This window comes from Cucurbita pepo, chromosome LG04 (assembly GCF_002806865.2).
Source record: "Cucurbita pepo subsp. pepo cultivar mu-cu-16 chromosome LG04, ASM280686v2, whole genome shotgun sequence".
NCBI classification, from domain to species: domain Eukaryota; kingdom Viridiplantae; phylum Streptophyta; class Magnoliopsida; order Cucurbitales; family Cucurbitaceae; genus Cucurbita; species Cucurbita pepo.
Genome location: NC_036641.1, coordinates 1,553,427 through 1,624,613, shown reverse-complemented (window position 1 = coordinate 1,624,613; position 71,187 = coordinate 1,553,427). Strand labels below are relative to the sequence as shown.

Below are 71,187 nucleotides of genomic sequence, written 5' to 3'. Positions count from 1 at the left end.
TTTGTATTAAGTATAAGTTATAAGTATGGATAAGTGAGGCTATTTTACACGTTTAGCGAGAACATGAAGATGGCGATTGAATAGAGTTTTGTTTAGGGTCGTAAGCACTCGTTCTTCATATATTATCATTATTTGATTACGTTTTGCCAACTTGATTCGAAAATGAATGATGAATTTGCTATCGTGCAAGTTTGTAATAGCGAGTATGGAAAGTTATTAAAAAGAAACTCAAAATCAAGTAAAAATGAATGAAAAATTGTGGTTAAAAATGAAAAAGTAATAATGATAAGTGATGTAATAGAGGGAGAGAGAGGATAAGGCAGAGACATAAATAGAAGATTATGTCAGAGAGAAAGATGGCGTAAACAAATGAAATGGTTGATATGGTTTCTGATCCAGGTGAATTTTTTTGACAGTCTAAAATATTACCTCTCTCTCACACACATTTACCTTGCTTAAACCCCAAGTCATCCTTTTACTTTGCCTTAAAATGTGGGGGATTCTTCTCTCTCTCTCTCTCTCTCTATATATATATATATATATTTTTTTTTAATTTATTATCCCCAAAACTATCATAAAGTATTACCCACATCTTCTATTCCTATGTAATTGTTTGATTTTTAGTTTTTTTTTTTATATTTAAAAAAATAAATTTTAATAATTTGATAAAGAATTTAAATATTTTTTTTTAAATGAAAACTAAGAAAGACGTTAAACAAATTTAAATTTCAAAAATAGAAAACTAAAAGATGAAATTACCTCTTAAGGTGAGTAGGGTGAGTGATAAGGAATCGTTCGTCATGCAACTTAAACTAGGTTGAGTTACAGAGAAACTTAGTCATTGGCTAGAAGAAAACTCATTTTATTCCATTTTTCAAGTTTATTTTACAAATATAGCATACGTGATTTTATATAGTCTCAAAATGAAAACCCATAACTTTTACCTAGTTATTATAAATCTACCGATTTCTACTGGATGTCAGGGTTGTTTTTGTTGGAACTAGGATTGGTCAAGGTACTGCTGCGGACCAAGTTGTAGAAGGGATGACGAGACAACCCGAGACGAAGGGACAAGTTCGTAACTTTCATATTTTATGACTATGATTATCCACTATGTAAATAAATCTCGAAATATATTAAAGAAACACCATAAATCTAAATTAACCTCTATTGTAAATTTATAATAATAAATTAAGTTTCACTTGAAGCATTTGATCTTCAAGCCTTTGTTCCATCAATCAAATTTGACTAATACTAATATTAGTGATTTGGGTATCACTATGCCTTAAAATGTGGGGGATTTCACTATTCTCAGCCTACCCTTGAGTTGTAGGAGATTTTTAAAGGGCTAAAAGGAAGGGTTAAGGGTAGGTTGATAAAGGGAATTAGGGCATTGGAAATTGAAGTGAGAGAAAGGGAGAATTGATGAATGGTTTGGCTTATATTGCAAGTAAAACACAAGTGATATATGGATGGTGTCTGAGATAGAATAAAAAAAGGAGGGTTTTCCACACGCAATGCACGAATATTGAGGCTTTTCTCCTTACATTATTTATTTTTGCTGTGTGTTGTTCCTTTTCTTTCAACAATCATTATTATTACAAAAGACAATGACCCATCTCTCTACCCTATTTGGCTACACGTGGGGTTATTAAATCTCCTACTTATCTCTTGGACTTACCAACAATTCAAATGCATCACGACTTTATTACCACTCCCAATAATCCAATATTTATGTCCTTTCATGGCTTGCTCTCACATTTGAATGGTCAACCCTAGAGATTCAAAATTAAAAAGATGCAAATTCTTCTTTTAAGAAAATCGATGAAACCCTTTGCTTATAAAGTTATGCAAAAGTTATGTCGGAGAAATGATGTTGTTATGTTATGTTATGTTTTACTATGCATGTATCGTGATTGTTATGTATGATTGAATCCTATGCGAAGGATCATAGACTTAGTTTCTTGTGTACGGATAATATATCATGTTGTCTCATAAACATATAAGAGGATGACCACTTTCCAAGGACGAAATAGAGGTAGAAGAAGTTTGGCTCGCGAAGCATCGGTGAGTCACGGGTTGAGGAACCACTAATGGCACTCATAATGCCCCTGGTAGGTTCTAATCCTGTCCAAAGTTGCCATGATGTAGGATACTTTTCATGCAATGATGCAGACTATGACAGTGAACCTGTAACGGCCTAGATCCACCACTAGCATATATTATCATTTTTGGGCTTTTCCCTTTTGGGCTTCCCCTCAAGGCTTTATAACGCGTTTGCTAGGGGAAAATCTCCACATCCTTATAAATGGTGGTTTGTTCTCCTCCCCAACCAATATGGGACATCACAATTCACCCCCCTTCGGGGCCCAGCATCCTCGCTGGCACTCTTTCCTTCCTCCAATCGATGTGGGACCGCCCCCAAATCCACCCTCCTTTGGGGCCCCGTGTCCTTACTGGCACACCGCCTCGTGTCTACCCCCTTTCAGGGAACAGCGAGAAGGCTGGCACATCGTCCGGTGTCTAGCTCTGATACCATTTGTAACGGCTCAGATCTACCGTTAGCAGATATTGTTCTCTTTGGGCTTTACCCTTTCGGGCTTCCCCTCAAGGCTTTAAAATGCGTCTACTAGGGAAGGTCTCCACACCCTTATTATAGTGGTTCTAATATGAGACATCACAGAACCACATGTTTTATTTTTCTTCAGTTTTATTGTTTAAATAACAAATCTAATTACAAAAATAGAAAACCGGGCGAACAAATTTCTTCAGTTTTATTGTTTAAATAACAAATCTAATTACAAAAATAGAAAAACGGGCGAACAAATCTAAAATAGAAAAACGGGCGATGCCATCGTCCGGTGTCTAGCTCTGATACCATTTGTAACGGCTCAGATCTACCGTTAGCAGATATTGTTCTCTTTGGGCTTTACCCTTTCGGGCTTCCCTCAAGTCTTTAAAATGCGTCTACTAGGGAAGGTTTCCACACCCTTGTAAATAGTGGTTCTAATATGAGACATCACAGAACCACATGTTTTATTTTTCTTCAGTTTTATTGTTTAAATAAAAAATCTAATTACAAAAATAGAAAAAGCGAACAAATCTAATTAGAAAAAATAGAAAAACTAATTACACAAAAATAGAAAAGTGGGCGAACAAATTTTTTTTATTTTTTTTATTGTTTAAATAACAAATCTAATTACAAAAATAGAAAAACGGTTTGTTTAAATAACAAATCTAATTACAAAAATAGAAAAACGGCGAACAAATCTAATTAGAAAAAATAGTAGAAAAAATAGAAATTACAAAAATAGAAAAACGAAAAAACGAACAAATCTAATTAGAAAAAATAGAAATTACAAAAATAGCCGACGAGGCACCCCGTCGCACAGCTTTTNACCCTTTCGGGCTTCCCCTCAAGGCTTTAAAATGCGTCTACTAGGGAAGGTCTCCACACCCTTATTATAGTGGTTCTAATATGAGACATCACAGAACCACATGTTTTATTTTTCTTCAGTTTTATTGTTTAAATAACAAATCTAATTACAAAAATAGAAAACTGGGCGAACAAATTTCTTCAGTTTTATTGTTTAAATAACAAATCTAATTACAAAAATAGAAAAACGGGCGAACAAATCTAAAATAGAAAAACGGGCGATGCCATCGTCCGGTGTCTAGCTCTGATACCATTTGTAACGGCTCAGATCTACCGTTAGCAGATATTGTTCTCTTTGGGCTTTACCCTTTCGGGCTTCCCTCAAGTCTTTAAAATGCGTCTACTAGGGAAGGTTTCCACACCCTTGTAAATAGTGGTTCTAATATGAGACATCACAGAACCACATGTTTTATTTTTCTTCAGTTTTATTGTTTAAATAAAAAATCTAATTACAAAAATAGAAAAAGCGAACAAATCTAATTAGAAAAAATAGAAAAACTAATTACACAAAAATAGAAAAGTGGGCGAACAAATTTTTTTTATTTTTTTTATTGTTTAAATAACAAATCTAATTACAAAAATAGAAAAACGGTTTGTTTAAATAACAAATCTAATTACAAAAATAGAAAAACGGCGAACAAATCTAATTAGAAAAAATAGTAGAAAAAATAGAAATTACAAAAATAGAAAAACGAAAAAACGAACAAATCTAATTAGAAAAAATAGAAATTACAAAAATAGCCGACGAGGCACCCCGTCGCACAGCTTTTTCACGCCTTTGATTGCTGACAAACCGTGCACCAACTCCTCCTTCTGTAGCTTTTCTAGAGCAAGAAAGTTTAAGTGCCCGTACCTTGCTGACGAACAGGATGGTGCCGAAGCAAATCTAATTAGAAAAAATAGAAATAACAAATCTAATTACAAAAATAGAAAAACGGTTTGTTTAAATAACAAATCTAATTACAAAAATAGAAAAACGAACAAATCTAATTAGAAAAAATAGAAGGGCACCCCGTCAATAGAAAAACGGCAAAAATAGCCGACGAGGCACCCCGTCGCACAGCTTGTTCACGCCTTTGATTGCTGACAAACCGTGCACCAACTCCTCCTTCTGTAGCTTTTCTAGAGCAAGAAAGTTTAAGTGCCCGTACCTTGCTGACGAACAGGATGGTGCCGAAGCAAATCTAATTAGAAAAAATAGAAATAACAAATCTAATTACAAAAATAGAAAAACGGTTTGTTTAAATAACAAATCTAATTACAAAAATAGAAAAACGAACAAATCTAATTAGAAAAAATAGAATGGCACCCCGTCAATAGAAAAACGGCAAAAATAGCCGACGAGGCACCCCGTCGCACAGCTTGTTCACGCCTTTGATTGCTGACAAACCGTGCACCAACTCCTCCTTCCGTCGCACAGCTTGTTCACGCCTTTGATTGCTGACAAACCGTGCACCAACTCCTCCTTTTGTAGCTTTTCTAGAGCAAGAAAGTTTAAGTGCCCGTACCTTGCTGACGAACAGGATGGTGCCGAAGATGGACCCCACGATGTGTGTGTGCTTTCACGCTTTGCATTTTCTTCAACTTGAACCNATGGATCCGATTTCAGTTTCTGGAAAATGCAGATTGAAGATTGTCTGTACCAGAAAGGTCTTCACGAACCCCTGTTGGGGGTGAAGTCGGATACTATGGCTGCAGAGTAGTGGAAGCTCTAGGATCGTCAGGCCTTAGGGTTGATCCGGTTGACCAGAAACGTAACGTTCAATATCATCAAGGAGAAGACAACATCAGATCTGTTGAAAGCGCTATCGAATATGTACGAGAAACTGTCGGCTATGAAGAAGATGTATTTGATGCAGGAAGAGAAGAATCACAAATATGAAGATACTAAGGATGCTCTAATTCTTAGCGTGGACCATCCGCTTGAATCCTGGATTTTGGATTGAGGTGCATCGTTTCATTTATCTCCAAATCAGGAATTGTTTCAAGAATACCCATCGTTTCATTTAGTGGACATCAAAGGATGTCAGATATATTCCTGATTTCTATTTGNAAATAGCGGAAGTAAAAGGAGAGAGGGAGAGAGATTCGCTGAATTCGCTGAAATCTAATTACAAAAATAGAAAAACTAATTACACAAAAATAGAAAAGTGGGCGAAAACTTCTCCCAAGTTGGCCAAAAAATGGCAGCTAGAATTACGCTCTTCCATTGGCGTGAATTCAGAAGTTTTAAGAGTTAAAACAACCTAACTAAATAAGAAACATGGATTTTATTTAACAACCACTAGGTGCATGCGGCTTTTAATCTGAGTGTGATAAGGGGCGAGATACCTATGAAATTTCAGGATATACTATCCTCTTGTCTTTAATAGGACCTTCGAAGATCGGACAGTTGCAGTATTGTGGCTATTATTGATGTAGACGATATTTCAATTAATGGATTGAGGACGAAAAAGTATCATGTGCTTCATTCAAGTTGTAGGTTCACAAGGTTGATGAGATTTGCTCAAGAATCGGTTGATATTGTTGGGATATGAAGTCTGATGCTTAGATCTAGTAGAGATATATATGGAAGATATTTCGTAAAGATCTGATAGAGATATATATGGTAGATATTTGGTAAAGATTTGATAGAGATATATATGGTAGATTATATCTCCTAGGTTTAAATCTTTCAAAGCTATTTAGTAAATTGAAACCATATATATACCCCATTAGGCAGTGCTCACAAAATGAACTTTTCTTCATTCTCTGTATTCTCTCTTGTTGTACATACCTGAAGTCATCAATAAAACCTTTAGCCAATATTCCTCCTTGAATTTTATCTCTCATGTTCTTTGTGTTCATCTTGATCGAGTGTGTGCGTTGTTGAGCGATTCTAACAATTGGTATCAGAGCACGACGAAATTCACCACGATCTGTGAAGATGAAAATTTCCAATATTGGAATTAAAAAGTTTGATGGATCCGATTTCAGTTTCTGGAAAATGCAGATTGAAGATTGTCTGTACCAGAAAGGTCTTCACGAACCCCTGTTGGGGGTGAAGTCGGATACTATGGCTGCAGAGTAGTGGAAGCTCTAGGATCGTCAGGCCTTAGGGTTGATCCGGTTGACCAGAAACGTAACGTTCAATATCATCAAGGAGAAGACAACATCAGATCTGTTGAAAGCGCTATCGAATATGTACGAGAAACTGTCGGCTATGAAGAAGATGTATTTGATGCAGGAAGAGAAGAATCACAAATATGAAGATACTAAGGATGCTCTAATTCTTAGCGTGGACCATCCGCTTGAATCCTGGATTTTGGATTGAGGTGCATCGTTTCATTTATCTCCAAATCAGGAATTGTTTCAAGAATACCCATCGTTTCATTTAGTGGACATCAAAGGATGTCAGATATATTCCTGATTTCTATTTGTCAATTGGATAGCACAGGTTATGCAGCCAAGTTTGGAAAGAGTTCGTGGAAGATTGTGAAGGGTGCTATGGTGGTAGCACATGGTACAAAATCTGAAACCCTATACACCACTGTAGGGCATATAAACATGATTGCTGTTGCTGAGAGTGCTTCCAATTCAAGCCTGACATAATAGGCTTGGACATATGAGCGTCAAAGGAATGAAGATGTTGGCTGCGAGAGGAGTTTTAGAAGACCTAAAATCTGTTGATATGGGTCTTTGTGAGAGCTGCGTTATGGGCAAACAGAAACGAGTTAGCTTCACAAAGGTTGCCAGAGATTCAAAGAAAGTACGACTGGAAATGGTCCATACAGACGTTTAGGGACCATCTCCAGTTTCATCACTTGGCAGATCAAAGTTCTACGTCATGTTCATTGATGATTTCAGCAGGAAGGTAGGGGTTTATTTCCTGAAACACAAGTTAGACGTGTTTGCTACCTTCAAGAAGTGGAAAGCTGAAGTTGAAAATCAGATCTGCTTGGAGATTAAATGCCTGAGGTCTGACAATGGAGGAGAGTACGACAAGTCAGATTTTAAAACATTTTGTGCAGCTGAGAAAATTAGATTAATGAGGACAGTTCCTAATAAGGCAAGACAAGATGGCGTTGCAGAAAGGATGAACAGAACATTAAATGAGTTGTCAAGAAGCATGAGGATTTATTTTGGACTGCCAAAGACATTCTGGGTTGATGCTATGAGCATAGCAGCTTATTTGATCAATAGAGGGCCGTCAGTAGCCTTGGAGTTCAAAGTGCCAGAAGAAGTATGGGCAGGAAAAGAATTCAAGTACTCTCACTTGAACTTTTGGCTGTACTGCGTAGGNTATATATGGTAGATATTTGGTAAAGATTTGATAGAGATATATATGGTAGATTATATCTCCTAGGTTTAAATCTTTCAAAGCTATTTAGTAAATTGAAACCATATATATACCCCATTAGGCAGTGCTCACAAAATGAACTTTTCTTCATTCTCTGTATTCTCTCTTGTTGTACATACCTGAAGTCATCAATAAAACCTTTAGCCAATATTCCTCCTTGAATTTTATCTCTCATGTTCTTTGTGTTCATCTTGATCGAGTGTGTGCGTTGTTGAGCGATTCTAACAATTGGTATCAGAGCACGACGAAATTCACCACGATCTGTGAAGATGAAAATTTCCAATATTGGAATTAAAAAGTTTGNCTCACTTGAACTTTTGGCTGTACTGCGTAGGTTCACGTCAATCCAGAGAAAAGAGACAAGCTTGATGCTAAGGATATGAAGTGCTACTTCATAGGCTATGACTCAAACTTCGGGTATATGTTTTAGAATGACAAGAATAGAAAAATCCTAAGACATTGTGAAGTAACCTTTGATGAAAAAGTCCTGTACAAGGACAAAGAGAAGATAAACTCTGAGACTACGAAGTAAGTGGGAGTTGAACTTGAGTTGCAGGCAAACTCACTCAGTGATGTTACAACAGAAGCTCAAGAAACTCCTGAGACCGTTGCTAAAGAACTAGACGTGGAACAAGTGACACCTGAGCAAGTGTTGAGGAGATCATCCAAAACTATCAGAGAACCAGATAGATATTCACCTTCATTGCATTATCTGTTGCTGACTGACGAAGAAGAACTAGAGTTCTTTGGTGAGGCCCTACAATTGAAAGATTCAACCAAGTGGGAGCAAGCCATGGATGATGAGATGAGCTCACTTGAAAAGAATAATACGTGGGTGCTGACTGAGTTACCTACAAGAAAGAGAGCTCTGTTGAACAAATGGGTGTTCAGAATCAAGGCTAAACCAGATGACAAAAGGAGGTACAAGACTCGATTAGTAGTTAAAGGATATTCACAAAGGAAAGACATTGATTATGCTGAGATCTTTTCTCCTATTGTGAAATTAACTACTATCCGAATTCTGCTGAGTATTGTTGCAGCAGAGAATTTGCACCTTAAGCAAATAGATGTAAAAATAACATTTTTATATGGAGATCTTATGCAACAACCAGAAGGGTTTGCAGCTCCAGGCAAGGAGCACATGGTGTGTAAGCTCAACAAGAGCTTGTATGGACTAAAACAAGCACCGAGACAGTGGTACAAGAAGTTTGGCTCTTTTATGTACAAGAATGATTTCCATAGGAATGAAAAGGATCTGTGTTGTTACCTTAAGAAATATACTGATTCTTATGTGTTTCTACTCCTGTACGTGGATGATATACTGACTGTTGGATCCAGTATGAGAGAGATAAACCACCTGAAGGCAAGCATGGCTTCAGTATTTGAGATGAAAGATTTAGATGCAGTGAAACAGATTCTTGGGATGAGGATTTCTCGAGATAGATCTGTTGGCACATTAAATCTATCTCAAGAGTAGTACATTGAGAAGGTGTTGTCCAATTTAGGATGAATGATACTAAACCCAAGAGTACCTTTTGACCAATCATATTAAATTGTCAAAGGGACAATCTCCCAAGACAGTTGAGGAACGTGAGCACATGGCACCAGTTCCGTAAGCTTCTGCAGTTTGGAGCTTGATGTATGTTATGACATGCACTAGACTTGATATAACACATATCGTGGGAGTTGTTAGCAAGTACATGGCAAACCCAGGGAAAGAACATTGGGAAGCTGTGAAATGGCTTCTGAGATATTCAGGTTAGTGGAAGAAGGTGATATGTGTTTGAAGAAGATAGATGGTGCAAATAATCCAACAGACATGTTGACAAAATGTGTTGATGTTGAAAAGTTGAAGTTGTGCAAAGCCTCAATTGGTATGATGTAGATTGAGAATGAAATTCTTGGTTGATTGGATCAATCTCCAAGTGGAAGATTGTTGGGATATGGAGCGTAATGCCTAGATCTGGTACATATATATTTGGAAGATATTTTGTAAAGATCTAATAGAGATATATATGGTAGATATTTGGTAAAGATTTGATAGAGATATATTTGGTAGGTTTAAATCTTTGAAAGCTATTTAGAAAATTGAAACCATATATATACCCCATTAGGCAGCGTTTACAAAATGAACTTTTCTTCCTCAGAATCAATTGGCAAGAGGTCAACGATTACGTGAGTTGCTCAAACAATCCCAATCAGCCCCTCTCACGGTAGACGAACAGATAATGACTATTTATACCGGAACGAATGGTTATCTTGATTCATTAGAAATTGAACAAGTAAGAAAATTTCTCGTTGAGTTACGTACTTACGTAAAAACGAATAAACCTCAGTTTCAAGAAATAATATCTTCCACCAAGACATTCACCCCTGAAGCGGAAGCCCTTTTGAAAGAAGCTATTCAGGAACAGATGGAACGTTTTCTACTTCAAGACCAAGTATAAAAGAAAACAAGTAAAGTATAAATAAATTTTATAACTTGAAAATGTTATAATTTCAACATGAAATAATTTCATTCTTTTCATTTATTAGGTAGAATATATAATTTTTAGAAAATACTAAATATAAATATATATAAATATATTAAAGAAAGTAAATAATATTTCTAGAAATATATATCAATATTAAAATGAAATGTAAATACAATTAAGAAATTCCATGTATTCTCTCTTGTTGTACATACTTGAAGTCATTAATAAAACCTTTAGCAAATATTTTTCCTTGAATTTTATCTCTCCTATTCTTTGAGTTCATCTTGATCGAGTGTGTGTTGTTGAGCGATCCTAACAGATACATAAGCCAAGAAGGCAAAGAGATTTATTATGAGCCTCAATGAAGGGGTCCGAGGTGTTGTTGTAGTCCTAACACCTAGTAAATATGTTACTACCTTGAGAGTAGCTACTGTGATGGGAGATGTCACAACCTAATTTTTTAATTGTTTGAAAGACGGATCGTGATGTGGGTTAACTCAAAGGTGTAAAAATATGGTAAATTTTTTATTTTTAAGATAAAAGTATAAAAAAATTTAAGAACGGTAAGTACATACATATATATTTCTAATATCCAAAATAGTGTTTAAGTTTAAATGCACAAAAAAGGAATGGAGTATATAATACAATTGAGACTAAGCAGATACAAAACCAGTGGAGGCTCTCGCCCTAGGTTTTTCTCTATGACACATGTTCTAGATCTTCCCCTCTTCGAACAACATCTAGTCATTACCTAAACAACATGTAAAAACTAGAAACTCAGTAAGTAGTTTACTTGTAGACTATTGATCGTGTCCATGATTGATGTTAGGGTATTATACTTTTAACCTATCAAAGATATAACATTTTTTATGTTCTAAAGACCCTGATCCTAGATCATGAGTTTTGAGTTGGTAAGGTTTGGTCAGTCTAGTGCCTAGCTCTAGCTTATGCACTTGTACAATCCCTTATCCTTGGACGAGTTTAAGGCGAGTAGATCTCATTGGGTTGTCCACTTCCACTCCATACATAATAAATAATAAATAACACTAGTCCTATTCCTAAAACACTCCCCTAAAAAACCTACTAGGTCACATGGTCGGTAAACAATATGAACCTAAGCATATACCTATGTCTTAGATTTGAAATCTAGATTTGGTCCATGGTTGCTTCTTGATTCCTCTACGTCCCCTGACATATTTTGGGTTATGACATCCTGAAAGGTATCTAGAAAAGGCATCTAAACATATGATCATGATGTACCATGTATTGGGAGGTCTAGAAGGTCTAGAGTGATTTAGGGCATTAAGCAATATGGGTGTCCTAATTGGCGTAGCCCTTGAGTGGTGCATTTTTTTTGAAACCAACCTATTTGGCTTGACTCTTTTAACTCTAAAGGAATATCATAGGTTCATTAGTTCATAGTTTTGACTCTAAGGGACCGTCATAAAAGCTTAAGGCATAATAAAAAACATGTCATACTATAAAGTTCATAAGCTCTAATCCGAGCATACACGTCCTCATAATCATGTCAACACTTCACAAATTCATACATAAGTCGCACATAATATCATAAATAAGTGTCATGCAAATTCTCATGCCATGTAGAGTTCATCAGAACCATAAGTTCTCATAAAATATTCATTAGGACGTTTTCATCATTTTCCACCATAATCTTGGTTCATGCCCTTAACATGCTACAATAAATTTGAAACCATGTCTAGTTATATATATATATAGGTCTTATAGAAACCATGTCTAGTTATATATGTCTAGTTATATATATATATATATAGGTCTTATAGAAACCATGTCTAGTTATATATATATAGGCCTTATAGAAAATTTTAAGTTATTTGGGTTGGGTTTTATGTGCTAAAACTAATAGTTTGTAAACAAAAACATATTCTATTTGCAATAAAGTTATTATTGATGTTTATTCAGTAAAGATTGTTATTGAATAAAGTGAATTTTACGATCATTAATCTAAATCCAATAAGCTAAGAACACTCTAGCTATAGTATGATTACTTGAACTATACATGGAGACATAAGAGTGAATCAAGTTCAAATATATAGTCAAAATGATATATAGTACAGGGATAATACTGAGTATCTTATCTTGGGGACACTATGGATGTGACCCACTTTTGTATATGATATAAATAATGTGATCACTAAAATGTACATGTGGAGACATGTGAGCGGGGGCGTCCTATGCAATGAGTATTGCATTAGATCGAACCATGAAGAAAGTCATTCTCACTTTATATTGTCGTTTACTGTTGAGACTGATTTTTTTTCATTCGATGACATAGGTAACTCGATCTTAATCCTGAGCTAACTATGAATTCCTATTTATTCAGAATTATCCTTAGATGCATGGGTAAGAGTGGCCCGAGTTCACCGACTCAATAAGCCTCTCAATTCATGGGTAAGACTAGGTGAATAGTTGGGAACATAGGGTGTAAGATGGAGTTCGCTCCTATTCGCTATTAGAGATAGTAGAGAGGTTGTTCCCTTAAGTACTGACTTCAGGTCTTGAACAAGGGGCCCCACCCTCTCATTGGCCCGAGAGGGATTTGGTGTAGTGGTTGAACCACAAATCAATTGTTCATTAGAGGATCAATGGGACTTAAGGAACAAGAAGTAACTTCAGGGGGTAAAACGGTAAATTGACCCAACTCTAGTTACGAATGTGTGAAGGATCGACTTACTAATCATGGTTATATCAAATGAACAGAAATATATCCTTAGTGAGAGGAGTACAACTACTAGGCTATAGTGGAGTGTCCTGGTAGTTAACGAATGTTGGTTAACAAGGTTAATCTCGGATCGTTGAAGCCAATGATTTGTAGGTCCATTAGATCCCCCTGCTAGCTCATATCGGACTAAACCCTAAAATAGTGTGACGAGTGAGTTCAAAGTATTCGAATTCAAATTAGGGAATTTGAGCTAAATATATAACGAAATACTTAGCCGGAGTAGGAGATATTTAAATAAAATTTAAATATTATAATTATGGATAGGAAATCATAATGAACGAGTCTCACAGTTGATTGGAATGGACATTAAATTATTTAATTAATCATTTAATATTATTTTAATTTAAAATTAATTATTTAAATTAATGATTGAATTAAAATAGAAAAAGTCAAAAGATTGACTCAGGGGATTGAAAAATCCATTTTTGAGTTAGTAGAATATTGAGTGTCAATACATGTTTTAACCAAACTTGCATGTTTGCCAAATAACCCCATAAATTTGAGTGTCAAAATTTGGTTAACTCAAACGTGCATGCTTGCCACATAATACCTAAAATTTTAATAGAATTTTGAGTGTCAAAATTTGGTAATCTCAAATTTGCATTATGCAATATGACTCTATAAATAGAGTAATCAAGGTATATGGAAAGCTCTGGCACGAACGTTGAGAAAATCCCTCAACAACTCTCTCTCCAGATATATTAAATTCCTTCCCAGTTTAGTCACTCGTCCCATTTCACAGTCCCCTTTTGAGGCTAGAGAATAGTAGAAAAGACACTAGTGGTGGTTCGAAACCGGTTCGTGAGAAAAACGAAAGAAGAACAAGAAAGGAATTTGAACTAAAGGTTAGTACTCAAATCACTTCAGTTTTAATGCTTTTGAACATGGTAGGTAATTTAATAAAATTGATGTACTTATAATGTCTAAGATTCAAATTGCTTCCATAGGTGTGAAATTAAAACCTACAATTTGGAGTCTATTTAGATCATGCATCATAACGATATAGTAGAGACATTTTGGTCATTTTAACCTTATCATTTGTTTATATCTTAAAAATGCTCCTATCTCGATCCAACTTTACATAAATCCTTATTATATAGTATTAGGGCATCCATTAAAATATCGTGCACAATGGATGTGATTTAGTGGGTTAGTTTTATAACTTACGATTCTTTAGTAAAACGTTCAATTTAAGTCATTAACTTATGGTTCTTGGCCTAATCTTTTCATATTTGCTTATTTCTGAGTTAACTTAATTTTCTAAAGTAATACCATGTGATTCTTATAAGTATTTCTTGAGAAAAGTTCAAAGTGGCTACTTGCTCTGTCGTGTTTGGCGGCGTGGTTCAAGTTCTTTCGAAGGTTAATTTTCCTTCAAATTCTTGGGTAGGTTCCTTAGTGAATCACCTTTCTAGAATCAATTTGGAATTCTACCGAAACCGATCATTTAGAAGGTTAATTTTATTAAAAATTGAGATTGGTTTAAAAAAGCTAATGTCGAACCGACCATATCGTCATCATCTTCCTTAGAGAGAGCTATCTATCTTAATTCATTTTCCATAAAACATTTTTCTTACCCTTCTCCATTCAAGAGGTTAGAGGGCTCTTGTTCTCTCGATGTCTTTCAACAAAATTCCTCCACTTCTCTTAAATCGAGTGGAATATTTTTTGTACCGCCACTAATTGTGGTCTCACCCATGGCAGCCACCCTCCTTTCTCTAGCAACCAGCGAGGTCGTTCTTATTTCTACAAAAACAACTATTCCAATCGAGGACGAACCCACTCAGGTCAGGGTCGTCGACCACCTCACTGCCAAATATGCCACAAAGAGGGCCATTATGTTGACCGCTGCAACCAACAGTATGTTCGACCTGATTCTACTCATGCTCACCTTGCTGAAGCCTTCAATACGTCCTGTTCTATTGTTGGACCCGATGCTACTGATTGGTTTCTAGATACTGGGGCTTCGGCCCATATGACCGCCGACCCATCTATTTTGGATCACTCTAAAAATTACACGGGTAAGGACTCTATGATCGTAGAAAACGGTGCATCCCTACCCATTACCTATATCGGTACTCTTTCTCCTGTTCCAAATATTCACTTGTTAGATGTCTTGGTTGTCCCTCATCTCACTAAAAATCTTCTTTCAATCACTAAATTAATATATGACTTTTATCTCTCCGTTACATTTACTAATAATCTTCTTACTATCCAGAATCGTCAAACAGGAAGGGTGGTGGCAACTGGTAAAAGAGATGGAGGGCTATATGTGCTGGAGCGCGGCAACCCTGCTTTTATTTCAATACTTAGAAACAAATCTTTACGTGCTTCATATGATTTATGGTATGCTCGCTTGGGTCATGTGAATCATTCTGTTATTTCTTTTTTAAATAGAAAATGTCATCTTTCTCTTACGTCTTTATTACCTTCTCCATCACTATGTAGTACTTGTCAGCTTGCGAAAAGTCATCAATTGCCTTTATTCCCGCAATGAACGTAGGTCGTCTCATCTATTAGATCTTATTCATTGTGATCGTTGGGGTCCTTCCCCTGTCAAATCAAATTTAGGTTTTCCTTACTATGTTATTTTTATGGNGGCTTCGGCCCATATGACCGCCGACCCATCTATTTTGGATCACTCTAAAAATTACACGGGTAAGGACTCTATGATCGTAGAAAACGGTGCATCCCTACCCATTACCTATATCGGTACTCTTTCTCCTGTTCCAAATATTCACTTGTTAGATGTCTTGGTTGTCCCTCATCTCACTAAAAATCTTCTTTCAATCACTAAATTAATATATGACTTTTATCTCTCCGTTACATTTACTAATAATCTTCTTACTATCCAGAATCGTCAAACAGGAAGGGTGGTGGCAACTGGTAAAAGAGATGGAGGGCTATATGTGCTGGAGCGCGGCAACCCTGCTTTTATTTCAATACTTAGAAACAAATCTTTACGTGCTTCATATGATTTATGGTATGCTCGCTTGGGTCATGTGAATCATTCTGTTATTTCTTTTTTAAATAGAAAATGTCATCTTTCTCTTACGTCTTTATTACCTTCTCCATCACTATGTAGTACTTGTCAGCTTGCGAAAAGTCATCAATTGCCTTTATTCCCGCAATGAACGTAGGTCGTCTCATCTATTAGATCTTATTCATTGTGATCGTTGGGGTCCTTCCCCTGTCAAATCAAATTTAGGTTTTCCTTACTATGTTATTTTTATGGATGATTATTCTCGATTCACTTAGTTTTACCCTTTAAAATTAAAATTTGATTTCTTTGATATNTCTTGGTTGTCCCTCATCTCACTAAAAATCTTCTTTCAATCACTAAATTAATATATGACTTTTATCTCTCCGTTACATTTACTAATAATCTTCTTACTATCCAGAATCGTCAAACAGGAAGGGTGGTGGCAACTGGTAAAAGAGATGGAGGGCTATATGTGCTGGAGCGCGGCAACCCTGCTTTTATTTCAATACTTAGAAACAAATCTTTACGTGCTTCATATGATTTATGGTATGCTCGCTTGGGTCATGTGAATCATTCTGTTATTTCTTTTTTAAATAGAAAATGTCATCTTTCTCTTACGTCTTTATTACCTTCTCCATCACTATGTAGTACTTGTCAGCTTGCGAAAAGTCATCAATTGCCTTTATTCCCGCAATGAACGTAGGTCGTCTCATCTATTAGATCTTATTCATTGTGATCGTTGGGGTCCTTCCCCTGTCAAATCAAATTTAGGTTTTCCTTACTATGTTATTTTTATGGATGATTATTCTCGATTCACTTAGTTTTACCCTTTAAAATTAAAATTTGATTTCTTTGATATTCTTCAATTTCAAAAATTGGTGGAAAATCAATATTCTTCTCGTATCAAGGTATTTCAAAGCAATGGAGGTACCGAATTTACTAGCACTTGTTTCAAAACTCATTTACGTACTTCTAGCATCCACCATCAACTCTCTTGTCCATATACACCTGCTTAAAATGGTCGTGCTGAGAGAAAACACCGTCATGTGACTGAGACTGGCTTGGCCCTTCTCTTTCACTCCCATCTTTCTCCTCGTTTTTGGGTTGATGTCTTCAGCATTGCAGCTAAGCTATATATTACTCGTCATGCTCAATTTGATGAAACTCACTTGCCTACTATTTCTAGCTCCCAGGTCCAACCTCTTCCCTCTCTTCATATTTCAAATTTCTTGGAACCACATCCTTATCATATTGATTCATCCCCCCCTACCACTTCATCATCGTACATTCCTCGATCCAGTTCATCCCCGTGTGATATTTGTTCTGACTTTGTGGATGAGTCTATGCAGGTTGACACTTCTCGTGCAGGTTCTGCTTTGCCACCCTCGACTTCTGATCCAATCTCTATTAAACCTACTGTTGATTCCTCTTCTTTGGGCTCTCATCCTATGATCACAGAGTCAAAGTTGGTATATTTAAGACTCGTCATCCAATTAATATTGGTATTTTGGGGCTCATCTGGACTTCTTTATGCTCTTCTTGCATCCACTGAGCCAAAAGGATTCAAATCTGCGGCTAAGAATCCTGCTTGGGTTGCTGTCATGGATGAAGAAATTCGAGCTTTACAACAAAATGATACTTGGACTTTGGTTCTGTTGGGTTTTATGTCCTAAAACTCATAGTTTGTAAACAAAGATATATTCTATTTTCAATAAAGTTATTATTGATGTTTATTCAGTAAAAAATTGTTATTGAATAAAGTGAACTTTACGATCGTTAATCTAAATCCAATAAACTAAGAACACTCTGGCTATAGTATGATTACTTGAACTATATGTAGAGACATAAGAGTGGATCAAGTTCAAGTATATAGTCAAAATGATCTATAGTATAAGGATAAGGCTGAGTACCTTATTCTGGGGACACTATGGATGCGGCCCACTTTTGTATATGATATAAACAATGCGATCACTAAATTGTGCATGTGGAGACATGTGAGTGGGGGCGTCCTATGCAATGAGTATTGCATAAGATCGGACCATGAAGAAAACCACTCTCACTTTATAAAGTCGTTTACTGTTGAGACTGATTTTCTTTTCATTCGATAACCTAGGTAACTCGGTTTTAATCCTGAGCTAACCATGAACTCCTGTTTATTCGGAATTATCCTTAGATTTGCATGGGTGAGAGTGGCTCTAGTTCGCCGACTCAACAGGCCTCCCATTTCAGGGGTAAGACTGGGTGAATGGCTGGGGACGTGGGGTGCAAGACGGAATTCACTCCTACCCACTTTTAGGGATAGAAGAAAGGTAGTTCCCTTAAGCACTGACTCCAGGTCTTGAACAAGGGGCCCCACCCTCTCATTGGCCTGAGAGGGATTCGGTTTACTGGTTGGACCACAAACCAATTGTTTATTAGAGGATCAGTGAGACATAAGGAACAAGAAGTAACTTCAGGGGTAAAACGGTAAATTGACCCAGCTCTAGTTACGAACAACCTGTGAAGGATCGACTTACTAATCATGGTTATATCAGATGGACAGAAATATATCTATAGTGAGGGGAGTGCAACTACTAGGCTATAGTGGAGTGTCCTAGTAGTTAACGAATGTTGGTTAACCAGGTTAATGAGTTTAATCGGTTAATCTTGAATCGTTGGAGCCCATGATCTATAGGTCCATTAGGTCCCTCTGCTAGCTCATATCGGACTAAACCATAGAACAGTGTGACGAGTGAGTTCGAAGTGTTCGAATTCAAATTAGGGAATATGCGTTACATATATACGATATATTTAACCGCAATTTTATTTTATTTACGAAATAAACGAAAAGAGAGAATCTGAGATATTTAAATAAGATTTAAATATCTTAATCAATTATGTGTCGGAATTGACTGGGATTGGCATTTGAATTAATATTAAATATTAATTAAATAGTTTAATTAATTATTTAATGTTACTTTAATTTGAAATTCATTATTCAAATTAATTGTTGAATTAAAATGAAGAAAGTCAAAATGTTGACTTTCATCTAATTAAAATGAAGAAAGTCAAAATGTTGACTTTCATCTAATGGAAAAATCATGTTAGTGGAATTTTGAGGTGTCAAAATTTGGTTTAACCAAACTTGCATGTTTGCCAAATAAACCCCACAAGTTTGAGTGGAATTTTGAGTGTCAAAATTTGGTTAACTCAAACATGCATGCTTGCCACATAATCCCAAACATTTGAGTGGAATTTTAAGTGTCAAGATTTGGTGATCTCAAGTTTGCATGAACATGCAAACTTGACTCTTTAAATAGAGTGATCATGATACTTGGAAGGGATTCTTCATCTTGATGAAAAACCTCTCACAAGCACTCTCTTTCACGTATACAAAATCCCTCCCAAGTTTAGTCACTCACCGGATTCCACAATCCCGTTCTAAGGCCGGAGAATAGTGGAGAAGACACTAGTGGTGGTTCGAAACCGGTTCGTGAGGCAAAAGGAGTTTGAACTACAAAAGGTTAGTATTTAAACTTATTAAGTTTTAATACTTATGAACATGCTAGTCATTTACAATAATTGATGTTCTAAAAGTGCCTAAGATCCAAATTGCTTCCGCATGTGTTATAGTAACACTATCAGGTTCCTCACCCTGCCAACACCAACATCGTGGGCTCTACATGGATGTTTCGTATTAAATATTTGCCTGATGGATCCGTCAAGCGTTTCAAGGCTCGTCTTGTTGCCAAAGTTTATACTCAGGTTCCTAGTCTTGATTACACTGACACTTTCAGTCCGGTTGTCAAAACTACCACTGTCTGTATTGTGCTTTCTATTGCAGTCACAAATAAATGGCCTCTTTGACAACTTGATGTCAAGAATGCTTTTCTCAATAGAACACTTATTGAACGTGTTCATTGGAACAACCTCCTGGGTATATTGATCCTCGATTTCTCACTCATGTTTGTCTATTAAAGAAAGCCCTCTATGGCTTAAAGCAAGCTCCTCACGCCTGGTTTCAGCGTTTTAGCTCATTTCTTCTCACACTTGGTTTTTCTTGCAATCGCGCTGACACGTCCTTTTTTGTCTTTCATCAACAGTCTAAACTTATCTATTTGCTTCTTTATGTTGATGCATTATTGTTACCGACAACAACTCATCTCTTATTGACAGCTTTACTCGCAAGCTTCATTCTGAGTTTGCTACCAAAGATTTGGGTTCTCTCAGTTACTTTCTTGGTCTTGAAGCTTCACCCACTCCTGATGGTCTCTTTATTAGTCAGTTAAAATATGCTCGAGATATTCTTACTCATGCTCAGTTGCTCGATAGCAAACCAGTCCACACTCCCATGGTTGTTTCTCAACACCTGACTGCTGATGGTTCTCCTTTCTCTGATCCTACTCTCTATAGATCTCTTGTTGGCGCCCTTCAATACTTGACTATTACGCGTCCAGATATTGCCTATGCTGTCAATTCTGTCAGTCAATTCTTGCATGCCCCTACTGCAGATCACTTTCTTGTTGTCAAACGTATTCTTCGCTATGTCAAAGGAACACTCCACTTTGGTCTTACCTTTCGTCCATCCACTGTTCCTAGACGCTAGTCGCTTATTCAGATGTTGACTAGGCTGGTTGTCCTGATACTTGTCGTTCTACATCCGGTTATTCTATTTATGTTGGTAACAATCTTGTTTCTTAAAGTGTAAAAAAGCAACCTACTGTCTCACGCTCCAGCTGTGAATCTGAGTATCGTGCTCTTGCCACGACTACGGCTGAACTTCTTTGGGTTACGCATCTTTCGCATGACCTCAAGATCCCTATTTCACAGCAGCCCTTACTCTTATGTGACAACAAAAGTGCTATTTTTTTGAGCTTTAATCCCGTTTCTCACAAGTGGGCCAAACATGTTGAACTAGATTATCATTTCCTTCGAGAACTTGTTATCGCTAGCAAACTTTGCACACAATATGTACCTTCCCATCTCCAAGTTGCTGACATCTTCATGAAAAGTATTTCTCGATCTCTATTCGAATTTTTCAGATCCAAGATTCACATTCGTTCAAATCCGACGCTCAGCTTTCGGAGAGGGGGGGTGTTAAGGACAGTTAACCGTTTATTATAAGGCAAACATTTACAGGCAAATATATTACAACTTACCATATTTGCCTTTTTATTAAAGGCAAATATATCCTATTCATTTATTGTTTTTTCTTTTTACTGTTTTCTCATATTATTTGGAATTTACCATAATTTTCTATACCGTTAATGATTATAAACAAAGAACTTTCACCATTATTTAAGTGCGGTGGTTTCAGCAAATGTTTACAGGGATAATTTTAAAACGAGTCACAAAAACATTAAAACATCAAAAAAGTTTCGGAGACAACGGTGCAACTCTCTATAGCATCTGCTCCAAATCTGCACTCATCTCTAATTAATTCTTAGTTACCTGAAAAACATGGAATAAGTATAAGGCTTCCTATAAGTACATATATGCCATTTATACCATATTTACTTTCATTGTTAATCTTTTCTTTTATATTATTTTTAGTTTTTTTATACTATTTTAAAATATATTATATTATATTATTTTTAGTTTCTAATTGTGTTTAGTTTCTTCCTCCCTGAATAAATTAATATATAACTATTAGCTCATCTTATACTATTTTTAAATTTATTGTTTATGATAGATTTAATTTAAAAATCATATGTATGATAGATTTATTAATTATGATTATACATATATTTAGTTTATTTGGAAACAAAGGCCTATTAGATTATATATATATTTGAATAATTTTTATTTTTCATCCGGTGGAAAGTAAATAAATTTAAATATCGAGTTTTATTAAAAGTTATCGAAAATATTTTGACTGTTCTAGTGTTTACTATAACTTCTAGATCAACATGTAGTTTGAGTGAGAGAATTCTTGATTATTTTATGAATTGTTTAATACTAACCGATACAAAATTGAGTAGATGGAACAAAATTAGTTTTAATAGATTTAAAGATTTTGTTATAAAAATGAGATAAGTAATTATAAATTGCAATATAATTATATCACAATTTCTATATTTTTCTTTTATTTTTTCTAATAATTTACTGTCCGCTAATTTCATCTGAGTAAGTCTATTTCAATTAAAATATTTTTATTGCATTTTTTTTATTTTTGTTATATATAGTATTTTTAAACTAATCATTTTTATAATTTTTTTTTAATGGCACGATCTATCCTTTTATTTAGTTGTCTATAGTTTTATGATAATGTTGAACTATGTTAATATGTTACTATTTTCGCTTGTTCTTCCTAATTGAATTTGTTTTTTTTTTTAATAATTATAAATGGATTTGTATTCGTTAGAATTTTTAATATGCTTTATCTAAATTGTATCCAAATAATTATAAATTGTGGATAAAAAAACAAATTAACAATCGGATAATCCAACCGAAAATGGAGGGTTGGATTGGGTTGTGAAAATTTTCGGGTTGGGTTAGGTTACCAATCCAACCAACCCAAACTTCAGGGTTGGATCAAATAAATCCTCAACTCAACCCAACTCAGACTATCTACACAATATTGTTGCCATTTACAATAGCCTATTTGAAGATTATCTATTAATCTTTAAAAAATAAGTCTATAAATACAATTTCATACCTTTATTATGTTATTAATATATCTTTAATCAAATTTCAAAAGTTTTATTCAACGCATTCTTAGTAGTTACATTTTCAATATCATATTTAGTTTAATGAATTTTTTAATTTTAGAAAATATTAAATAAATCATTTTTTATATCATTATTTTAATTTTTTTTTTTTTTTTTAATGTTTAGTAACGTGTTTAATAAATTTTTAATAATAATAATTATTATTGTTGTTGAAAACCTACCAAAAACAATATTTGATAATGGTAGTACCCTTCCCCTTCATTGCTGCCGCAGCCGCTTGCCGGAACGCTCCACCGCCGATCTTCTTTCGTCTCTGCTGCAACCTCACGCCAACACCAACCCCGTCTTTCGTCGAGGTCTTCCCGGATCTAAACTCTTCTTTTTCCTTTCATCTTTTTTGTTTCGTCCATTCAACCAAACTCAACACCGGGTAAATTTGGAATTAGGTTCGTGAAATGATTTCGAATCCGTTCTAGTTTGAAATCCTTTCGAACTGTGGGTTAGAATACTGTTAGTTTTAAGATGCATTTAACCTAATCTTAGTTTTTACTTATGGAATTCGTTGAAATCTGTTTTTCTTTTTTGGAGGAGATTCGACAAAGTGGCTAGCCATTCAATATTGTTGAATGTATTAGACAAAATTCGAATATGCTATATTGAACTTGGATTCATGTTTGTAAGGGTAGTGGCGAACAGATTTCGAACCTGTAGACAACCACTTTGCAGTGGCCCTATTCAGTAATTTTTCCCCAATTTTAGGTTTTAGTGGGACGACTCATATCCATGATATCTTTGTGCTTTTCCTCTTGAACCTTTTCCTCAAGGCTTTAAAACTAGTCTCCTATGGGAAGGTTTCCACACCGGTGTTTTATTCTCCTCCCCAATCAAGGTGGAACATCATAATTCATCCCCTTCGGGTCAGCGTCCTCATTGGTACTCTTTCCTTCTTCCAATTGATATGGAACCGTCCCAAATTCACCCCCTTCGGGGTCTAGCGTCCTTACTGGCATATCGCCTAATGTCTACCCCATTTCGGGGAACAGCGAGAAAGCTGGCACATCGTCGAGTGTCTGCTCTGATACCATTTGTAACGACTCAGATCTACCACTAGCAGATATTGTCCTCTTTGGGCTTTCCTTTTCGGGCTTCCCCTCAAGGCTTTAAAACGCGTTTGTTAGGAGAAGGTTTCCACACCTTCATAAATAGTGTTTTATTCTCCTCTCCAACGAACGTGGAACATCAGATTCACCCTTTGCAAATTGAAAATCAGAAGATTAGGATTTGAGCACAGAAAGCCCAGATTTCTTGAAACTGAACCAATAGATCCAATCCAACCAGTGTAGTTGAAATCTGGATTTGCCCAATCAAGTTCCTTGGTTTGGTAATGGTTCTCCATTTTCACTAACCAATGATATGGTTTCGTTATTGGTTTAGCGTTATGAATGGGTGCCATTTTAATTTTTGTAAAGAACAGATATCATTTATCTCTGCTAATTAGATAGTATATCAAAACCATTGCCCATTGCCATTATTATGAAAGCTATGTAAGGGATTTTAAACTTTAAAGCATGATATAAATGGTGGTTAACCATATTTATTATTGAACTCACTAATTGGTAGCTTAGCTTAAGCTTGAGAAGATTGAAGATCCTAAGATTCATCTTTGTTTATGTTATTTAGAGTAAGGGAGATGGTGATTCCTCCTCCAGTTAGGCCACCAAGATTAACGCAGTATCTAAAGCCATATGTCTTGAAGATGCACTTCACAAACAAGTATGTGAGCGCGCAGGTGATCCACTCCGAAACGGCCACCGTTGCTTCGGCTGCAAGCTCACAGGAGAAGGCGCTGAAGCCGAGCATGGATTCAACAAGGGATGTGGCTGCTGCTGTAAAGATCGGGAAATTGTTGGGAGAGAGGCTTTTGCTTAAGGGAATCCCAGCTGTTTGTGTGCACTTGAAAAGAGAACAGAAGTATCATGGTAAGATCGAAGCTGTTGTTGACTCTGTGAGGGAAGCAGGTATTAAGCTGCTTTGAATTCACTGCTCCATATTATCTGAGTTTGATGATTAGTGAGAGTAGTGTTGTTAGGTGAAGGCGTCATAGGAGCATTTTTGGGAAATAAACAGTAACTAAGAGTCAAAACACATGTTTTAGTCTCTAATTTCTCTTTAAATTTTGCTAGTTACAAATACTTAGTGAATTAGTAGAAATTGAGAGAAGACACCTAAACATTAGGGACTTCAACATATATTTAGCCTGCTTCATTAAGAAGATGTGAGATACACATCGGTTGGGGAGAAGAACGAAACATTCTATAAAGGTGTAGAAATCTCTCCCTAGCAGTTGAGGGAAAGCGGTTAAGGAGAAGAACGAAGTATTCTTTATAAGGGTGTGGAAACCTCTCCCTAGCATATGCGTTTTAAAACTTTGAGGGGAAGCGGTTAGGGAGGATAATGAAGCATTTTTTATAAGGACGTGGAAACCTCTCTGGAGCATACTTATTTTAAAACCTTAAAGGGAAGGGGTTAGGGAGGAGAAAGAAGCATTTTTTATAAGCATGTGGAAATTTCTCCCTAGCAGGTGCGTTTTAAAACTTTGAGGTGAAGCCCAGAAGGGAAAGCTCTAGCAGACACGTTATAAAACTTTGAGGTGAAGCCCAGGAGGGAAAGCTCTAGTAAACGCATTTTAAAACTTTGAGGTAAAGCCTAGAAGGGAAAGCTCTAGCAGATGCGTTTTAAAACTTTGAGGTGAAGCCCGGAAGGGAAAGCTCTAACAAACGCATTTTAAAACTTTGAGGTGAAGCCCAGAAGGGAAAGCTCTAGCAAACGCGTTTAAAACTTTGAGGTGAAGCCTAGAAGTGAAGCCCCGAAGAGAAAGCTCTAGCAAACGCGTTTAAAACTTTGAGGTGAAGCCTAGAAGTGAAGCCCTGAAGAGAAAGCTCTAGCAAACGCGTTTAAAACTTTGAGGTGAAGCCTAGAAGGAAAAGCTCTAGCGCGTTTTAAAACTTTGAGGTGAAGTCCAGAAGGGAAAGCTCTAACAAATGTGTTTAAAACTTTAAGGTGAAACCTAGAAGGGAAAGCTCTAACGGGCGTGTTTAAAACTTTAAGGTGAAACCTAGAAGGGAAAGCTCTAACGGGCGTTTTAAAACTTTGAGGTGAAGCTCGAAAAGGAAAGGTCAAAGAGGATAATATCTGTTAGCTCGGGGGTACAAATGAAGTCATATTTTTGTTTGCTTTGCCTTGGTCAAATACAATAATTAATTAGAGATAATTAATAGTTATTTGTTAGTTTATTGGTATTAAAGTGAAATTATTAAATAATTTTAATTAACTAAATTTTAATTTAATTTTCATTCCTTAATTAATAATATTAAGAATAATATTCGGGTTTTTGAATTTATTTAGCAATATATTTTTTATAATATTGAAATTATAAGGGTAAAGAAGTAAAATCAGTACTTGAAATGTCATGTCAATTTTAAAGTCTAAGATTTATTTAGATATGAAAGCGAAGTAGAGACAAAATGGATATTGCTAATCCTAAAGTTCTTATAAATTTTTTAATTTTAAAATATCGAAATATTTAATATGGATAAATGTCAGAAAATCAAATTAAATTCTAATTTTCAAAAATTCAATTTAACTAAAATAAAGAATAATAAAAAATAAAAAAAAAAGTTTAATATAATAGAAGACCGAGACGGAAAGTGAAAGGAGAAAAAGAGTTGTTATCGCGATAAATTGAGTGATAATGGCGGCTTTCAATTATTGAAGCTGTCCCAATGGCACTACATGTAATTTCTTCAAACTAGCTGCCTTTTTACTGTTGTTTTATGCCACCTCGGAAAACCAAAAAAGATGCATCACGTGAGCGGCCACTGGTGGCCCCACTCTTTTAAACGCCACCTGTACCCTTTCTGTATCTTTCTCTCTCCTCAGTGCCCATACCTGACCCATTTGCTCCCCTTTATTATTATTATTATTTATTATTTATTTTCTCTTAATTTTTTAAGTTTTAAATAAATTCTTAAATTTTAAAATTTTTAAAAATACAAAATTGGATACTTAATTATCTTTTCGAATAATTTCAAAATTTTATTAAATAATTTTAAAAGTTTAATTCATATTTACACTTGATATTAAATAAATGTTAGATAATTTTAAATTACTTAAAACATTATATACATCTATTCTAAAATTAAATATAATTAATAAGTTAATTAATTAATGCTACCAACTAATATATTACATTATATAACATAACAATTATTACTTCATTGATCAAAATAATACAAATTTTTGTTATAAATGACTATGTACAATCTAATAAAAAAAATCATTGCATAAAATAAATTAATTAAAATAAATATAAATATTTAATTCTCCTTAGATCAATTTAATGACAAATGTTTTGAATCAATAATTATTTATTAAAATGAACTTTCTGAATTATGTGAGCAAAATAAAAAAAAAAAAAAAAAATAAATATCATTTTCTTTACATGACTTTCATGTCACATCTTATCCTCATCAATCTTGAAACCAATGTAGTGTGAAGTTAAATAAATTATAATATTAATTTTGGGGTCTCATTAAAATATTAATCCTTTACTACTCGTAAACTATTTATGTAAAACGAACGAACAAAAAAAAAAACGTTAGTAAAAAATTACTTATGAAGCTCTGCCGAGAGGCATCCAATAGTGAAAATTTTAATTTGAGAATTCAACTCCAGATTAGATTCAAGGTGATTCTAGAGCTCTCAAAGTCGGTGGAGACTTGGGTTATAAATGAAGGGGAGCTCAGACGAAGAGGCTAATTTTTAGGGGTTGTTCTAAGCCCGTAACTTCTTCCATGATGAATCAAAAACCCTATGGCTAGCTTCTAACTCTTTCTTGACACTCCCTCTATAATTGTGAAGAAGAAAGCAGAGGGAGATAACCATTGTGCAAGGCAGGGAAAGTAACGTTGAGTTATTGCACCTAGTCTATACAAGTCTTTCCTCTGTTTTGAGGTTGTAGACAATGATGTGGCCGATTCACTTGAACTAGCCAGGTCACCCACACTGACCCAAATAATTTTTTTATTATTTAACCTACTTTCAATCAATTCTCACTTAATTCTCTTTGGTTCCTTAATGTCCACGCCCTATAGGTTCTATACAAGGAAATTTGGTCCCAAACGGAATGAGTATGTAACTAATTTTGTATTTCCTTTAGAAATACTTGTAGGAGCCTCTTGTTATTACATATGTCGATACATTATGTATTGTTACCCTCGTGGATATGCACAGATGCAAAGATAAGCAGACAAAGATTACCCAAGCTCCCTCGGGACATAGGAGGAGGTCAGATAGGAACCTCTCTAGGATTAAGAAACATTTTTGTGGATGCTTAGATAACCATGGATAGACTCACAGTTCGGGAACAACAGCATGCCCTTAGTGACATTAATTGTCTTTAGTATGCAATACTACAATATCATCTTAGGGATAAACTAGCTAGAAAAGAATCACATATTGATAGATGGTAACGGCGGTGTAGTGACCTTTAGACCCATGGCATGGGCGAGTTTCATGTACAAAGACATTCAGCGATGTAGAGCGAATAGTGTCATAATAAGTTCAAGTGATTAGGAAATTTAAGGATGTGATACCGGAGGAATTGTCAAGGATGTCTCTAGTTAGAGAAGTTAACTTTGGAATCGAGCTGGAACAAGGAACTGCGTTAATCTCTAACCCACTCTATAAAATGGCACCAAAACTCAAGGAGCTGAAGGAACAATTCAAGGGCGGCTAGATAAAGACTTCATGTGGCCCAATGTATTGCCTTAGGACGCTCATGTTTTGTTCGTAAAGAGGAAAATGGATCTATGCATCAATTCATAGATTATAGAGAGTTAAACAAAATCACCATTAAGAACATGTACCCACTACCTAAGATAGACGATTTGTTTGATTAGTTATAGGGTGCAATAGTATTCTCCAAGATTAACTTGAAGTTAAGATACCGTCAAATGAGGATCAAAGAGGACATTTGACTTCAAGAGTCGTTATGAACATCATGATTTTATAGTTATGTCTTTCAACTCAGCCTAATGCCCCTACAGTATATTTCATAGTTATGTCTTTCAACTCACCTACAGTATTTATGTTCATTTTAGTGCGAGAGGGTGAAGTCTATATAATTACATCTTAGAGCTTAAGTATTATTGATCATCTGATAAACAATTTGTTTATAATTCAACCACAAATTAAGTCTCCCTCTAGCTAGCGTGAGGGTCGAGCTCCATAATTTAAATTTTGAAATCAACACTTAAGAAAACTACTCATCTATCTAATGACCGAAGAAGTAAATTTCATCTCGTAAGATGTTCCAAGTTCCTATTTAGTCAAGTCTGTAAAATGATAGACACATATAATTGACTTCAAAGTCATTCCCGCCCATGCAAATCAAAGAGCAAGCCTTCACAAACAAGAGTTCATAACTCACTTAGGATTAAGATCAAGTCGCATATGACTATGATGTGAAAAATTAATTCTCAATTAATTAATTTATAAAAGGAGATTAAATATTTCTTAGTCCAGATTTATTCAAATTTATTGGATAAATAATTTGATTCAAATTATTCACGTGGAGACATATGAGTGGGGTTATCTTATACAATGAATTTATATAAGAGTCGATCACCTCTCCTTATAAAATTTTTAATTCAAAAGATTAATATTAAAATAATAATTAAATTGAGAGATTTAATATAATATTTAATATGATTTATGAGCAGCCACAATTATCCTTAAAAAAAAAAATAATAATAATAAATAAAGTAATAAGCAGCCACACTGAATTTTCGAGTCACGTGAGATGACGTCACAGGGGCCCATCTCCCTGACTTTTGGCATCACCTTCTCTCCTCGTCGATCTTATCCACAATACGTGCCGATTCAATGGACTTGCCACGTCACCATTTCCCTCCTGGATCGAATCCAACGGTTTAGATCTTTCAACAAACATGTTCGACATTTAACGCCCTCCTCCTCCTTTTAACTCACTCCACCGCTCCCCTATCGCCTCACTCTCTCTCTGACCCTTTTCTGATCGGAACTCTCTCTCTCTCTCTCTCTCTCTCTCTCCGCCATGGGGCTACTGGACCAGCTGTGGGACGACACGCTTGCCGGACCGATGCCGGACTCCGGTCTGGGAAAGCTCCGCAAGCACCCATCCTTCACTTCCCGGTCCACCGCCGTCAAGGGTACGCCGCCACGGACCATAATTTAAAACCACAAATTTCATTACAAATTTCGCTTTATAAAAATTTGAACTTTAATTTAATTAACTTCAAAAGAATTTAATTAACTCAAATTTGGCTTTAATGGTGTTGGGCAGAATCCAATGGGAAGAGTTACGGGGAAGGAACGCCGCCGTCCTCGTCGGAGGAGCCACTTAAAGTTTCCAGACGAATTATGATCGTAAAGCCGCCGGGTTATCAGTACGGTTCGCCGCCGGTTTCGCCGGCCGGCTCCTCCACGCCGCCACTTTCTCCTTTTTCCGGTAATTTCTAGAGCCTTCTTTCTGTTAAAGCTGAAAACTATAATTACATTATCGGCGGAGGGAGGCGGAGTTATCCACAAAGTGAGGAGATCTGGACCGGTTTTTTGTCGTTTTGTGGAGTTGTCACTTTATCCGTGGACAATACATTCCGAGTAGTAATAATTAAGTGTGGGATGTGAAATGACTATAATACCCTCCATGCATGACTTAGTCTTCCTATGCCTATTCTATTACTTATCCAATAAGTTCATAATTTTTGTTTTACGTTTAATATCATTTGTTTAGAGTTTTTTTTTTTTTTTTTTTTTTTTTAATTTTTGTTGACAAATTTTATCAATATTATGGAGGTAGAGAATCATTCCGATTTCGAAGAAGATCGACGTCAGATGCTTACGAGAAGACGACAAGCGAAGTCGGACCTCGGACTCCTACTTCTCCTTATGACATGCGAGATATGATATGATATGATATGATATGAACTCGTGATCTTCTTCAGCTTGATGGGTCGATGATGGATGATGACTATGATGTAATATGAGTCTTTAAATAGTGTTAGCTTTTTGTTGAGAAATGTCGAAAACGGAGTCGTGAGCTTATGTGTGTAATAGTTCTAATTACGTGTTTGGGTTTGTTATGAAGTGTGTGTGTGGGCATGTTGTTGTGTATATGAATGAGTGATGGGAAGACAATATCTTTTTAAGAATAATTTTAATTTGATGTGATTTATTTTAATTCTAGAATTAAATGAAGCATTATTTTAGGGTTTTAATTTTAATTTAAGAGAGTGTATAGAGATAGGATAATTTTAAATTTAAATCTCGTATATAAATTATTTTTCAAGTATTTTCTTAAAATACAATATAAGTATTTTCTTAAAATACAATATATTGGAGTTTTCTTCCGACAATAGTTACAGTTATGTTATATAAAATATAAATGCTTTGAAAGATGCAGTTTTTTTTTGTACGACCTCAAATAGGATAGAAAGTTTGTTAGGTGCCACAGCATTGCTAAGGTGTTTATATGAACGGATAATTTGACCCATTTGGATTGAGATTACTCAATCCAAAGTGTTTATATCACCTCATAATTTGACCTACTCAATCCAAATTACAAAGGTCGGGTTAACTAGACTTAAGTTTTGAGAAATTAAAAATTTTTGGGTCTGTTTCTCGAGTTTACTTTTGACTTAATTCTACGGTACTTCTTTAATATGTATTATATTATACTTGTTAAAAGACCATTCACTTGACTCATTCTACTAACATGTGTGTCATATCAATTTTGTGTTTAATTGGTCATTAACCGACAAAATCGAATGCTTAAAGTCTTAGTAGACATAAAATTGAATTTTATATCAAATAAACCAATCAATTTCTTAATACATTAAAAGAACCTATTATACACAACTTAAAAGTGAGGAATCTATTATAACAAATGCACTCGCACTTCTTTTTATGGGAAAAAATATCATAACCATTTTAGGGAAAAAATTCTAGTGCTACTGTAGTATAGAAAAACTTTCATGCTACCTTCATTGTTTGAACTAGTAACAGCATTTTAGAATAGCAACTTCTCACTAAAATTAGGTAGCTACTAGAGAACAAAAGTTGATGGCAATAATTTATACCTTTACAAGCAGTCTCTAATGTAAACCATCTAACTTATAGAAAGGCTAATTAATATCAATATTTATATCGTATTGTAAAATATATATATATATATATATATATATATATATGTGCCTTAGTCCCATCTCATGCATGAAGAGATTGGAACACAAAAATCAGAAGCATATAAACACTATTGGGCTCATCATAACTTTACCAGACAGAAGACTTCGGAAATACTTGCATCAAATCTTCAGTCTAAAAGATTGGGCCTCAAATAAGAAAGAAAATCTCAATGCAAACACAGCATGGCAGGGGGAATAATCAAATCTACTACTATTCTTATTATCATTATGGATAGAGCCTATAAAGCAGAGAAGAACATGGAAAGCTTGATCATACCTTGATGTACAAGTGGCTTAATGTCTCTACCTTTTTCATTCAGATTGAGTAGACATAGAAACCATTCTTTTTCTTTACTTTTCGGCCTCCAGCTACATTAGTTCTGAATGCCAACTTGATGCAAAACTAGAAAACCAGAAACCAAAATAACATGACCAAATCTTACGACTTAAGATCTGCTGCTGATTGCATTTTGTCCTGGGTACAAGTAGTTACTCAGAAGAACTTGGAAGCAACACGTCATAGTTTGAGAAACTTTATGATCTTGATGCCAAATTTTCATCATTTTTTTTACAGGAGGGACCAGCTGAATGGTCGATCATTAGAGGTCATCTCATTAAAACAGCCAGATTGTTGTAACTTGTGATGTTAACGAGAGTACCACTGCCACGTTGCAAATTGGCTTCTACAAATCGTTTCCATGCCTTTAATGGCCTAATTGTCTCGCCAAATTCAGAGTTGCCTTCTGTTCTACAATTCTTAAACAAGCCTCTTGCTGCAAAACTCATGAACTCGGTAGGATCGATATAACCACGCATTCTTGATATAAGTCCACCTTCTCGAGATAGACGCATTCTGAAATACCAATCAGAAACAGGTCGTTCTGCTGAGGAAACATCCAAATCAGGCTGGGTTTGAGTTTCGTGCTTTGTGTGAGAACTGTAGTCAATAGAAGTTGAGCTACCAATGCCAAATGACTCCCAATCAATTTGCTGCAACATCATGGCTGCTCGTTCTGTGCTACTCATTGAATTATTTTTCATATCTAATGCACGATCGTAAGCTAGTTTTTCTACTTGAATTTTCATTTCGTGCAACCGATTTCCAACTCTCAAAGCAACTGCATCATATAACTTTCCCCTAGAGACCTTTTGCGCACTTTCAGAGTTAAGTAGATCCTCAAATTCAATGGGGTCCCCAATAATAATTGTCACCTGAAGTTTCCATGTAACAACCACAAGGATATTTAAGAAAGGTAAAACAAATCATTCGAAAAACGTAAGTACGCGTGTGTGCGTGAAAGAGAGCGAGACTTATTAATAGAAAAAATTTGACAAGCACCCTACTATTAGGAAGACCTACCGTCTTTCCAATCTTTGGAATTTTAGCTCCAATAGGCATGATTTCTTGCATACCCGTGTGAACAAATGGAATAACCGTAGGAATAGTATCTGCATCTAAAATCAGCCTGCCATGATATTGATATAGAATGATAAACAGGCTGAGCTTAAACTTCAAAATTAGAGTCAATAACACTTTGCAGAAGTTCCCAAAAATCTGGATCTTCAAAAATACTTCAAACCCCATAATTATAAACCAGAAAACAGTTCCTCAGATCTCACCTTCCAATGCCTCTTTTTGAAGAACCCATTGTTTTTCCACCATCTCGAGAACGACTCCCCTCTGGAAATATGTGAACCCACCCTCCAAGATTTAATTTTGAAATAGCCAAGTCCATACCCTGAGCCATCAAGACAAAGATAAGGCGAGAAAACTAACAAGCAGATGAAAACTACAATCCAAATTAAATTATGCCAAAACTTCAACATGAACTCAATCCATGCACATACCAATTAGACCATATGACTTTTTTCCCTACATTTTACTTTAAGAAACGTGGAGTTCTATCCCTCCAAACAACTTTATCTAACAGTAAAAGAAAACCGACAGATGGAGGAAAAAAAGGATCTGAACATTTTGATAACTAAATTCTTTATTCACATCCCACGATTATGCGCCCTAGGTAATGAGATAGGTATTCAAGAAGGAACAACAGGAAAAAGAAAGAATAAGTCATTTACACTTTCCATAATCCTTCTTTTAGAGAAGACTACTGACCAAAATAAAGAACTGATTTTAAGAACCTAGATATGCCAAAAATAAAGGGAAAAATCAGAAGTCAGAAATGTTCTTTTAGAAGAAAAATGAAATAATACAATGGGCATAAAAAAAATTAAAAAAGAAAAAAAGAAGACGAACATAATTAGAAAACAAAAGTTCTGTCACTCATTGCAAAGCTTTACTCTGATTAAAGACGATAAATAAAGCCTTCAATCATGTCTACAAAGAAGAAATAACCATTCAAGGAAACCACAAACATCTCCACCACATTTCAAATGATAAACACCAGGTATTGCAACAACTGTGAATAAGATTTCAAAGCCAGTATTAAGATAAGTTGAAAAGGCCACAATACCTTTTGATAGATACCATCACCACGGGCAACTGGCAGGACTTTCACAGTACTAAAAAATGCAGAAGTGACAGGATTGCTAAAACATCGATCACTTGCACATAGAGTCCATCTCAAGTTTTGGGCATCAAAAAGTACACTAGGAGGAAGCAGTGCTGCAATTACGAACGGGTCATCTACAGAGGCCACATGATTGCTAACCTAAAAAAACGGGGAGAAAAATACAGTGCTCTATCGTTACCACAATATTCAAGTATCACACAAATGCAAATATAATACTATATGCTAAATATTCCAGTTTTGAATTCTTCAAGGTTGCCAATGTAACTAGCAAAACCAGGAGGAAGCATCTAAAAATGCAATGACAAAACCAATTCATAAAGATGCTCACTGTAACAAGAGGTTGGTCCTTGGGTCTGTGCAGCACAGCCTCGTGTAGTTTCTCCAGACCGTATACCTATAAGAGAAACCAAATGATCAAAACAGATGGCAACAAAAATGAGCAAATAAAAAAGAAAACCTCAGACTTCACTCATTTTTAGCACCTGCACGCGATTCAAACCATGCATAAACACATGGCAAACATTGCCAAGAACAGGAACAGCTACGGCCTGAAGCATCCGAAGAATGACCGATTCTTCTCCATCACTGAAATCCTTGCTAACTGTCTCCATAAAAAATTAAACCACTCAGCTTTTGCAGAAGCCACAACTCAAAAGAAATCACTTCACGAACAATCTCCAGTGTTTAGTAAGACACATATTAACATACAATCGACTAGTTGAAACGAAAGCCTAAAGGCATCTATTAGAAATCCCTAGGCCGAAACTACAGATTCTTCAAGAAATAAATTTCGTACACTCGTACAAAGCGTGAAGTTCCAAGGAAACTAACTAAACAATAAATCTGACTAAAAAGCACAAGCAACCAAGGAAACGATGGAAAAAAATAAAAAGGCACCTCGCTTGCGATAAAAAGCAGTGGAAGAGGGCAAATCATGGCGAAAATCACGAAACCTCTGAAGCCAAAGACGGAGGGTGAAGGAGAAGTAGCCATCGGAGAATATGGCCGGTTTCAAGCGATGGTTGTCGACAACAACACGGAAGCGATCCCTGAGGCGGAGCTGCAGGGAGCGAGCCTTGTTCTTCCAGAGATCAGTCCGGTCAAGGAAATTCACAGCCATTTCACAGAGAGGATTCAAAAGCAGAACCGCGATGGATGAAAGCGGAAATTAGGGATTTGATAACAGAATCTGAGGGTTTGATCGGAGAAGGAAGAAGGCGGCGAGACTAGGCGAGGAGGGGTTTTTGTTGCGTGTGTGTAGCGATACACCTGTTTTCCGATCCGAGTCATCGGTTGCCTTCACTTTCACGTTATTACTTTATATCCATTTTCGGATTTTCAATAACAAATATCCATAATTAATTAATATAAATTCAAAATATATTTTTTCATTAATGTCCATTATTTTATTTTATTTTATTTTATTTTATTTTATCTTATTACGAAAACAATTTCTTCCCATAAAAAATCAATATATATCTTTTAAATTTTACCTTATACCCTAAACTTTGTCTTAATCGTATATACACAATTTCATCGCTCTAAACTAAAAAGGCTCTGAATCTTTGGAGGATGGTGTTTAGGGTTGTTCATATGACTCGATAATATAACTAATTCTGACTACCCAACCCAAATCATAAAGGTTAGGTTGAGTTAGATTTTTTATCCGTTTGGGTTGAGTTAAATTTTTGAAAAATCAAAAATTGAGGTCGATTTATAGATTTTTGTTGGGTTAATCGGTCCAACCCAAAAATGAGAATATTTGACGTTTGTTACCATGTTTGTGATAAGTTGTGACTCGTGAATGTTTGATATTTGAATTTTATAAAATTTTGGTTATTAATGCAACATATAGTGTGAATAAGTTAATAACACCACAGCCCAACCTAAAAATAGAGGGTTAGGTTGTGAACTTTAATTAGGTGGCTCATTAACCTTAAGTTCTGGGTGGGTCCAAAAGTTTTTTTTTACAGGGGTGTACATTCAACCCGACAACCCGGACCAACCCAACCCGAACTATAGGGGTTGGGTTGGATTAACATTTCGGGTAGGGTTGGGTTCATTTTTCTGAACCCGAATTGAATCGGTTCGGTTTCGGGTTCGTGGGTAAAATCCTCCGGTTGACCCGAGCCAAACTCAAATATATAAAATATATTAAAAAAACTTATGTAAAATAGGTTTGTTAGAGTGATACTTATGTAAACTCACTGAGTAGACTAAGAGGTATCATCCGTCTATGAAGACTCACACTCAAATCCAGGAAAAAACAACCGTTATATATGTTCATAAATTATGCATTTTTTCTTTTTATGTATTTAATTTTTTAAAAATATTTTACTAATTAATTATTCATAAATTATATGTGTATAACGATTAAAGATAGACAAGTAATTATGTTCTATAGACAAGTAATTCTAAATTTTAGTTTAAATATATTTATCATGATTCTAATATATTTATTTTCTATTTTTTGGAACGTTATTATATTTCTAAATTTTAGTTTTAATATATTTAAAAATAAACTTATAATTATAATGTATTTATTTTCTATATATATATATATTATTTTTTTAATAATTTAATTTTTTTTGGTAAGTTGAATGTTCACCAATTATGTTCTAATATATTTATGTTATATTTTTTTAATTCTAGTTTTAATATATTTAAAAATAAATTTGTAATTCTAAATTATGATGTATTTATTTTCTATTTATATATATATATATATATATATATATATATATATATATTATTTTTCTAATAGTTTAAGGTTGAAGTCAGCCTAAGTTTACTCTAAAATATTTTTATATGTTTTTTTTTTGTTATATATAATATTTTTAGATTAATCATTTTTATTGTTTATTTAATTTCATGATATATCTTTATATTTTTTCTATTTTAACCAATTTTTTAATTTTTAAGAAATGTCCGTACTTACCTTTTTTTAGTTTTATGACATGTTGAACTAACATGTCACAATTTTCACTCGAACTATGTTAATATGTTACAATTTTCGCTCGTTGTTTTTTATTGAATAATTATGGATTGATTTGTGTTTGTAAATTTTTAATATATTTTATATAAGATTGTATCCGAATAATTATAAATTGGGGATGAATAAAACTTAAAATAATAATAATAATAATAATAACCCAACCCGAACCCAACCCGAAAATAGAGGGTTGGGTTGGGTTGGGTTGGGTTGTGAAAAGTTTCGGGTTGGGTTGGGTTACCAATCTAACTAACCCGAACTTTTTGGTTGGGTCAAAAAAATCCCTCAACCCGACCCAACTCGGACCATGTACACCCCTAGTTTTTTCCAATCCAACCCAACTCACATGCACCCTTAATGGCGTTGAAAAATGTTAGAAGTAGATTATACGACCTCTAATGGCTATGTATTTTATTTTAAAGTCATAGAGCATAAGCACTCATATTTGAGTTACACACGGTAATAGTCTAAGTTCACTGCTAGCAGATATTGTTCGCTTACCTTCACGGTTTTAGAATGTGTTTTCTAGGGGGAGGTTTTCACACTCAGTAATGTTGCGTTCCCTTCTCCAACCAATATGGGATCTCACAATGGATTATATTAGTAACCTTTAAATTTTCATACAAGAGATAACGTTAAATTGTAAAGAAAATAATCAAAATTATTATTATAAATTAAATAATTAACTCCGAGGCTTTAGGACATAAATCTTATCAACACGTCCGACTAGAATACAAAGTCATCCTCATGCACAAAATGCATAATAGTAATGGAGTTCAACTCAACAATCATTTAAACGAACACCCGTCAACCAAAAGGGGGAAATGATGTCGGCACAACAGTTGAGAAGAGATCTTATCCATGATGAACTTACGTTCGCTACCATTGTCGTAGTTGAAGAGAGGAGTTGAGTGAGCTAACTCCAACAAAAATCTCATGGTTGCTACAGAACACCGCAACACAAGATTAGAAAGTCAGACAAAGTATTTGTCTCCACCTGGACAGATAGATCACAAGATTGATTTTATGTTTTGTAACGACCAGAAATTTTCTACTTAATTTAAGGTCGCTACTCTATACATACCATAAACATTGAATGCGGAAGACTTCATTTAAATTCCATAAAACATAACCTTTAACTTAAAAACACAGCCATGGACTTACGTGTTTCGAAAACATCTTTAAAACGACACAATAAAAGACCCGAAATAAAATAAATAAGCGTTTAAGTTTAAAACATCCTATTCTATCCTAAGTCTAAGAAAATGAATACCACTATCCTATGCATGTGCCATGATCTCGAGTTGCGATGCCGTCGTCAGCCGTACAGGAATGCCTTGCCTTAACCTGAAAAATGTAGTAGCACATGGCTTGAGTATTTAAAGAAATACTCAGTAAGTGACCCCACTATTGGGGTTAAATGCAACAATCACATGCAATAAAATGATGGGACCTATCTTTCGTTTCGTTTCATTTCGTTTCGTTTCTTTTTCGTTTCGTTTCGTTTCATTTTCCCTACGGTGTAATCCTAACAGGTAATCGTGGACGTGTACCATATACTCTACACGCAGCCCATACGTGCGAGTATGGGCTCACCAGCTAGTTCGCACACCGCTGGGCCACTGTCCCTAGCCGGTGGGCATGCTCTGGGGGCCCACCGGGACCCGTTAAAACTAGAACCGTCACGGCAGCGCTATGCAAAGCATAACGATCGTTGTCCTGCCATTGGATGTACGCGTCCGTACCCTCGTGATGGGATAGGGGTATCCCCCCAAATGCATGAGCACACAATATGCATGAGGTCCCACTAGTCCTACAGTTATCATTAATGAACATAACCCCCTGTCACGTTTTCATGCTTACATGTCATTCTCATTCTCATTTCTTTACATATCATACATATTCCTAACAGGGTTATGTTTCATGCAATTTACCGTATTTCATGTCATACAATTCATGCAGTTACATTCAAATATTCATACAAACAAGCCATAATCGTTCAAGGACCACACATCGTTACATGCATTACACATCACATCAGACTAAAAGCATACATTCACGTTCACATAACTACGTACTTAAGCACCATAATCTAGCATACAATGCATCATATCATAAACAAGTCATAACGTAAACACTTCATAGTCATATCGTTCTCTAACTTACCATAGCCTTAATATTCTTATACCTATCACAGACATATCATTACGTGACGTACCTTAGTCATATCGTCACAAGAACGTACCCTAATGCTATCGTTCTATCAATCTATCACAAACCTAACCCTTTCTACCAATAACCTAACCGTATTCTTTCACCATTCTCTCCTATCCATAGCACTTCGGTGTGTAACCTAACTCTAACGTTTCATGAACGTATCTTACTCCTATCGTTACATTTCGTTTTGTGCATCCTTCTCGTATCCTATCTCAAACATCTCCTAGAGCACATCGTACGATAATTATTATCATACAATCCACATATTATATAACATAACATAACATATAGGAAGCATATCGATCCACAGACAATTCACACATATCAATATATATGACACGTGCAGAACCACAGGGCACGTGTCAACATAAAAAAAAAACCATGCCGATAGTAAGGTCACTTACCTGGATAGCTTAAGTCGTTGTCACAAATATATCTTTAATGAAAGTTCAATTCCGTCCTTTGAAATCCGAGTCAACCTATATGAGCTCATGACATCAGTTTCAATTTGAACTCTATAAAATTATTTCCCTAATTTACATTGCCCAATAGTAAAATTCTGATCTTTTCTGTTAGACAAAATTTAAAGAATCTCACTACCCTCTAATAAAAATTGTGATGTTTTCTGTTACACAAAATTGGAAGGAGCTCACTGCTGTTTGATATTTCGTTTTATTGTTAAATACTGTTTAACAAATCTTTCCTTAATCTCCCTCTCTCTCTCTCATCTTTTTCATTCTGTAAATAGGTTCTAAAATTGGGAGGAGCTCCCTGTCGTCTGATATTTACTTTTATTGTTAAATACTGTTTAACAAAATCTTTCCTCAATCTCCCTCTCTCTCTCTCTCATCCTTTTGTTTTTCAATTGTCTAAACACATATTACTGGTCAATTTTAAGTACAGACTACGATCTTTTAGTTTATAGATTTGCCACCTAAAATTTTATTGAATCGTATAATTAAAATGCTAACAAAAATCTAATAATTGTATATGGGATCTGATTATTACAGACGGTTAAGATAGGAAACAAGATTTGATCCTAAATTAATTTCTTATCACCATAACTATAAAGGAAAAGGAAATATGAGATAGGATTTTACGGTAATAACTGACAAAAATCTCTAAATCTGCAATCACGGAAAGCCATTGTACTTCTTCTCAGATCTGACCATTGTTGTTTTTCTGTTTCTTCCTTTTTCTTTTGGCAGGTGGGATGGATCGAGGAGAGATAATTGATTTTTCTGTTTCTTTCTTTTTCTTTTGGCAGGTGGGATGGATCGAGGAGAGATAATTGTGGGAAGGGACAAAGGAATAGTGGAGAGAGGTGGGGAATGTTTTTTTTTTTTTTTAATTCTAATTTTAATTAATTAATTAATTAATTATTATTATTATTTTAACTATTTTTTATAAAGTTTTTTTTATTTGTTTATTTCTTTATTTACTTTTCGGCTATTACATGTTTGGTTGTGTTCTATAGTTCAACACCAATTAAATGACTTGTTAAAAGTTGGTCCATTAGACCTGCAAATATTACTGTCAATGGTCACCCAAATGCTCGAAAGAGACCCTAAGCTAACATCTCTGCTAAAGGGGGGAGACAGAGACAAACCTCTTACGCAACTCATGTTTACTCGGGAAGACCATCTAGACAGATGAAGAGAAGGGTCGATCGAAAGCATTGACTACGACAATTTCAAAATGGAGAAAGAGTTATGATCAAGTTGATGTTAGATCAACTTTGATTTCAAGACAACAAAAACCAACGACCGGTGCAAAAGCATTATGGACCAGCTAAAGTCATTAGAAGGTTGAAAAGTTATCATATAGGGTCCAATTGTTCTCATGGATAGTTAGGTTTTACTATTTCTAGTGTGTAAATACGGGGTGTATGACTATTCACTAAAATCATGTTTATACTCGTCGGAGCTAGAATGCCGAGGGGATGTGACTAGTTGTTAGTTTTTCCTACCCGAGTTATATGCTATTATGAGTTATTGTTTATTTTCTTTTAGCCTATAACATTGTTTTCTTGCAAATTGATTTCAATGCATTTCTTTTCTCACGTTTTCTAAAACACTTTCTCTCAACGTGAATGAGGCTTGATCATACGTCCAATTTCTGCGACTTGTGATTTTCATACAACTAATCATACAACTGATTTATTTCCTAAGTTAGAACAAATGTTGTACAATTGCTGTTCCGCTACTACAAAAGTGCAATTGTGACACTCAACACCACTAGGGAGAACCTTTTAAATTGAACCCAGTAGGCAGACACGTGTGGAATTCGGCCATCGTTCTAAGAGCAAAATCCTCCTCCATACTTATAAACTTACCCTAGGGCCTTCTTAGGGACCACAATGACTCTACGCACAACTAGCCAAGGTTGATGAGAAAACTAGACAAACATAAAGTACCCGAAAATCCTTAAATTATGAACCATAAGAGAATTAGGGCACTCCTTATAGGAGGTATGTACACGAATTATGTAGGCATTTGCTTGAAAAGTTAGCAGACTTTAAGCAACAAATTTAGCCAACTCTAGGAGCAATATGAGCATACAGCTTCAGATTCTGTGTATAAGAACGAGTTCGGCTAGATCCTACCAGTAGGTTACTTACTTAATACTTTTAATACTCACTCTTGCTACCATTTCTTTTTTAAGATCACTTATCATAGTGGAGAACATGTTGGACAGGCGACTTTTTTAAGATCACTTATCATAGTGGAGAACATGTTGGACAGGCGACTGTGGGGGATCTATCATGTCTTTCATCCTCCTGCACTAGAAATTGTAACAGCTAAAGTCTACCATCGATATTATCCACTTCAACCTGTTACATATGGCTATTAGCCTCATGATAAGCTTTCACACCTTATAAAAAATATTTATAAAAAACATTTCGTCCACCCATCCAATATTATACCTAAGTAGGAAGAAAGTTAATCTGAAACAGAGACTACAGGAATTAATTAAGCCTTCAAATATAATATCAAACCTGTGTAACTAATATCTCTTATCAAAGAAGAAACATAAAAGCCATAGCTATATCTGAAGCCAAAACAACACAAGGCTCAGAGAGGATGACAACCACCAACATATAAGTGTGCCTCCATTCAACAAAAACATTCATAATGTGTTATTTCGAAACCAGGAAATCCAAGGACTCTCAATTCACCAAGGGCTCCATCTCAATTCTGTCCTTGCTGAACACTTTGGCAATCCTCTCAGTAGGGACCAACGGAAGGTACGAAGAGACCTTGTAGCCCTTCTTGGAGGTGCTTTGCACGGTCTCGTTGTATTTCTCGGTGCAGTACACTGCAGTTGGCAAGATGGCTTGTGCGACAGTGGGGAAAACAGGGAGCTGGTTGAGTCTGTGCCATGCCGAAGCTGCGCATTGCTCGGCCTTCGGCTCGTATTTGGAGTAGAGTTGCTTAGCAGTTGGCTCGTACTTGGCATACACAGATTTCACAATGCCAGAGACAGAGTCTTTAAGGCCAGTGTGTCTGACCTCCAAGGCTACATTTCGGGCAATTTCAGGCGCTTGCTGTGCAGCAGACATGGCCTGCGATGAGGCTTGCTTGATGGTTGGCGGTACATGGCGATCGATCTTGGTCACCGACTCGTCAACCTATACATTAACAATCAAAGAACATAAGTTTCTCAGTGTTTTAGCATTCAACGTTTTTGGTCTTTTGCATCATTCCAAGGGGAAAGAACTAACAATACAAAATCCTTTTTGCTAATCTCAACCTCAATCCTGTAAATTCTCAGTTTTCTCATCACGTTCTTCCATTAGAATTCGAAATGCACACAAAATGCTACCTAACATATCAACTTTGTATGAACAAACTGATTTGAATTCCATTCTGATATTTCTACTACAAAATTGGTATAATCTTCATTTGATCCTTGGAACTTTTTTAGAAAACATCCATTTCGATTCTTCTAGCATAAACTCAAATAATACTCAACCTTATACATGTAACATGTCCATATTGAACAAAGATACTTGAAGCCATGCCAAGGGAAAGTATGTTTGGAGTTCAAGGACCAAAACGAAAAGTCTACAGTATATTAGGAATTTAATCTCCACAGAAATTCATTTAGACTTTCCATAGAATTACTTAATTGAGAAGTTTTAATCCACAGGCTGAAATTGATAATTGACCAAAGGCATCTGATAAATCAATCCGAGAAGAAACCGAAGAGAAATTTATATGAAGAACATGCATAGAACAGTAACAGAAGAAAGAAAACCAACCTTGCGATCGACGAACTTAAGAACCTCAATCGGAACGCCGTGGAACTTATTGTACAAAGGACCGACAACAGACTTCACAGTGCCCTCGACAGTCTCAACGCCGGGCCTCAGTGGACCAATCCGGTTCTTCGCATAGCCATAAACGTTGAAGAAACACTCCGTCGCTCGAAACGCCGCCGTTTGAACAAACTCCAAATACTTCAGCCTCTCCTCCTCTGCCCTAGCCGCCTACACAAAATCCAATCAATCAATCCTCACAATCTCAGAAAACAGAAATTCCGCACAAAATCGACAAATCCAATTAAATCAATAACACAAACCACAAGAAATTCGAGTGATGAGAGAATCGTACCATTTCTTGGTGCTGCGACGAAGGATTGGAATCAGCCATAGCGAAAAAACGTGGGGGAAATTCAGAGGAGCTTGAGATTGAAAACGGAAGAAAGATGCGATTAGATGATTGATTTTGTAGGGAAATCGAAATGCTTAGCGATAGAATCGATGGAAGAGGAAGAGGAGAAGGAAAGGGAATTTATAGGGGAGAAGAACGCAGGTTGAGAGTCGGTCGAAACGGACGGCCATGGTGGAAACTGGAAGCTTAATGGGAGCGTAGATCTAGAAAGTCAAATGGAAGACATTGACTCTCCCTTACGCGTCGTTCACTTCGAGGGATCCGATACGGATGGTTCTAGAAAGCGTGCGAGTTATTTCCTTTTCTTTTTTCTGGGTCCCACCAAAAATAAATAAATAATTAGTAGGGTTAATTTTTTAAATATAAATCAATTTACGTACATATATTTAATTTCCAACATTATTTTTTATATTGTAAATTTAATTAAGTATTTAAATATAAATAAATAAATATTTTGAGAACTAACGTGACCATCTGGACCCATCCAACCCGAGAAAATTTATGGTTGGGTCAGGTTATGTTCATTAGTTAATATCAGTTGTTTGAGTTCAAAAATTTATGATCCGAACAATTTGGTTAAGTCTAAAAAAAATGTCTCAACTCACACTACTCAATCGATTGAGACCTCTATTTTTGTCGTTTTTTTTTATTTTTTTAAAACAAAATATTTGAATTCTAACCAATTCTAAAAATAAAAATAAAGTTTTTTTTATTTTAATAAAGTTTTTTTTTTTTTTTTTTAGTTTTCAAGGTAAAAAATAGACAACAAAATAACAAAACCCAAGTGAGAGTAGTTTGAAAGGCCGTTAAAAAAACAAAAAATAACAATAATCACCTAAAATTTCAATTTTTTTTTTTTTTTTAAGAAATCAATAATTTTTAAAAATGTCCTATATTTAATAAGTTTTCAATTTCATATTTAATAAATTTTAAAAAGAAAATACTTTATTAGGTATAAAATTAAATTTTATATTTAATAATATCGTAAATTTTCCGACTTTATACAATCTCAATTTTCAAACATCAAGACATTTTGTCGACATGTCTGGTTGATTCTTTGCACCCTCTATCTTCTTTAAACACATATCACCATCTACTAACTTAGAAGTGAAATAGTATCGTTTTCTTATGTGTTTTGTCTCTGAATGATAGATTGGGTTCTTCATTAACTGTACGTCACTCTTACTATTTGTATAAAGAGTAAGTATAATCGTCAGATTATGTACTTTAGGCTTACAAAGAATCTAGTAGATGAACTGTAGATGGTCAAGAGTGAGTTTGAAATTACGAGCTCAAAGTGTATATGATGACACATAATTGGAGAAACATACTGAAGTGTGAGTTAATCGTAACACTTTACGCCTCCTAAATATGAAAAGTCAAGCTTTAGAGATAGTTGACTATCATACTCATGGTAAATTAGAAAGAACTCAATGATGACGGTTAAATAATGAGTTCATTGGTTCGGGAACTCAATATGAGCATACTTGATATGAAAGAATACTTTTGTAACGACCTTAAATTTCCACATACTCAGAGTCGCTATTAACGTCTCATGCTCATCTATAATGCGGAAATATAACTCTTACATGAACATAGTTGATAACGTAAACTTCAAAAAAACGTTTAAAACAACTTCTTCTCTGGAAAACACAGTCATGGTCTTACGTGTTTAAATATGAAATACTTAAATTTAGAGAAAACAAAAACAAATACAAAATAATTTAAAACAATGAAATGCAAAACAACCTATTCTAACTTAAGACTAGAAATTTAAATATGAATCTACCGTATGTTTTAAGGGTTAGACTTAATTGCTAGGAATAGAGTGAAGGGTGGCCAAGTGTTTATTTCAGGGCAAACCCTAGACGTGGGTTTGATAGTTGTAGACATGAATGCTTTTGATAAAATTCTCGGGATGGGTTGGTTAGCCTAGAATCATACCAGCATACGTTGCCGTATAAAGTAGTTTTTTCATTGTCATCACTAACCAACTTCAAGTTCAAGGGTACTTGTACGAGAATCACCCTCAAGATAGTTTCCATGATGAAAGCAAAGAGATTAATACAACACAGAGTTTGGGGTATATTGGCTAGTGTTGTAGATATAAGGAGGGAAGATGTAAAACCCGAGCCCTAACGAGAAATTTAAAACTTGATTTTTCCTTTAAAGTCGAAATTATGAGATTTTATTGAGAGTTTTAGAGATCAAATTTTGAGAGGAGGGAAAACAGAAAATACCTAGAAAATTCTCAAAAATTCAAGATAAATATAGATGGCAAATGCATAGATGGCAGCACATGAGAGAGCGATTTCAGAAATTTTGAAGCTTCTAATATACAGTAAAGCTAGCTCGGGAAGACACTCGTCATCCAAGTAAGTAACCGAACGGACTTTAGGTAAGTAATACTTGTAGGGATCGCTAGAACGTGTTAACATGCAAACATTCCTTTGCACCTAGGGATTGGTTAAGCCGAGGGGCTAACCCAGAATGTCCTGGAATTGAAAAATGGAGTTTAAACTGCTTGGACGCTCTAAGAACCTAGTAGGCCTCCACGATGTCTTATCATAATTTAAGTAGCTTACAAATCACGAAACTAGTTGAGTTATTATTGAGCGTAGAGTCGGGTCAGGGTCGATGCTCTGATCCCATGAAATTGGTTCTTGAGAATAACTAAGGATTACATGGGTAGTTAGCTCAAGGTATGGACCCCTATTGAGTGTAGAAATAGGCGAATTGTAAACCAGCGTGGTTGGACAATGGACTACACAGGTAGGTGCCAGGATGAGAGCCTCTATTGAGGGTAGAAATGAGTCAAGGCTGACGTCACGACTTTGTAAATCGATCATGGAAGATATCAGAGACTACACGGGTAGGTGGTTTAGTATGAACACGTCTATTGAGTGTAGGAACGGGTCAAGGTCGACACCGTGACGCCATAAACCAGTCTCGAAGAGGGATTAGGGACTACACGGGTAGACATCAATGAGGAATCAATCGAAACTTTGAGACCTACATAATAGCTAAGAGCATTGTAAAGGGTGAGTCCGAACTTCTTATATACTAAAGGAAAGCTGTAGGAACCCACTAGGAGAAGAAAGCGATAACAACCTACAAGTAGNTTTTTTTTTTTTTTTTTTTTTTTTTTTTTTAAGTAGGGTTGAGGTGGGGAGGTGCTCGAAAGCTACACTATCAAAGAGGGGTGTTGTTATGGAGCCTCAGTCCGTTTTTTTGTTCTGTCTTACCATTTTCCCAACATCCTCTTATAATTGGATTTAGTATTTTATTTAATGGTGTTTTTGAATGTTTTTTTATTTATTTAAATTTTATTGCATTTTATTTTTTATTTTATTTTACTTGTATTTTTTATTTATTTTCGTATTTGCCTTTTTAGTCTCAATTCGAGTTTCAAACCCTCGAAAATCAGGTCGTGGCAGAAGAAAAGTCTCTGTTAGCGGTATCAATGGTATACTATTTTTCTAATGTGTTCTTAGATGATTTACCAGGAGTACCCTCGTCCCGAGCGGTAGATTTATGCATAGAGCTTGAAACGCGTACTTACCTATTTCCAAGACCCCATACCGCATGACACCAGNGAGGGTAAAATAGACATTTTCCAAAATAAATGAAAATATTTATAAAAAAAAACTCAATGTACTGCAAAACTTGCTAGATTAGGGCTTGGTCCACCCCAACACATCTTATTCGGCGCACTCATGTTATTTGTCAAGAAAAATGGTAGATTAATACATTTGTGCATGGATTATAGAGAATTGAATAAAAGAACGATAAAGAACAAATACTCTCATCCTCATATAGAGGACGTATTTAACTTACTTACAGAAACGACAATGTTTTTCAAGATAGACATCCGTTCAGGTTACTATCCGACTATGATCACGGGTTTTAAAGGATGAGGTTTTAGTGGCCCCCACAAATGTGGACGCCATCACTTAACCAGGAAGGAAACTTATCAATTAAGAAAACTTATGGACGAAGTCATATATTTATAAATTTGTTTTTTAAAAATATAAATAAAAAAATCAATTAGTTATCGAACCAATAAGAATGTTAACTGCATCATATAAGTTCCAATAAAATTAACTTAATATGTAGCGTTCCAAATTATTCAATAATAACGAAACGAAGATCAAAGAATAATACATCAAAATGGGCGCTACCATATGATGGTAATATGAATTAAAATTAAATTCCAACCACTCCCGACTAAAAAAACCATTACATGGTAAAAATATTTATTAATATATTTTTTTAATTTCTAAATTTTCATATTTATATTTAATTAAATGGTAAAAATATTTAATAGGTTTCTAAACTTTAGACGGTATATTTATTAAATTCTTAAACTTAAAAAATGTCACGTGAACATATAATTAAACAGGTTCAATATTTGTTTTTAATTGGATATTAATTTTTTTAATTTTGTGTCTAATAAATTTGTAAATTTAAAAAATGGTCAAATAGATCACAAAATTGAAAATATATAGGTAGGGTGTACATTCAACCCGACAATCCGGACCAACTCAACCCGAACTACAAGGGTTGGGTTGGGTTGGATTAGCATTTTGGGTAGGGTTAGATTTATTTTTTTGAACCCAAACTGAATCAGTTCGGTTTCGGGTTTGTGAGTAAAAGCTTCGGATTGACCCGAGCCAAATTGAAATATATAACATATATTAAGAAACTTATATATCATTAATAGCCACAAATTTATAAATCACATCAAACATTAATAAACACAAAATCTATAAATGACATAAAAANGTCATGGACTTACGTGTTTCGAAAACACCTTTAAAACAACACAACAAAAGGCTAAATAAAATAAAAAAAAAAACATATTTATAATTTAATCTAAAGAAAAGATAAAGACTAAAGTGCAGCTTTAAAAGAAGTACACTAAATAAAGCTAAGCACAATAACCCACAAAGTTGTTCTTTTTTTTTCCCTTTTCTTTTGTTCTTTTCATACTTTATCCCTCCATATACATCTATATTACAATTCTACCCCCAAATACTCATACAACTTGTGCAAGTTTCATGTCTTTTCGATGTCCAAAATTGTCCAAACAAGCACAATTTTTATTCTCACATCACCGTGCAACCACTGGGATTCTCCTCGCTAAAGAAGTCGAATGGATTAGACGTCGGAGAGTTTGATAGTTCTGTCAATGGTTGTGGTTGTGGTGGTGGTGATGGTGGTGAAGCGTTTCTTACTGCAACTGAATGTACATATGAATATGGCAGTGGCTCGACATAGTAAGGACCGTAGGTGGTAGTTGGGTGTGTCGTATTGTAACTCGTCACGTGAGTTGGTTGGGATGAGATTGTGTTATAACTTGCCATGTGAGTCGGTTGGGATGAGATCGTGTTATAACTTGCTATGTGAGTCGGTTGAGGTGAGATCGTATTGTAACTCGCTACGTGAGTCGGTTGGGATGAGATCGTATGTACTGGATGGTAGTATGGTTGGTTAAATGGAGGGGCGTGATTGGATGATGGAGTTGGATCATGATGATGGTGATGATCATGAGGAGTGGCTGATCCTATGCTGCCAGGTGGAGGAACTACCTGTGGAACCTCCACATCTCCGACAACAGCGCCGCCGCCTCCTCCGCCACTCTTCTCTTTCTTCTGCCCTTTCCTCTTCTTCTTCCTCCCTTCTCCGCCGCCACCGCTGCTTGCCTCGATAGCTACCGCACCGCCACTTGCCCCACCAGGTTGAGTCTCACCGGCGATATTCTTATCACCACCTCCTCCCGATGTATGCTCCACAACTCTTTCCACGGTGGCGCGGCCAATCTTCGCCGCAGCTCCGTCTCCATCGTTGCCCTGGGCAGCTCCACTAATTCCACAGTTTTCCTCATTTTTTGATGGGACTGGCACTTCTTTCGCCGGAGCCTCTGTTTCCGTGCTCTGTTTCTGCATTCCGCCGTCGTGCACGGCGGCGCTGGTTACAAAGACAGGGATTTCCATAGCGATTTGCTTTTCTTTGATGTTTTTATAGATGGGTATTCTTTCTGGCCATGGTTCTGCGTGCTTTCCTGCCTTGATTAACCTTTTAATCAATGTTTGTTCGTCTATATTCGTTGTTACTGTGACTTTCTGCTGCTTTCGATCGATTTCTACTCCGTGAACTCCTGTAATTGTGGAGATTGAAGAACACCCAGATGAACAACAATGGAAATTTTCGATTTTTTAAGAGAAAACAATGAACAAATTTTGAGGAAGGGCAAGAAATGTGAAGAAATGAAGAATTTGATGAAAGAAATTCATGTTAGAGGAAAAATAAGGCATACCCAGATGAGGAAACGAGAGGAATTTTGAATTTTTAACAAAATAAATGAAGGAAAAACAGAGGAAATTAAGATTTGAGTAAAAGAAAGCGATCAAAATGTAAAGAAATGAAGAAAAAATGAAGAACAGTACCATGAATATTATGGAGAATCTTGATCACTTTCCTCTTGCAACCTTCACAGTGAATGGAGACTCGCAACAAACATGTCTGCAAAATTTTAGCAGAAAATAAGAAAGATTTGAAAATGAAGAACAATTCAAGAACATTTTACCTTAGAGTTGAAGGGTTCTGAGGTCGCTTCGAAGTCTTTAGCTTCTGGTTTTGCCATTAGCAGCTCAAGAATGGAGCAGAGAGAGAAGTATTGATCAACAGTTATGGGCTACAAGGTTATAATAAACAAAAGAAAAAGAAAGAGAAAAAGAAAAAGGAAAGTCTTTTTGTTTTTTTTAAGAAAAACATGTTCTTTGGGCTGGCAAATGTATGAACTTGAATGGGGTTTCCTTTATTTTGATGCTTTTTCATTCTCTTTAATTTGTTTTGTTTTTTGTTTTTTTTAATGTAAATAGGTATGGGGACAAAAAATATAATGTTTTTTTTTTTTTTTTGGTACCATTAAAGGAACAACTTTTCATACTATAATGGCTCTACACATCTCTTTAATCTCAATTAACAATACCTATGAACCTAAACATAATTCCATTAGGGGGATTATTAATTTGATTTAAAATTTGCATTCAAAATCTATTATGAAAATATAGTATATAGCACATATATTTAAGGGGGTTCGTATGACTCGAGAACTCAATCAATTTGGACTACCCAATACAAACTATAAAGGTCGAGTTGTGTGATATCTCACATTGGTTGAGGAGGAGAACGAAACACCCTTTATAAGGGTGTGGAAACCTTTCCCTAGAATACCGGTTTTAAGCCTTGTGGGGAAGTCCAAAAGAAAAAGTCCAAAGAAGACAATATCGGTTAGCAGTGAGCTTGGGTTGTTACAAATGGTATCAGAGCCAAACACCAGACTATGTGCAAGCGAGGAGGTTGTTTCCTGAAGGGGATAGACCTGAGGCGGTGTGCCAGTAAGGACGGTGGGCCTCGTAGGAGGTAGATTTGGTGGGGTCCCACATCTCTTGGAGAAAGGAACGAGTGCCAACGAGGACGCTGGCCCTGAAGGGAGGTAGATTGTGATATCCCACATTGGTTGGGGAGGAGAACTAAACACCTTTTATAAATCCTTGAGAACAATATCTACTAGCGGTGGGCTTGAGCTGTTACAGGTTGGGTTAATTTTTTTTCGGTTTGGACCCGACCAGTCTGAAAAAAATGGGGTTATAACTCAACCCAACCATACTCTACTTTTAAGATTATTATTAATATTAACAATATTTGATGTTTGTAACTGATATTAGTGATGTGTTTGCTATTTAGGAATTGCTCCATAGATCTCATCGATAATGTTTGATGCTTCTTGGGTCTTCTTTGGCCACTGTGAAATCACGGATGAATTGCTGAGTATCTAGATTTGATGACAAAATATGGGGATGACTTGTGTTTAGGGGTGAAAGGCAAACCAAGATCAGATATAGCTAGCTTTCTGCGAAATCTATTCCAGTAGTGTAACACACTACTAAATTAGTTTTCACGGAAAACTAATTTAGGGCAAGTAGAGCGTATGATGTCGTTGGCCCGAGGTAGAGCATTCAATGGACTAGGGGGGTCCCATTTCGTCTTACGGGAAACTCCAAATACAAGCCTAGATAATTTGTATATCCAATAGAAAGAAGTATTCACGAGAGAAGAACAACCCAACAACCCGACCCATAGGTTAGGTTGTGAACTTTATTTGGGTTGTTCAGTTCACTAACACAACTAACCCGACCCATAGATTAGGTTGTGAACTTTATTTGGGTTGTTTAGTTCACTAACACAACTAACCCGACATTTCGAAGTGGTCCAAAAAATTTCTCGACCTCTACATATATCATTTCTTTTACTAATATTCTCTATATATCTATCATAAATAACGAATCTTCTAGAATAAAGGTGGTTCTTGATTTTATTTGTTGTAAAGTTGTCAAAATGAGCCAATGATGTGGCAAAAGAAATGAGCTTAAAATAATTAATGTAATAACTCATATTATTCTAAATGTTTTCTAATTTTGTGTCCTTTCACGATTAAATAAATTATTATTATATAAATTTATTCCAAAAGTTTCATGAATAAAATTACAGATAAGCTTTTAATAATTGTTTCAATAATATTTAATATTTGAAAATTCAATTCTCACACGCACCGATCTGAATTCGTTATTAAGAATCAAGGAAGTTGCTTAGAACCACGAGGACATTCATTCTCGACTCTTAGATCATTCAAAACCATCAAGAATCAAAGAAAAACGTGAGGTAAGAATTTGGGAGATCTAAGAGGAATTAGATTCTGAATTTTTGATATTTTGTTCTTAGATGTATTTCGCTCCTTTTCCATGAAGAAAGCTAGAGTTGAATCAGACTTGAAAGAGGAGTTTCTGTGAACCTCAAGAAATGGTAAGAACGTGATTTTCTGCCAAATTTAAGTATGTTTATTTCCTTTTGTAGTTAATCATTAATTATTAGAAAAATATCTATGTAAACAAAGATTAAAACTCTACAACTTTAACGAAGGAAACAAGTTAATTTGAATAATGTAGAAAAAGTTATGAAAACCCATCAAAGAGAACACGTGTTAGCCACAGAATCGTGAAGCACGTATGAGAAGGAAGGGAATGAGTGTCGATCAAACATAATTCATGGAGAAAAGAATTGAAAATTGTGCTCAGATGGGATTGAACAGCCGTCAGGTACATGTGAATATCTGTGGAAGAACTGCATGACGTGAACCATCGACCCAATCTGACCACCTAGAGACTCGTGAATGCGCCCTTGATACACGCGCGTGTGAATTCGTGCATATGGAGCCTTTTGCATACGTGATTGGTGTGTGACATGCGCTTGAATTAGGGCTTACGAAAGAAATTTCATAAATCTTGGAGCTTTTAGCATGCATAAAAGTTAGCTCAGGAAGTCATGCGTCATCCATGTAAGTAGTCACACGAATTTTAGGTAAGTAATACTTGTAGAGGTCGCTAGGACGTGGCTAGCATGCGGGCGCATATCATAGGTGGTTAGAGTAGGCATGTTTAGGACTTTAGTGGGCAATCTTGAATAAGTGAACAATGTTATTACGTAGAATTACGAAAATGCCCCTATGAATAAAATTTAAATTGCATGCCTATTTTAATGCTTTATGTTGTGATAGAATGGAGGATGAGATATTGTGATTTGTGCACCAAGTGATTGATGGATGTCATCTACTCGTTGGGTTTCCTTGCATGTTTCTAGTTTATGGATTTTGTGCTTAAGTGATGGACAGAGATATCTATCTAATAAGTATGCATGAATGTTTTGAATATGTTCCTCGTGCTTTAAGTGATCGACGTGATTATCTCCCTAGTAAAGCATGCATGAGTGAATCAAGTTAAGAATAGGACGGTAGAGCTTGAGCAGTTTTTAAGTTAACTAAGGACAATACGTTTCCAATAGACTAAGCATCCTAGGATCGTGAACGGCGATTAGAATTCTAAGCTTAGGTGCACTCACAAAAATGGTTTAACCCCAAGCGACCTGGAAACACGAGACGAGACTTAAACAGCCTAGACGCCCTAAGAACCTAGTAGACCTGAATGACTGCAAGGATGACTTAGAAAGCTTAACAAATTTTTTTGGTAATAAGAACGATGTAACCAAAACCTCTATGGTTAATTGAGCAACTATTTTATGTGGGGGCAAATCAAGGCTGAAGTCGTGATTTTATGAACCGCTCATAAGGAAGGACTTGGAGCCACATGGGTAGCTAGCTCTTCTANAAAAAAAAAAAAAAAAAAAAAAAAAAAAAAAAAAAAAAAAAAAAAAAACATGGCTGACGTGACGATCCTCTAAATTGGTCTCGAAGAGAGACTTTGGATTACACAAGTAGTTCCTTAAGAATCAAGGCTGATGCTGTGATTCTGTAAATCGGTCCTGAATAGGGACTTGGTACTACACAGATAATTGTCTTAAAGCGAAGTGTTTCTAATTGTATGTAAAAACATGTTAAGGCTAATGCCACGATTCCATAAATCAGTCTTGAAAGAAACTTGGGACTACATAGGTAGATATCTAAAGGTTAGTGTTTCTAATGTGTGTAGGAATGGGTCAAGGTTGACACCGGTTACTATCTTGGAGAGAGACTTGAGATTACCCATGTAGATAACTAAGGGTGAGAGATTCTATTGCATGTGAGAACAGGTCAAGGCTGACATTGTGACTCCGTAAACTTGTCCGGAAGGGAAACTTAGGACCTCAGAGGTAGTCTTCAAGACCTCCACAAAAGTTTAGATAGTTGTAGGATTAGGTCTGAACTTCCTTGAGCTTGTAAGTAGATTGCTTACTTAATATTTTATACTCATACCTGTCTCCTTTTTTTATCCGGTGTTTGCAGGTTGTCGGTTGAAGTGTAGGAGAATTCTACAGCTACGCAGTCATAGAGGGATTCGTTCTGGAGGGTCAATCCATTTTTGTATTTCGAGTCTTTTTTATTTCATTTTGTAATGAATTCTGAACCTAACCTGTTTCTCTTTTTGTAATAAATTTGAACACTATCTTGTAATTGAATTTCATTGGGGTTGATTGTTTTATTNTTTTTTTTTTTTTTTTTTTTTTTTTTTTTTTTTTTTTTTTTTTTTTTTTTTTTTTTGTGTCTTTTTAGTCACCGTCCCAGATTCAAAATTGGATCGTAACATGAGTAGTTACCACAAGTAAAATCACAAAATAGTAGTACGATCTCCATGAACACAAATATTTAATTGTCATAAGACAATATCAAGAGTATGTGGTATAATGCCCATGCACACACATAGGCAATGTCCAAATATCATCATTAGCCCACTAAGATTACGCCCAATAATTGTCTGTGCATTTTGAGATAATCATTGTGCCTTGAGTTCCTTCAACTCTGCTGGCGTCATGCGATAAGGTGCTTTGGAAATAGGCCCAGTTCCCGGCTTGAGTTCAATGACGAAGTCGACCGCTTGGGACGGGGTTATTCCAGGTAGGTCGTCCGGGAATACATCTAGGAACTCGTTTACTATTGGCACGTTTTCTAAGGTCTTCTCTTTTTTTCTTACGTCTACAACACATGCTAATATAGCCCATCCGCCTTGCTGAACTAACCTCTTTGCTTTTATCATCGAGACTACCTTGGGGGTAATCTCGGTACTTGTGCCTATAAATTTAAAGGTATGTCCTATCAGTGGTGAAAATTTTACTTCCTTTTTACGACAGTCTATACTAGTTCGGTTTTCGGCTAGTCAATCCATGCCTAGTATGACGTCGAAATCCGTCATGTTTACTACCATCAGGTCAACGCTTAGAGTTTGGTTCCTTGTGATTACTTGCCATCTTTTACTCTATACCTAGATACTAAGTCTACCCCTGAAGGGGTGCTTACAGACATTTCATGCAATAAGGGTTCTAATTCGAACCCTGCTTGTACAACAAAAGACATAGAAATAAAGAAATGCGTGGATTTAGAATCAAATAAGGTAAAAGAGAAATGACCTAAAATAGATAGTGTACTTGTCACCACGGCGTTGGACCTCCCAGTGTCCTTGCTCGTAGACGCGTAGGCCCTAGCTTGAGCTCGCGGTGGTGCTGGTTGTTCCATCTGCTCTACTACTCTAGGCGGGTTTGGTTGTGCTTCAGCCCGGTCGTGCAGTTCACAGCGATGTGCCCCTCTTGAACATCTATAACACGCTCGGCTGCCTGCCATACACCTCCCACCGTGTAGTCTTCCACAGATAGTGCATCCTTCTTCTCTCTTCCCTCTAGCCCCATCTTGATTCCTGGGGTTCCTGTCGGTACGTTGAGGAGGGTTTCGCTCATTCCATCTTCGAGCAAGTCTGTTGTTGGAACGTTGCCTACGTGCAAGTGGTGGACAGTTAGAGCCTCCTGATTCATGTGGGCGCTTCTACCCAATTACTACCGGCTCCTCATGTCGTTTCTCATCCTTTGGTTTCTTTAAAGTCTTGGCAATTCTCAAGGCTTCCTCATAGGTCTTTGGGTTGAACGATTCCAACATATGGCGGTTCTTGGTTCCAAACCCAATACAAACTTCTCTGTCATCTTTTCTTCGGTGTCCACCATGGATGGTGCAAATCTCTTGAGTCTCTTAAACTCTCGGTTGTATTTCTCCACTGTGAGTCTGCCCTGTACCAGATGGGCGAACTCCTGCTGCCTCTTAAGTCGCTCTGACTTAGGATAATATTCTTTAAGGAAGGTCTCCTTAAACAGTTCCCAGTTCATAGGTCCCCCTTCTAGGTTAAGAAGGGTTTTGTTATCTCTCCACCATATCTCTGTGTTCTTTTGTAGGACGAATGTTGCGCGGGCGACCTTTTGGTTCTCTGGGCATTCCATAGTCTCAAAGATGGTTTCTACAGTTGCATTCCACATTTGGGCTTCAATGGGGTCTTACAAGGAGCCGGCGAATTGTCGAGGGTCATATCTCTTGAAATCTTTTATCCAGTTTGAACATCTAATAGGTTGTGGAGGGTTTACTAGGGCGTTGGCCTGAGTATCGGCCAGTGCCAGTGCCTGTGCTTGTGCCTATTGGCTGGCTAGTAGATTGGTTTGCTGAGTGGTTACCAAGGTTTGAATTAAGACTTGGATGGACTCACACATTAACTTAGTATTAGAATCTACTCCGGTCGTTGGGTGTGCAACCTCAGGTGCGGCTTGTGGTGGTATAGCAGGCTTGGGTGAAGGTTCAGCTTGTGGTGGAGGCTTAGCTTGTAGTGGAGGCGCTTGAGGTGGTAGCACAACTGGTGGTAAGACTGGGGGCGGCGCAACTATTACCGACCCAGCCTCTGATCCTTCTCGAGGTGGGCCCTCTACTGCCACACCTCATCTTATTTCTCTAACACGGGGTTGCCCCCATCCTTGTCTTCCTCTTCCTCTTCCTCTTCTTCGTCCTCTGGGCATGGTTCTATAAACCAATATAAGGTTACTTAAGTCTAAGGCCTTAATACTATGCATATATAAATAACAATATACACACTATATAAAACATCATAATGTCACTGAAGTAAACACTCAACATGTTATACATCATATCATACTCATTAATAAATACTTAAAATATCACAGAAATTTAAGTAATATCCACAGAAAAATGCATGCGAGTTCGAAAACGTTTCTCATTTCTCATTTTATGCAAGACATACCTGACAGTGATGGGGCATCGATGTTGGGACCATGGAGCGTGTCAAGCCTACATTGTAGACTAGTCTACAAAATCTAAAACCTAGAGCTCTGATACCAACTGTAACGATCCTAAATTTCCACATATCCAGAGTCGCCACTAACGTCTTATGTTCATCTCTAATGTAGAATATAACTCTAAAGATGCTCATCTTAATTAGCAGAAAACAAATTTTAAACTTTAGAATACGTTAAATCACTAGAAAACACTGCCGATCTTACGTGTTTCAAAGATCATGCTAGAGTTCAAAATAAGATAAAAATAATTACAAATTAAATAATTTAAATAAATGAAATGCAAATACCCTGTCCTAACCAAGACTAAGGAATTTTAAATATGCAACTATCGTATGCACGTGCCACAGTCTCTGATCATGATGATGTCGTTAATTGTACATGGGCGCCTTGCCTTTACCTGAAAGACAATATGGCACACGGCTAGTATTTCAAAGAACTAATCAGTAAGTGACCCACTATAGAGGCCTGGGTTAGGGACCTATCTCTAATCATCATAAGGGTGACCTTCAGTCTTGGACAAATTGGATGTGTAGTGCTTCCCTACACACGACTCACACATGCGAGTGTGAATCCCCAGGGCGCTCGCACATTCCCTGGACCCTCTGGTCAAGCTAATCTGTAACGACGTCCAGAGGTCAGTGGAACCCCATAGTATCATGCGCCTCATGAACACCCTCATCTGTGCGCATTCGCACCTATGTGTATTCGCACTTGTGTGCATTCGGGCTTATCATACGGTGCGCGTCCATACTCATCATCTCTAGGGGAAGTAGCCCTATGCTTATGAACATACAATATGCATGACGTCCCTCTAAATCCAATTATACGTCTCTTCTGACACAACCCTCTAATCTCCTCTCTTTGTTACACTGTGTAACACGTGCTCATAGATATTTACATTAATATCATTTTCTTACTCTTCGGGTTGTGTCCTATGTTGATCTATGACATGATGCAATATGACATACAACATCCTAAGGCATGTTCAACATGTAAAACATCATCATGCTAGCAACATCGTCATGCATATATCATACTCATCATAAAAGTCATTAAGTGCATCAAATATAATTGTACGTCATGCATCAAAACATAAATAACGTACATTTAACATACATCACAACACGTCATGCTCATACATCATCATAATTCAAACAATCTTTAGTCTATCCTATAGTAAGGCCACCTACTTGGTTGGCCTTGGCCGAAGTACTCCCTAATTAGATAAACGTAAGCTCCCGTTCCGTGAGAGCTGCTTCCTACGTTGCCGGAGTTTGTTTCCTATCACACCGTTTGCCACCTTCCGTTAGTATTTCACAATTAATTTACCAATAATTCAATAAATGTGAAATATGACTCTAAAACGGCCTCAAATACCTTAATTGGGGCCGAAAACAGGTCCGGGAGGGTCGAAACAGTGGAAACCAGGCCGAAAACAGGTGAGCTGAGCCGAACAGCCGCTGGGAGCCGCCGAGCCGAGGGACCGCCTGCGCCGCTATGTGCCACGTGGTAGAAGTAGAACGCGCCACATCGTGCAGTGTGCGTCGGGTCGAGGCGCGGGTCACACTCCGGTTCGGGTCGACTGCTGCAGAAGGCTACTAGGCCGGGCTGGTTGTTGGGGCTCGATTTACTGGACTGGGTGCAAGTGTTTGGGTTGCAGGCCGGTTTGATTGGACCGTGGGTCTGGTCTCGGGTTGGTTCAACTTAACCATGGCTTTTGGGCTGGATTGAGGTTTGGGCCAATGTAGTTGGGCCTTGATTTCACGAGCTAGACTTAGATTGGTTTGAGTCTTGGGTCTGGGTATTCGATTCCGGCTAACCCAGATCCGATGGATCCTTCTTCCTTACCGGACTTCTGAGCAATTTTCTGTCGCATTTTCTCTCTCCGTCCTGCGGCTTTTCCGTTGCTGATTTCGGTCATCTTTCTTCCTTTTCCTCTCTGTTTGTCGTCCCTCTTTCCTTCCTCAAAGTTTTGTGGCCTAAAATTTCCTAAAACAATAGAATGTAAGAACGTTTAGGAAAATCCAATTATTCGACCTCAATTATCGACAACGGTACTTACGAATGGGCAGAAAACGTACTTTGAGTTATTGTGCTATCATTAAGGACCTTCTCGTGATGGTTACTGAGCGTTTGACGTCGATTTTGGAGCGGTTTGGGACTCGTCGGAAAAATTGGAAACTCACGGACATTATTCAAAATCTCTCTCTCTCTCTCTCTCTCTCTCTCTCTCTCTCTCTCTCTCTCTCTCTCTCTCTCTCTCGTATTTTCTTTCTTTTCAATATTTGTAGGTACTCTGATAGGTTCTGGGAGTCGTGGGTTGAAGGCTGAGCGGGGTGCGGTTGTCGTTTCGCGTGGGATTTGCAAAACTCGGCGGTCTCCGAAAAACTCGCGAGTTTTCCGACGACTGAGTTTTTTTTTCTTTTTCCTTTTTATTTTTTCGGGTCATTACATAAAGAGCCAAAGACGTATGAAGAGGCATCGCAAAATATGGCTTGAGAGTAGGCAATGGATAAAGAAATTATAATCTACGAGTAAAATCAAATTTGGAAACTAGTGTCAGGAGATATCAAATCCATCTTTTGCAAGTGGATTTACAAAACAAAGTGTACTATGAATGGATAAATTGAGAGATACAAGGCTTGGAGTTAGATTCAAGGTTCTCTCAGCAATATGGATTAGACTATGATGAAGCGTTTAGTCTAGTGGCGAAGATCGTTATTGTACAAGTTCCTCCAACACTTATGGTAAATAAAGATTGAAAATTATGGCACAGATGAATACGAAGAATGCTTTCTTGCACGAAGACTTAAACAGAGAGATCTACATAGACCAACCAAAAGAATTTGAAAATGGAGTTAGAATCATTAGTCAGTACATGCAAAGTTCAAAGAAGCCTCATTTGGATGCAGCTCAACGGATCTTAAGATATGTCAAAGGTACAATCAATTATGATCTTTTGTTCAAAATAAGCGAAGACTACAAGCTAGCTAGATATCGTGATGCTGACTATGCAGGATATCATGCTATCTGAAGATTTGAGTAGTTCAAGAAATTACGTGGCTGAAACTGTTAATGAAAAACTTGCACCAAAAAGTATACTATCGATACCACTTCATTGCGACAACTAACCTACGGTTCGCCTGGTAGAAAATTTGATGTTTCATGGTAGAATAAAGCATGTGAAGGTGCACCGTCATTTTATTAGAGACAGTCTTGAAGGAAGAATACACATGACCAAGTGGTAGATTTGTCTACAATAGTGCTAAATATTTGCAAACATGAGGGCTTTTGCTGTCAACTCAATATGGTACGACGAATAAGAACTAGTGTTGAGGGAGAGTGTTAAAATATCGTCACTAGCTCAATAAGATCAAACCCAATAATCATACGAGCAGATTACTTGTGCACTTTATCAAAATAATTCAAGTATTTTACATATTTTAGGAAAATAATTTAGATATTTTAGGAATAAAGATGGTAGATATTTTAGGAAAATCCTTTAGTTATTTTAAAAATAAAGATACCTAATTAATTTAGGAAAATTTTAGGTATTTTACGAATAAATGTTTAACAAATAAATTGTCTAGTCTTTACTGTAAATACCCCTCCGCCCTACCAATGTTTTCATCCCAAAGAAATATAAAGCACAGAGTGTAATAGTTTTTAGAAAGTGTCTTGTAATCTCTTCTCGATTGATTTTAATCAATAGTGCGAGTGTTTCCCACAAAGAGTTGTGTTTAATAGATAATTGTCTCCAAGGCCACATCACACAGTTCAATATAATTCACCTACTCAAAAATAGGTAATTACTACAATTCTCATGCATATAAATAAATTTGACGGTGACGCTACCAATACTTGCACGGATTGGTGGAACGGGGCATAACCAAAATTTATGGTGCTACCAATACTGGTATGAATTACTTGCAGGGACATAACTGGCATAACCAAATTTTACCCCATTGACTAAGAAGGATAAAAAGGGTGAAACTTCTCCTACATAGATACATGCATATTGCAAACAAGGGTGAAACTTCTAGGATTGAAAGAATTCCACGTTGTGGCTGTGGAGACCTGGGCTCGAATCCCAGCCGCCACAATTATGTTTCTTATAAAGCCTCTGGTAGGCTTGAATATGATATATGGTCTAGCGTTAGGGCGCAAACCAATTTAAAGAATAGGAGTGTTATGTGGTGACCCTCACAATGATGTATTATAATATCGAAGGATTAGTGCCGGGTTAGCCAAAATCAAAGTTACAAAATGAGCTTTTTTATGATTACATCGGGAATAATCCCACAAAAGGTAGATTATTCAGAGCGGGTTCCATGGACAAGGGGGATGGAATAGCTGTAAGAAGGGCACACACTTTTTGTACGCCGTATGCCGATCCTTTTTTAAAACATTTCCGGTTGTTTTGGTAGACAGNCGTATGCCGACCCTTTTTGAAAACATTTCCGGTTGTTTTGGTAGACAGCGACAGAATTGTTAGAGGCGATCTTCCTTTTCGAAGAGTAGAATTGAAGTATAGTGTTGAACTGGTCGGTGTAACTGTTGAGTTCTATGGTGGTGAACTCAAGGGAGTGAGTTATAGCTGCTATTTACTTTAAATGGCTTAAAATCTTTTTTTGCTACATTTAAATAAATTAAACTAAGTGTAAATATTTCATGACCAAGATTTGCACCTGAATACGAACTTGACACTAATGATCTCAACATTGTAACATCAAAATTAATTAGAAAAATTCTAGAGTAAAGTACTTTTTTTATAATATATCATGTGGCTGTAGTTTAGTGGTAAGAATTCCATGTTGTGGGCGTGGAGACTTGGGCTTGAATCCCAGCAGCCACAATTATGTTTCTTAAGGGCCTTGCATCCTAAGTAAGGTTGGGTGCATAAGAACCTTCTATTTTCTTATCCAGTTTAAAAATAAAGCATAAGTCTACAAATATTTAGAGTAAACGACTTTTTTTTTGGACATATTATGAGAATTCCATGTTGTGGACCTGGGCTCGAATCTCAGGAAGTTGACAATAGGAACATGTTCAATTAAGAACTTAAAAACACTGTTAATACAACCTAACTTCGTAACTGTTAGGTTGGGTACCTTATTCTAATAACACTGTAAATATGACCTAACTTCATAACTGTTAAAAATGATTTGATCCAAATCGTTCACGTGAAGACATTTATGAACATAATTTCAACCGAACCGCCAACGAAAATCTTCAAATTCTCAAGAAATTTCTAGCGGAAGAGAGGAAGTTAGAGGATGTGAGTCAGTGATTAGGAGGGAAAATGGTTGAGCATGATTATAACAAAGATATTACCATTTGAACAAATAAAAACTCACTTAGAAAATATAATATTAAGCAAAAAGGGCATAAAGAAAAGAATCTATTAAATATGAAATCTTATTATTCAAAAAAGATTTGTATTTTATAAGAAATATTCAATACAGCTTCCTGTAATACTAATATTTTTAAATCTTTTAGTAAAGCTACTAAGCAAACATGTATAAATATATGCCCAACAACAAGAGAATTACACTATAATACAATTTCTTAAAAATTTCTAAATTAAAAAAAAAAAAACAAAAAAAAAAATCCAATTTAATTATACTCTAAAAATTCTCCTTGTGGAAATCAAATTTGGTGGTTGTTTTCCGAGAAAAGTCTTGGGACAGTCTCCTTAGCTCTCCAACCAATCCTTGTGCTCCACAGTAAAACACTCCTGCATTCACATTTCAATCCAATTATACAAATGAGTCGTGTGCATTCGAGTTACGACTAATCATGAGATCGTTTTAGAACCGGAGATATGATTACGAGGGTGCGTTTTGTAATCATCTCGAGATCATAGAATCAAATGGTAAATATGTAAATTTAGCAAATGCTTACCAACTCGTTGATCTGGATGATTAACAGCAACATGCTTCAAGACATTGCGCCAGTTGGGTCTAGCAAAATGAGTCTTCACCCTTGTTCCCGACACGATATCGACACCATTCTTGGCATGGTTGAGATCTTGGAGCATGGTAATGAGGGCAGACCGAGCATCACCCTCTTCGTAAACGCTGGTGCAGTAGTTGTGCAGTTCAATCACTCTGTCTCGGTCGTTCTCAGCAACTTCATCCATGACACCTCTAAACCATTCGAATGAGCCCTGCTCTCTGGTGACCCAGTAGAAGTAAGCTCGTTTGGTGACAAAGGGCTTGGAGTTCTTATCGGCAACGCCATTTTCAATGTCTTTCTGCTCCTTGATGTTATTGAGTACATCCTTGACAATGCTGATCAGCGGGGTGGCACCGATCCCGAGCCCCACAAGAAGAAGAACATCATATTGTTTGTAGTCTTGAGCTGGAGCTCCATATGGTCCGTCTATCAACAGCCTTGGCAACCTGATTTTGTTGTTGCTTTGGCGCATGTCAGCTCTTAAAAGACCACTTTGATCAACAGATGGAGGCTGACATATCTGCGTGACAGAGGGCAACATTATAGTATTTAAAAATCAAACTTCAAAACTTTAAAAGCTTTATGTTTATGAAATTTGATAAAAGAAAACAAAATCATTAGTCATATGAAAAAAATTAAGCAAGTACCTTGGAGAAAATGTTCTTGAGCTGCAAAGTCCAGTCTCCCGCAGTGCGAATGTGAATGCTCAAGTAATCATCCCCTGGAGCAGATGTAATCGAAAATGGATGCCTGCAACAAAATTCGATCACATCCGTTAATTCCAATCAAACCAATTATCATGATGATCTTGATTGATCATGATGATCATGGTGATGGAGAAGATCAGACGGTGTAGGATTTACCATTGGAAGGGAGAAATAGCAGAACAGTTCACATATATGTACTGTCCACTTGTGTACTTGAATCCTTGAGGCTTTGACATTTGCAATGCCAGAACATTTCCAGGATACACAGCAACCTGAGAGTTTCATTTTTTCTATCAGCATAAATTCATACTTTTTTCTCGAGAAAATTTGTGAGTTTTCTAGGCAAGCAAGAAAAAAGAAAAGGGTGTAAGGGTGTAGACCTTTAGAATCCTCACTGTTTTGTAGCCCGATCGAAATGCACGAATCAATCTTTCGCACGCGTAGAGCAAAACAGGAACAGCTAGATACATCCATGTCTATATTCGACAATGAAACAAAATGTTATTTGGATATAGTTTGGTTACGTTCTTTGTTTGTTATAAAGTTCGACAAGATCGAAAAAAAACTCACCGTCTTTTTGTACCATTCCTTGGAGAGGTAAAGGTAGTATCCATGGATGATGAAGAGGACATAGACAATGACAAAGAGATGGTGAGAGTACCAAAAGGCATTGAAGCCTGTGAGTCTCTTGATGGTTTTTGGGAGGTTCAGGCGGTTGCGGCGGAACCATGGTTGAGCCAAGGTGAATGCTATGATCATTAGCACCACCATCACAACCCCGGTCCACCCTTCCGTCCCCTTCACAAACCACCAGTAGTTATTCGGCCGCACTTCCCCAAAAAATGGCTTCATTGGTTCGTATTCGGCATCGGTTGCATGGAGTAGCTTTGGAAAGTCACAGGTAAGATGCGCTCCAGCATGTAAAACGACTCCAATGGCTATCCCAACAGCAATTACCTAATCCAAGCAAATGCAAATTCACGTTCTTATTAAATTTAATTCTTCCCAACCCAACCACTTCAGCTTTCGAGTTTCGAAACGATAATGATGGACGATAACACATTTTAATCCTCTATGCATATCCTTAATGCTCCTCAAATGTGAAAGTTAACAAGTAAGCTAGTAACATCAAGGAGGAATCCAAAAACTTAAACTAGTTAGAATATATTTAATCTTTTATGCCTCTTCTTAACAATATCAATCAAAATCCAAACACTTCATTTTGGTTTAGATCACATTTTGGTCCTCAAATTTTCAAGTTTGTTCCATTTTGGTACTTATTCAAGGACGAAACGAGATATTCTAAATGTTCATGGACCAAAACAGAACATACAATAAAAGGAAAGTGACAAAATGAGGATTTAAACCAATAATTTTCCAAATCAAACTCAAGCAATTGAAACCAGCAATAATAGCAACAAAAACAAGGAAAATTCAGCAGAGACAAATGATCAAACACATGGCGGGCAACAACAACAACAAAAACATAGTGTCAAAATGAGGATTTAAACCAATCATTTTCCAAATCAAACTCAAGAAATTGAAACCTGCAACAACAGCAACACACATAAGGGAAAATTCAGCAGAGACAAATGATCAAACACATGGTGGGCAGCAACAACAACAAAAAAGAAAAAGGTACCTTATGGAAGTTGACATTGTCATCAAAAGGGACAACTCCACCAAGCTTGGTCTTACTCCGAAGCCAAGTGATAGTATTCCTACAAACAGGGAGAAGGATGATGGCCATGTTGAACTTAAGGGTTTCAGCGGCACCTTTGGCGGTGGTGACACAATAGCCCATGATATGGAAGACGGCTCGTTGGCGGTACTGGATGAACTTCCAAGCAAAGAGAGCAGCGCAAATGGCAAGCCATAGAGAGATGACCCAAATGCGCTTCCAATTGTCCTCGACGAAGTAGCGGAGAGAGCGATATGCGCGCTTGATGGGGTTGTGTTCCTTTGTGGGGACGAGCTTTTGGCTTAGTAGTTGGCTCAGCACGCGGCTGTCTGTCACGCGGTTGGGCGCTGATGCTTGGTTTGGAGCTTGTAGTAGTAGCATCTCTAAGTTATATAGCTGAAATGCCCACACATGGTACCCAATTAGTTAAATTTCCATCCAATTTGTCTACATCTTTAAAACCGTTCCATGTAAAGCTTAAAAGTTGTCGATCTCTAACCGTGGTTACTAAGGAAGTCTAAATCTACGTCTAATCGATATTGTCTTCTTTGGACCTCTCCTCTCGGTCCTCTCGGACTTCCCCTCAAGATTTTTAAAACGCATCTACTGGTACGAGGTTTCTGTTAGCCGAACACAACTCTTACATCTAACCGATATTGTCTTTTTTGGACATCCCCTCTCGGCTTCCCCTCAAGATTCTGTTAGTCGAACACGACTCTCACATCTAACAAATATTGTCTTCTTTGGTCATCCCCTCTCGGGCTTCTCCTCAAGATTTTTAAAACGCGTCTACTAGTACGAGGTTTCTGTTAGACGAACACGACTCTCACATCTAACAAATATTGTCTTCTTTGAACATCTCCTATCGGGATCTACATCTAACAGATATTGTCTTCTTTGGACCTCCCTTCTCGGACTTCCCCTCAAGATTTTTAAAACGCGTCTACTAGTACGAGGTTTCTATTATACGAACACGACTCTCCACAATGGTATGATATTGTCCACTTTGTGTATAAGCTCTCATGACTTTGTTCTGGGCTTCTCCAAAACGTCTCATACCAGTGGAGAGAGTATTTTTTATTATAAACCTATGATCATTTCCTAAATTAGCTGATTTGGGACTGTTTCCACACCCCTTACATGAATGTTTGTTATCCTCCCTAACTGATGCGAAAAATTATAGAAAAATAATGATATATATAAAAAACAGAATATAAATTTTAATTTATGGGTAAGAGTTGAATTGTTTATTTATTATTTTAAACTATATATTCGATATTTTATAAAATTATGAAAAAAGAAAAAAACTATTGATATTAAAATTTTAAAAATATATAATAAATTACTAAAATTTAATTTAATTGTTTTTGTGTAATAAATTAGAGATTTATTAAGAATATTAAAATTTCTTGGACAAAGAATTGATATGTTGGGGTCATAAATGCTATTGATATAATATTTAAAGAAAAAGAAAACCATGAATTTAATATTTTTTGTTTTTATTTATTAGTTGAATAAATGTTAATGTTGGGTGATAATTAAACTAGATAATTAATATGATGCGTTTAGAGTAAGGTCAAAATAAGTAACATTTTAATAATTTTAATTTTATATGGTATTAAAAGAAATGTTATATATATATATATAAAGATACAAACCTCAATATATCCAAGGTTGTCAGGGTCCAACTCTTCCATGATTAAAGCAGCATATTCTTCAGCATCCTCTTGGATTTTTGATAATTTATTAGCTGAAGCACTTAATGCAATTATCTGAAATTACAAATAAATAAATATTTATATTATAAGTTTAACATTTTCATCATTTAATTAAGAATATTAATAATTTTAAATGTTTCAATAATATCTTTAAATTTTAGAAAAAATCTAATTTTGGATGGAAATTTTTAATACGGTTTCAAAAATATCCTTTTAAACCTTAAAAAATTTCATTAAAATACCACTAAATTTTTTTTAAAAGGTTAAAAAATACCATTAAAATTTTAGCATTAACACTCCTTATTTTTATAAAACATTTAAAAAAAAAAAAATTACCGTCAATATATGAATAAATATAGTTTATCGACATTTCATAGATTATTTTTAAATTTTTTAATATTACATTTAAAGTTTACGAGGGTACTTTTGAAAATGGTAACAATAAAGATAATTTTGATTTTTTTTTAATTAAAAAAAAGTTAATATTAAGGATAGTTTTTAAAATTAAAAAGTATTTTAAATTTTTAAAAAAAATCAATCTTATTTTTAAAACAAAATGTTAACTCTTTCCTTAAAAATTAACAATAAAGTTAGTTTTGGATTTTTTTTTTTTAAATTTAAAGATTTTTTTAAAAAATTTAAAGAATTATTAAAACTTTTGAAATTGAAGACAAAATACAAAGTTTAATCATATTTTAATTAATTTAGTCTTATTTTTAAATAAGAAAAAGTAATTAATATACAAAACAAAGAAATACATATATTTAATATAATTGAAATAAAATAATTGGTGATTATTATTAAACAATATATATCTTGACCTTCTGGTAGAAAAAAAATTCACCATCAATTTAAATTAATAATTTTTATTTATTTATTTCCAATTACTTTTAGAATATATATATATATTTATTATTAATTTTCTTCCCTCCAGTTACCTCTTTGACTTCTTTTCCAGTAATGCGACCATCGGCATTCTTGTCCACCCTGCACGATCGTACCATTTGTTAGACCAGGCTCTGTTTCAGCAATCTCCATGGCCATATTCTAGTGAGAGAGAAGAGAGGGAAAAGAGATTCATACATATCGAAGAAGATTTGAAGCCTAGCATCGAAGCTTTCATCGATTATCTGCTCCCAGAATTCACGCAGTTCCCCTTTGGTTATGGAAGTTGAAGTTATGCCTCGTCTTCTAGCCAACGCGTCGAACAACTCGCCCGCGAACTCGCTTGACTCCATTCCTGATCCAGCAACGAACCAACAATGATCGGTAAAATTTCAATCATTGGTTTGAATTTGAAAGATTTTGAGAAAAATGTGATTTATAGTTGTTTATACCTATGCATCTTGCGAACAATGACTTCGGAAGCTCTCCATTAATGGCGAGTTCGTTAAATCGATTATCAATCTCTGACCAGGCTTCACTTCCGACGGATTTGGTCATGAATCGAAGGCCATTTAGGGCACGGCTTGCACCGGATTTAGTTCTGTCGATTCTATTGAAGCTTTTTGAGGAAGTCATCCGTTTCAGTTCCTGCGATACTTGCTTCAATTTGAAAGACAATTGAGAGCCTAGCGTAGGGCGCTTGGTCTCGAGTCGGCTCGCTAACATTGCCGTCTCCGAATCTCCGCCTTTGATGTTCTGAACGGAGACTGTATCATCGCGAACATCTAAGGTAATCTCGACGTACTGATCGTCGTCTTTGATTCTCATAGTGCTTCTTGTGCTGCTGCTGTAGCTACTGGTTCTTTTGTAGGCAACAGAAGGTCCTGTCAATGGTCCGCTGAAGGCAACTCGTTTGGAGCTTCCTGTGCTCTCTGTATCTGACCATGAATCACCAGGTTTGTTCTCTTGGCCCTCCATGGTTGGATCTGAATCTGAACTCTCTGATTTGTTATATGCACTGTGAGATGCACACCAAGTGTTTGTTGTTATGCCTGAGATACAGAAACGTTAGAAATCATTAGGCATCAAGATGCACACCAAGTGTTTGTTGTTATGCCTAAGATACATAAACGTTAGAAAACATTAGGCATCAACCAAACAATTTCAAAAACTCTCTCAAAGGGTAGTTTGGGGTTTTCAAATCTTATTACAAGCTACAATAATTCCAACACCGTGTGTTCATTCTCCTTCCCAAGAAAGAAAACGAATGATAGGATGATTGATTCAGTAACTGGAATAGCTAGCCAAATGGATGCCTAGAGTTGTGACTAAGAACAGGAAGAAGGAGAAACAACAAGATTAAAAAGAACACCAATGATTTCAAAACAAAGAAATCAAGAGTGGTTTAGGAAGAAAAACATAGAGAAACAGAAGAATTTGTCTGAATTGAATCTAAGCTGACCTTTGGAGTTATGAGTTCCAGATTAGGCAAATCTCTTTAGTCGTCTTTGGTGGGGAAGAACAGGTGAATTTGTNAATAAATATTTATATTATAAGTTTAACATTTTCATCATTTAATTAAGAATATTAATAATTTTAAATGTTTCAATAATATCTTTAAATTTTAGAAAAAATCTAATTTTGGATGGAAATTTTTAATACGGTTTCAAAAATATCCTTTTAAACCTTAAAAAATTTCATTAAAATACCACTAAATTTTTTTTAAAAGGTTAAAAAATACCATTAAAATTTTAGCATTAACACTCCTTATTTTTATAAAACATTTAAAAAAAAAAAAATTACCGTCAATATATGAATAAATATAGTTTATCGACATTTCATAGATTATTTTTAAATTTTTTAATATTACATTTAAAGTTTACGAGGGTACTTTTGAAAATGGTAACAATAAAGATAATTTTGATTTTTTTTTAATTAAAAAAAAGTTAATATTAAGGATAGTTTTTAAAATTAAAAAGTATTTTAAATTTTTAAAAAAAATCAATCTTATTTTTAAAACAAAATGTTAACTCTTTCCTTAAAAATTAACAATAAAGTTAGTTTTGGATTTTTTTTTTTTAAATTTAAAGATTTTTTTAAAAAATTTAAAGAATTATTAAAACTTTTGAAATTGAAGACAAAATACAAAGTTTAATCATATTTTAATTAATTTAGTCTTATTTTTAAATAAGAAAAAGTAATTAATATACAAAACAAA

The 71,187-nt window shown here is 35.9% G+C and overlaps 6 protein-coding genes across 12 annotated transcripts; 2 read left to right on the top strand and 4 right to left on the bottom strand.

Annotated features, from left to right (window-relative positions):
- Nucleotides 1-22,860: 22,860 nt before the first annotated feature.
- LOC111792903 (50S ribosomal protein L18-like) lies at nt 22,861-25,390 on the top strand. 5 transcript variants are annotated; one of them, XM_023674528.1, is made up of 4 exons: nt 22,861-22,999; nt 24,324-24,661; nt 25,222-25,232; nt 25,282-25,390. In XM_023674528.1, exons 2-4 carry the CDS (start codon nt 24,334-24,336, stop codon nt 25,282-25,284), a joined length of 342 nt encoding a protein of 113 aa, XP_023530296.1. In that variant the 5' UTR covers nt 22,861-22,999; nt 24,324-24,333; the 3' UTR covers nt 25,285-25,390. The 5 variants fall into 5 exon arrangements, with proteins under 5 accessions (XP_023530296.1, XP_023530298.1, XP_023530297.1 ...); XM_023674530.1 differs by having other exon boundaries at nt 24,324-24,622; nt 25,225-25,390; XM_023674529.1 differs by having other exon boundaries at nt 25,225-25,390.
- Nucleotides 25,391-29,706: 4,316 nt separating this feature from the next.
- Nucleotides 29,707-30,929, top strand: LOC111792901 (dormancy-associated protein homolog 3-like). 2 transcript variants are annotated; one of them, XM_023674524.1, is made up of 3 exons: nt 29,707-29,893; nt 30,028-30,192; nt 30,544-30,929. In XM_023674524.1, exons 1-3 carry the CDS (start codon nt 29,779-29,781, stop codon nt 30,648-30,650), a joined length of 387 nt encoding a protein of 128 aa, XP_023530292.1. In that variant the 5' UTR covers nt 29,707-29,778; the 3' UTR covers nt 30,651-30,929. The 2 variants fall into 2 exon arrangements, with proteins under 2 accessions (XP_023530292.1, XP_023530291.1); XM_023674523.1 differs by having other exon boundaries at nt 29,710-29,893; nt 30,540-30,929.
- A 1,054-nt stretch (nt 30,930-31,983) lies between these two features.
- On the bottom strand, nt 31,984-35,765 carry LOC111792863. The gene is made up of 7 exons (XM_023674468.1): nt 35,359-35,765; nt 34,944-35,062; nt 34,790-34,855; nt 34,402-34,599; nt 33,548-33,666; nt 33,288-33,393; nt 31,984-33,139 (listed from the first exon to the last, which is right to left on the bottom strand). Exons 1-7 carry the CDS (start codon nt 35,579-35,581, stop codon nt 32,534-32,536), a joined length of 1,437 nt encoding a protein of 478 aa, XP_023530236.1. The 5' UTR covers nt 35,582-35,765; the 3' UTR covers nt 31,984-32,533.
- A 6,847-nt stretch (nt 35,766-42,612) lies between these two features.
- Nucleotides 42,613-44,529, bottom strand: LOC111792892 (REF/SRPP-like protein At3g05500). The gene is made up of 3 exons (XM_023674513.1): nt 44,287-44,529; nt 43,935-44,162; nt 42,613-43,301 (listed from the first exon to the last, which is right to left on the bottom strand). The coding sequence occupies exons 1-3, from the start codon at nt 44,323-44,325 to the stop codon at nt 42,840-42,842; spliced, it is 729 nt and encodes a 242-aa protein (XP_023530281.1). The 5' UTR covers nt 44,326-44,529; the 3' UTR covers nt 42,613-42,839.
- Nucleotides 44,530-49,192: 4,663 nt separating this feature from the next.
- Nucleotides 49,193-51,118, bottom strand: LOC111792876 (heavy metal-associated isoprenylated plant protein 36-like). Its single transcript, XM_023674489.1, has 3 exons — nt 50,936-51,118; nt 50,796-50,871; nt 49,193-50,506 (listed from the first exon to the last, which is right to left on the bottom strand). Exons 1-3 carry the CDS (start codon nt 50,990-50,992, stop codon nt 49,455-49,457), a joined length of 1,185 nt encoding a protein of 394 aa, XP_023530257.1. The 5' UTR covers nt 50,993-51,118; the 3' UTR covers nt 49,193-49,454.
- A 12,352-nt stretch (nt 51,119-63,470) lies between these two features.
- Nucleotides 63,471-70,499, bottom strand: LOC111792855 (respiratory burst oxidase homolog protein B). 2 transcript variants are annotated; one of them, XM_023674455.1, is made up of 12 exons: nt 70,432-70,499; nt 69,422-70,021; nt 69,168-69,324; nt 69,023-69,071; nt 68,025-68,138; nt 66,328-66,762; nt 65,256-65,642; nt 65,066-65,161; nt 64,842-64,957; nt 64,626-64,728; nt 63,925-64,498; nt 63,471-63,757 (listed from the first exon to the last, which is right to left on the bottom strand). In XM_023674455.1, exons 2-12 carry the CDS (start codon nt 69,945-69,947, stop codon nt 63,648-63,650), a joined length of 2,667 nt encoding a protein of 888 aa, XP_023530223.1. In that variant the 5' UTR covers nt 69,948-70,021; nt 70,432-70,499; the 3' UTR covers nt 63,471-63,647. The 2 variants fall into 2 exon arrangements, with proteins under 2 accessions (XP_023530223.1, XP_023530224.1); XM_023674456.1 differs by lacking the exon at nt 70,432-70,499 and having other exon boundaries at nt 69,422-70,249.
- Between the last annotated feature and the right edge of the window lie 688 nt (nt 70,500-71,187).

Coding starts and splice junctions, on each gene's coding strand:
- LOC111792903 (XM_023674526.1), top strand. CDS start 24,334: ATGGTGATTCCTCCTCCAGTTAGGCCACCAAGATTAACGCAGTATCTA.
- LOC111792901 (XM_023674523.1), top strand. CDS start 29,779: ATGGGGCTACTGGACCAGCTGTGGGACGACACGCTTGCCGGACCGATG. Junction 29,894..30,027: donor CCGGTCCACCGCCGTCAAGG/GTACGCCGCCAC, acceptor GGTGTTGGGCAG/AATCCAATGGGAAGAGTTAC. Junction 30,193..30,539: donor GCCACTTTCTCCTTTTTCCG/GTAATTTCTAGA, acceptor AATATTATGGAG/GTAGAGAATCATTCCGATTT.
- LOC111792863 (XM_023674468.1), bottom strand. CDS start 35,581: ATGGCTGTGAATTTCCTTGACCGGACTGATCTCTGGAAGAACAAGGCT. Junction 35,063..35,358: donor TGCTTTTTATCGCAAGCGAG/GTGCCTTTTTAT, acceptor TTATGGAGACAG/TTAGCAAGGATTTCAGTGAT. Junction 33,394..33,547: donor TCAAAAAGAGGCATTGGAAG/GTGAGATCTGAG, acceptor ATATCATGGCAG/GCTGATTTTAGATGCAGATA.
- LOC111792892 (XM_023674513.1), bottom strand. CDS start 44,325: ATGGCTGATTCCAATCCTTCGTCGCAGCACCAAGAAATG. Junction 44,163..44,286: donor CGTCGCAGCACCAAGAAATG/GTACGATTCTCT, acceptor GATTTTGTGTAG/GCGGCTAGGGCAGAGGAGGA. Junction 43,302..43,934: donor TTAAGTTCGTCGATCGCAAG/GTTGGTTTTCTT, acceptor GTTAATGTATAG/GTTGACGAGTCGGTGACCAA.
- LOC111792876 (XM_023674489.1), bottom strand. CDS start 50,992: ATGGCAAAACCAGAAGCTAAAGACTTCGAAGCGACCTCAGAACCCTTC. Junction 50,872..50,935: donor CAGAACCCTTCAACTCTAAG/GTAAAATGTTCT, acceptor AAAATTTTGCAG/ACATGTTTGTTGCGAGTCTC. Junction 50,507..50,795: donor GATTCTCCATAATATTCATG/GTACTGTTCTTC, acceptor CCACAATTACAG/GAGTTCACGGAGTAGAAATC.
- LOC111792855 (XM_023674455.1), bottom strand. CDS start 69,947: ATGGAGGGCCAAGAGAACAAACCTGGTGATTCATGGTCAGATACAGAG. Junction 65,643..66,327: donor ACAATGTCAACTTCCATAAG/GTACCTTTTTCT, acceptor TGCTTGGATTAG/GTAATTGCTGTTGGGATAGC. Junction 64,499..64,625: donor TCAAGAACATTTTCTCCAAG/GTACTTGCTTAA, acceptor TCTGTCACGCAG/ATATGTCAGCCTCCATCTGT.